The 71,487-nt window shown below is 45.9% G+C and overlaps 1 protein-coding gene across 1 annotated transcript; it reads left to right on the forward strand.

Annotated features, from left to right (window-relative positions):
* The first annotated feature begins 1,422 nt into the window (after positions 1-1,422).
* Positions 1,423-58,874, forward strand: LOC120041135 (hepatocyte growth factor receptor-like). Its single transcript, XM_038986082.1, has 10 exons — positions 1,423-1,726; positions 4,079-5,321; positions 42,863-43,054; positions 47,466-47,627; positions 48,136-48,312; positions 51,194-51,354; positions 52,078-52,183; positions 57,202-57,338; positions 57,545-57,709; positions 58,339-58,874. Exons 2-10 carry the CDS (start codon positions 4,080-4,082, stop codon positions 58,466-58,468), a joined length of 2,472 nt encoding a protein of 823 aa, XP_038842010.1. The 5' UTR covers positions 1,423-1,726; position 4,079; the 3' UTR covers positions 58,469-58,874.
* Positions 58,875-71,487: the final 12,613 nt, after the last annotated feature.

Consider the following 71,487-nt stretch of genomic DNA (forward strand, 5'->3'; position numbering starts at 1 on the left):
CACTACTGTAGTAGCATGAAAACTGGGACATGTTTTGTTGTGATTCTCCATGTTGACATGTTGACTGATTTGGGTATATGGAGAGAAATAAATGATATTTTCCTCAGTCTGCAGCGTTGGTCTTGTGTAGTGTTTGTATAGTTGCACTTTCTCTGTGTACTTCATTTACACTACTCTAATCACTGACACTTAGACTTGCTAAAAGTGTTTTAGGTTAGCAACAGCAGTGTGTAACTGGTTCAAAAAGATTGAAGTCATATGAAATGTGTGTGTTTCGTATGGTAACAAAATATTATTTTTATGAAGTCGTGTATAGTTTTGACAAAAGTGTTCCATTTTGCAAATGATCTGAAGTGTTGTGCTAATTGTGTGTAGTGTTTTGACAAACCGGGCCCTGTTTTCAAAATTGTGCTTAAACAATTGAAAAAAACTGTAATAGACTACAACCAGATTATGTGTCTTGTGGCAGATTATGGCTGCTGCCATGTGGGTTGAAAACCATAGCAGGTTAACTGTGGTAAGTGTGCACATCACCCAAACACATGGCACCTGATTCACATGTTACATTCACCAGTTTACCAGTCACTGGAATTAAGTCATCTGAAGGGCACTACTGTTATTCTCTATTTCTGTTGTCACTTGTTCCACTTCAGCATCTCCCTTTGAAGTCAAAATAACCTCACAGTCACTGTGGAAAGTGAATAGGATCCTACCTCTTATTACAGCTAACACCAGTATGCCTTTTCATTTGATTTTAAGCTCTACACACTGTTATCTTGATTTCCAACTCCCTTTCATTCCAATAGCCCGGTTTCAGGAAGTAGGACAAAGGGATTATTGTGCTGCCCACTGTGATTCATAGGTGACACACTCAGTTGGGTTAGTGTTCAAAATTTATCTCTTTATTTACGGCTGAGCGAGCAGTTTTAACTTGACAACCAGACTGAGTCAGTGGTCTTTCTTAGGGAGTGGAAATGCAGGTGAAACGTTAAATAGTTTTTCTAGTCTTCAACAGTTGCTTCAACAGCGATTTACACTGAGTGTACAAAACATTAAGGACACCTACTCTTTCCATGACATAGACTGGTAGTAGGTGGCAGGCACCCCAGTTTCTGTCAAGAACTGCTACACTGCTGGGTTTTTCACGCTCAACAGTTTCGTGTGTATCAAGAATGCAACTCAATATTAGGAAGGTGTTCTTCATTTTTTGTACACACAGTGTATAGGCTATTTTATTGACTTGTTATGACATAACGTAATTATTAACATACACTGTGGGGACCAAGCTAAAGACTAAACAATAAAATGTACTGGTGCCATCGATGAAACCCTTTGAAATTCACCTGTGTGAACTCCCGCGCCTTACCACCTCTCGCAGCAGAGTAGTCTATAGAGGAGGAGCGCTACGAGAGCAGACAAAACACAGAGGGGGTTTGAATGCCAGTGTGCGTGACTTACACATCACACTCCTGAGTCGCACAGGTCCGCATCTTGTAATACGGAATGAGAAACGGTCTTCTTGTGTCTGAGTAAACGTTTGTATTCTTTGTGAAAATAAAGAGAAAAGGGCAGAGTATTCAAAGTCAAACGCATCTTTTGCATATCAATTTGTTATTCGGCCGTCAAAAAGTCAATGCGCACAGTCTCAGGAATCCTGAGTTGTGTAGCCTACTATGATTTGAAAGAAGAAACCCAAACATAACTGAGACAGTTGCCTAACTGACAGGTACGTTCTATTTTTGACTAATTTTAAATGTTTACTTGGTTTAATAATGCCTATTTATGTTTGCTTTACTTTGAATTAGCCTACATAGGCCTATTAAAATTAGGCATCCGCGAAACGCTCGTCAATACGTTTTTGCTCAGATGTGTATCAGAAAGCTAGCCAATACTGAATACTTTCAATTATTGATTAAATTATATTATTGTCCTAATAGCCTACGTTTTGCAATGATAAGCATACACTAACCAAAATCTCCAGAATAGCCTCACAGAATGTTCCGCGGATTTCTCTCAACAGTTTATATCATTAATCACTTCACTCTCTTTAAATATATCCTCTAAGATTATGTTTCTCAAATCTGTATTTACTTGTTCCTTGCAATAACACCTCCTATAGGAAATGAATTGTATCGGGACGGGACACGGGAGCAGGTGCGCGGTACATACAAAAGAAAGGCTCTTATCTAGAGCGACATACATTTTCATACTTTTTGTACTGGTCACCCGTGGGATTCGCCATGCTCTACCAACTGAGCCACACGGGGACCAATAATGGTACAATAATATGGAGTCAATGAAATGTGTTTTGGTTCTTCACGCTTACTCATAAATGTAAGTAAAAAACAAACTAGTCATTCCTCTAGTATGTGCACATGCCACTTTGACTCCCATCCATCCTTGAAAATAGTTTTGCATGAGGGGCCACCATTTCCTCTCCATCACTAGAATTGTATATATTTGTCTGTGATGACCCTAAGTGTCCTAAAATAGAGAATCAGAACTCTGGACTGATGGTCAATAATGTTATTACAGTCTTTTAACGATTTAATGTTTTAGGGAAGTACATCTCATAGAGAAAACCCTTAGGTTCCAGAGGGTTAATCAATCATTTGTTTGCAGTAATCAAGAAAGGCTATGTAACATTATATTGATATAAACATAATTGTCATAGCCTATAATGGCAACATATGTATTGGCTGCTGTGGAATCATCCATTTAAATATGATAGTGAGATTTATGAATTGTCTGGAAATATCAAGTAGAAAACTGGCCTATAATAGAGAAACAACAACAATGTATTGTTAAATCAAGAAATATACTCCACTCAGGATATTAGGTAATGATGCTAGGGGGGTTGAGCCTTCTCTCCTTGCTGACCTCTCCTGCTGTTTTTGTTGTCTTCCCACCACTTGTACAAAATGTGCTGATATGGACCAAGCAGGCGAATCTCTACATGCAAATATTCTGATTAACTAGGGTCTGAAATCTCTCTCTTTCTCCTCCTCTCTATCTATCTATCTATCTATCTATCTATCTATCTATCTATCTATCTATCTATCTATCTATCTATCTATCTATCTATCTATCTATCTATCTCTTTGTCTCTCTCTCTCTCTCTCTCTCTCTCTCTCTCTCTCTCTCTCTCTCTCTCTCTCTTTCTCTCTCTCTGTCTCTCTCTCTCTCTCTCTCTCTCTCTCTCTCTCTCTTTCTCTCTCTGACAGACCTTAAAAGCATTCCCCAGTGGATTGCCATTTAAGTGGCCTGCACTCCAACTATTTATCATTTTGTACAGCGCCCCACTCATAGTCCACCTGACTTGTTTTAATTGGGGTTCTAGCTACCACTCCTTTGGGGAAGTTTTCTAAACTTAGCTGTGTGGTTGGTTGGTTGCATCGCCCTACAGACCAGAGAGGGTTGCTGTATCCTCGGTGATTCACCCCATTGGGTTGCACTGTGGTCGGAATGGAACCAGAGATCTGGAATTTGGAACCACCGAAGTGGTGCTGAGTGTTGCTCGGTCAGCACTGCAGAACACTACTTCAATAAAACTTTATTGTCCGTCGGTCAACATGAGTTTCACTGACTGGCTTGTTCACAATAATAGCGAGTCATAGTAGAAGTGCTGACGTGTTTGATATTGAAGTGGGGCTCCATAATGCTCCCAAGTCATATCAGCATTTAGTAACAGTGATTTCACTGACGTGGTGCTGTGGTGGAGTGAGTAGACCACGGCTTTAGACCCTGACACACACACTTCCATTTATGAGCCTGACAAAGCAATAGTGATCCCTCTTGTTTTTCTAATCCCTATTTTTATCAAGAGAATGATCCTTTTTCTCTACACCTCTCTGTCTGAACACGTGAGGGAAATCTACACGCCAATATTATTATGATCGATGGTGTTTTTTTTGTGTTATTGTTATGAATGTCCCGAATAAGTCACCCCTCATTTTTTTACTTTCCTAACCTTAGTTGAATGAGATAATAAGTGTCTCTGGATAAGCCTGTCTGCTAATTGACTAAAACATACAGTGTAATGTAACTTCTCTCTTTCTGTGGCTTATGTTTGGAACAGGATGAAGAATATCTGCTTGTTGGACATCGTGATCATCCTCTGGGCTCTGTGCTCCTCGAAGGTGAGAGGTCAATGTGATGAACCGGCCGAGAACTCCAAGCTCAACCTCTCTGTGACCTACAACCTGCCCAGCTTCGAGGCCGACTCCGCCATACAGAACATGGTCACCTTCGAGGGGACGGTTTACGTTGGTGCTGTGAACAGGATCTATGCGCTGTCAGAGAACCTGACCAAGCTGTCGGAGTACCGGACCGGGCCCGTGTCAGAGGCTGGTGTCGAAAGGCAATGTGGCCCAAGTAGCCAGGATGGAGCTGCTGGCAAGCCCAACGCTGTGTTGGACAACAATAACATGGCCCTGCTGGTGGAGCGTTACTATGACGATGAGCTGTTCAGCTGCAGCTCCGCGGACGCCGGTGTCTGCCGTCGCCACTTGCTGGTGGAGAGAGGGAATGTTTCCAAGGAGGTAAACTGTATGTATTCACCCAAGACAGATGATGGAGGACGGCAGGGCTGTCCCGACTGTGTTACCAGCCCCCTGGGTTCCCGTGTGCTCAACATGGTGAGCGGAGGTGTGGTACGGTTCTTCGTAGGGAACTCGGAGATCACTGGAAGCGCTGGAACTGGAAGTCCGTCCCGCATGACCTCCGGCCCCCAGGCCCAGCAGCCACAGCACCACACCATCTCAGTGCGTCAGATGAAAGAAACCCAAGATGGCTTCCGTTTCTTCTCCGACCAGTCCTACATGGACCTGGCCCCGGGCCTCCGCGGCGACCACCACCTGCGTTACGTCTACTCCTTCCAGAGCGGCAGCCACGCCTACTTCCTCACCGTACAGCGTGAGGGCCGCAGCTCGCAGGTCTACCACACCCGCATCGTCCGCATGTGCGGCACCGACCCGGAGCTGCGGCGTTATGTGGAGATGCCCTTTGAATGCATCCTGACGGAGAGGCGGCGGCGGCGGCGCTTGGCCAGCATCGAGGTGTTTAATGTCCTCCAGGCGGCCCATGTGGCCGAGGCGGGCAGCGAGCTGAGGCAGGAGATGGGGCTGAAGGAAGGGGAGGACGTGCTGTTTGCTGCCTTCGCCCGATCCAAGCCAGACTCCCCGGAACCCACAGCCAGCTCGGCCGTCTGCGTCATCTCACTGGCAGACGTCAACAACTTCTTCAAGGATTTCATCCAGAAGTGCCACACCAAGCAGCCATACCACTTCACCGGCTCCGAGGAGAAACGCTGCTACAACGGGGTAAGAACTGAATAATAATGCACTATGAAAGTTATGTGTTATAGAATCAGTACAAATATGCTTCATCATATTTCGTAAACATGTTTTCCACTGTAATGTAGATGTAGTTAGAGTACTGTTGAAGGGTATTATGGTCATTAGGTTATTTTCAGGATTTAAGAGTTAGAGAATTAGCTCCTGCAGCAACTACTGTATGTAGTTGACTTGAATTAAGCATGGATTAAGGAGAGTTAGTGAGGCACGGTAATTCAATAAATTCAAGACTGTATCGATGATGAATCATTACGGGACGGAGTCAACTGTCTCCTTCTACCAGACCCTTCCTGTTGCTGTATGTCTATCTCTGCTCCGGAGGTCTTCACTTGGCTTCATGCCTCTCTTCTCCTCTTCTCTGTCTTCTCTTCTCTATCCATCCATCAGCATTGATGGGATCAATCAGTTAAATAATCTGATCAATAGGGACATGAATTGAACTGCTGACGGCCCTTCTAGAGGTCCTGTCAATAGTTCTGTCAAAATCTGTAGCAGCACTGAGCAGAGCACCCTCCCATGCCCTGACTTCATTATTACGAGACCTGGGTTCATTGTTAAAACAAACGCTTAATGTATCTTAAAGATTTCAAATAGTATTGGAACACAGATCTGACTTTACCACATAGACATACAGTAGAGCCGACAACGTCACTACAACATACATAGCTCAGGTCCACTCTCTCCCTGAGAATGAGGATGTTAATAGTTTTTAATGATTATGTAGCTACAGTAGAGATACAGAGAGAGGGGAGGGGAGGGGGGCTTTAGTTAAGAATGCAGAGGGGGGAAATTGAATCATGGAATGCATTTCTGACTCTCAGCGATCCGTGATGAATCTGTGGTAAAATAACAGGAACTCAGCAGCTGCTGGGAGGAAGATGATACTATACCATGCCAGTGAAAGCTCTCTCTCTCTCTCTCTCTCTCTCTCTCTCTCTCTCTCTCTCTCTCTCTCTCTCTCTCTCTCTCTCTCCCTTATTCTCCATCTCTCTCTCTCTCTCCCCTACTCTCCATCTCTCCCTTACTCTCCATCTCTCTCTCTCTCACTCTCTCTCTCTCTCTCTCTCTCTCTTACTCTCCGTGTCTCACTCTCTCTCTCTCTCCCTTACTCTCCATCTCTCTCTCAAAATATTATTTACACACAAAAAGATGATGGCATGCTAGCTAGGCACATTTTTATCAGACATTATTTTTCACTGACTAATCAGGTGCCTTGTGGTGCAAGAGCCTCTACACTTAGTTATACTGGTGTAATAACTGAATTATACCTTTTAATAATTCCACAGTCAGAATTAAGCAGGTTTTTCAGATTTTTTTTTTCAGATATTTTGGTTTCTGTTTTAGACATCGTCGTACAGTCTTATTCATGTAGTCGATTTTAAATGTAATGTGTGGATTTTCTGCAGCCAAAAGAGCTTTTAACAGGTAAATGCTATCAGGGATTCTCTTTCTGTAGATGACTTTAACAGCCATTAAAACATATTCCTTTGTGCTCTCAAGTCAAAACAACAAGTCATTTAAATGTTTAACCACCAGACCAACAGGTGTTTTTTAGACTTAAGGAGGGGTTAACTTGGCAGCAATGAGTATGAACGCACAATAACTGACCAACGGTCTCTTGCCCTGTTTTTGTTTTAAAGCCTGAAGGAGAAGAAGGATCTTATCCTAGTAGTTTTCTAATGGATTTATGGGTCATATTCAGTGGCATATGGCAAGTAGATCCTCTCTTTTATTCCATAGTAAGAGAACCAGATAAGCCAGGCCATAAAACAGTCAAAAGTAAACGCATGAAAGAGGCATGCTTAAGCTTTATAATCTGTTTAACTAAACTGCTGTAGTTCTGAAGAAGACCTGGAATAGGAATGTAAAGGAGGGTTGGAGAAGCGAGCGGATGCAAGAGTATGTTTGATGATTTAAGTGGTGGTTGTCAACTCCACCGAGCCTCTTAACTCCTGGCTACGGACCCATAGGGCTCTGGTCAAAAGTAGTGCACTATGAAGGGAAAAGAGTGGGACTCAACCTTGGGACTCAACCCTTGGGACTCAACCCTGGTGTAGGGAGTCAGATATGATAAATGATGTAATGATTAGTGGCTCTGTCATCTTGTCCATGCGTTAGAGGCTAGAGTAAGTCTGTTTTCAGTAGCTCTGCAGGCTCATTATGGTCTGGCTGTTTGTTACTTACCAGAAACACAAACCATCTAGAATACTAATGAAAGAATAATGACGTGTCCGCTCAATAGACTTATACACACAAACTTCAAGGAGTTTCAAAGTGCTTCTTAAAACTATTGATTGGATTATACATCAGACTTCGGCTTGACAAGGAGTAAGGTTACATGCACTCAATAATATGATTATTGTGGATAGTCAGATTAATATAATAGTTTGATTAAAATGTTTACGTGCTTTGCAAGACACAATTTCCCAAACAATCCTGTTTACATGGACACATCTGAAATCAGGCTATCTGATGGTAGTCTGATAAATGCAGAAAATCGTCAATCACAATAAATGTTGTACCACAGCGAACATACTATTTTTGGGAAGGGTATTTGATTCTGTGTTCGGACATATAGAGTTTGTATGTAAAAACTACTTCTAAGACACATGCATTCAGTTGTTCCGAACCCTCACTTCACTCGTGCTAAAGAGGGAGGCTCGCTCGGGTTGGTGCTAGCACATGCGTAGATCAAATACACAGCTGGAATGCTGATGAAGGTGTTTACATGTCCTAGTAATTCTAAAGGTTGCTCAGAAAACCAGGTGTTTTAATCGGCGTATGCTGACTTCGATTTTTTAACTTACGCCGATTTAAGATCAGCAGAGTAAGGCGTTTAAATGACTAATGCCATACTCAGCCTACTGCCATAATCAGTTTAATATCAAATTATTAGTGTGCATATAAACGCACTAATGTTTATTTTTGATTTTTTTACTACACATTTTGCTGAGTAATGGTAATGGAAGCGAGTGAGAGATGGTAAGGACTTGGAATGGCACCAATAGACAAAGACAGGGAGGCATCATCACTCAAGTTTAATAACGGATGTAGGTTACATTGCAACTATCATTTCTTAAATATATATATATCGTAATATTAGTATAACTGTAGTATAAATACAATATTAGGCAGGGGGGACACTTGGGTCTTAAAATATACAAACGGGCTTCCCGAGTGGCGCATTGGTCTAAGGCCCTGCATCGCAGTGCTATCTGTGCCACTAGAGATCCTGGTTCCAGTCCAGACTCTGTCGCAGCCGGCCACGACCGGGAGACCCATGGGGCAGCACACAATTGGCCCAGCGTCGTCCGGGTTAGGGGAGGGTTTGGCTGGCAGGGATGTCCTTGTCCCATCCCACCCTAGCGACCTGCCTACGGCGGGCAAGCGCAATGCACGCGAACCCTGAATGCTGATTGGCTGAGAGGCATGGTATATCAGAAACAGTTATATAACATCTATAGAACAGCCCATAGCCGTGGTATAATGGCCATATACCACACCCCCTCGGGCCTTATTGCTAATTAGATTACCATTGATTTGTTAAAACCTTCCCGTCGCTGATTGCTTTTAAATTGAATCTGAAGCCTGATTGATAGTATGTGTGTAATATAATTCACATGGAAGAGGGTTTTGATCGACAGTCATTTTAATTAGGAGTACAGTTTAAATGAACATGTTTTAAATTGTGGCTTTAAGAAAGTAAACAAAAACTAGTGACATAGAGAGGCATTGATTTTATGTTACTTTGTAAAAAAGAAAGCGTAATAATTTCTGATTATGAATTTAACAAGGATATATGTCTGTATATACCCAACATCCAACGCATTACATAAGTATAAAAAGTATCCATTTAACAGTTGAGTGAGTGCTACTGCTGCCTTTGAGATGCCACGCACTGCTTCCCACATGCCTGGGCCTGTTCATGCCCTGCCTGAACTGCCTGAACTGCCTGAACTGCCTGAACTGCTGCTGTGGCAGAACCAAGCCAGGACTGCATCCAAGATGCACCCTTTTCTCTATACAGTGCACTACTTTGGACAGCGACAATAGGGAACAGGGTGCCATTTGGAACATTCCCCATGAGTGGTTCAGGTCATTTCTCGCCAGGTGGGAGAGAGGGAGAGGCTCAACATCACTTCACTGGAGAAATTAACAAAATCATAAAAATACAGGAACGTTCCTGCCCTGCTCTGTTTCCATCCCCTTTATAATCTCACAATCTGGGGTTTGATAAGGTTGGGTAGATGTGTATTGATCTGGGGTTTGATAAGGTAAGGTAGATGTGTATTGATCTGGGGTTTGATAAGGTAGGGTAGATGTGTATTGATCTGGGGTTTGATAAGGTAGGGTAGATGTGTATGTATCTGGGGTTTGATAAGGTAGGGTAGATGTGTATGTATCTGGGGTTTGATAAGGTAGGGTAGATGTGTATGTATCTGGGGTTTGATAAGGTAGGGTAGATGTGTATGTATCTGGGGTTTGTTAAGGTAGGGGAGATGTGTATGTATCTGGGGTTTGATAAGGTAGGGTAGATGTGTATTGATCTGGGGTTTGATAAGGTAGGGTAGATGTGTATGTATCTGGGGTTTGATAAGGTAGGGTAGATGTGTATGTATCTGGGGTTTGATAAGGTAGGGTAGATGTGTATGTATCTGGGGTTTGATAAGGTAGGGTAGATGTGTATGTATCTGGGGTTTGTTAAGGTAGGGGAGATGTGTATGTATCTGGGGTTTGATAAGGTAGGGTAGATGTGTATGTATCTGGGGTTTGATAAGGTAGGGTAGATGTGTATGTATCTGGGGTTTGATAAGGTAGGGTAGATGTGTATGTATCTGGGGTTTGATAAGGTAGGGTAGATGTGTATGTATCTGGGGTTTGATAAGGTAGGGTAAATGTGTATGTATCTGGGGTTTGATAAGGTAGGGTAGATGTGTATTGATCTGGGGTTTGATAAGGTTGGGTAAATGTGAATTGATCTGGGGTTTGATAAGGTAGGGTAGATGTGTATGTATCTGGGGTTTGATAAGGTAGGGTAGATGTGTATGTATCTGGGGTTTGATAAGGTAGGGTAGATGTGTATGTATCTGGGGTTTGATAAGGTAGGGTAGATGTGTATGTATCTGGGGTTTGTTAAGGTAGGGGAGATGTGTATGTATCTGGGGTTTGATAAGGTAGGGTAGATGTGTATTGATCTGGGGTTTGATAAGGTAGGGTAGATGTGTATGTATCTGGGGTTTGATAAGGTAGGGTAGATGTGTATGTATCTGGGGTTTGATAAGGTAGGGTAGATGTGTATGTATCTGGGGTTTGATAAGGTAGGGTAGATGTGTATGTATCTGGGGTTTGTTAAGGTAGGGGGGATGTGTATGTATCTGGGGTTTGATAAGGTAGGGTAGATGTGTATGTATCTGGGGTTTGATAAGGTAGGGTAGATGTGTATGTATCTGGGGTTTGATAAGGTAGGGTAGATGTGTATGTATCTGGGGTTTGATAAGGTAGGGTAGATGTGTATGTATCTGGGGTTTGATAAGGTAGGGTAAATGTGTATGTATCTGGGGTTTGATAAGGTAGGGTAGATGTGTATTGATCTGGGGTTTGATAAGGTTGGGTAAATGTGAATTGATCTGGGGTTTGATAAGGTAGGGTAGATGTGTATGTATCTGGGGTTTGATACGGTAGGATAGATGTGTATGTATCTGGGGTTTGATAAGGTAGGGTATATGTGTATTGATCTGGGGTTTTATAAGGTAGGGTAGATGTGTATGTATCTGGGGTTTGATAAGGTAGGGTAGATGTGTATGTATCTGGGGTTTGATAAGGTAGGGTAGATGTGTATTGATCTGTGGTTTGATAAGGTAGGGTAGGTGTGTATTTACAGTTTGTGCTTGTGTATGCTCTGCGTCTATGAGCGATAGTAATCTCTGTATGAGGTTCAGCTTGAGATTTTATGGTTGTTTTCCCAAAGCTGCGTCTGTTTCACCCCCCCCCCCACCCCCACTCCCAAGTGGTGCAGTGGTCTAAGGCGCTGCATCTCAGTGCTTGAGGCATCACTACAGACACCCTGGTTTGAATCCAGGCTGTATCACAACCGGCCATGATTGGGAGTCCCATAGGGCGGCGCACAATTGGCCCAGAGTCGTCTGGGTTTGGTCGGTGTAGACCGTAATTGTAAATACGAATTTGTTCTTAACTGACTTGCCTAGTTAAATAAAGGTTAAATAAAAAAATGACAAATAATAAAATAAACACACGCACATACACTAGCCTAGCCCATATGGCTGTGTGGTAAGAGCAGGGTGAAAGACCACCCCACTCCAGCTGCATGCTCTCTCAGGCCCCTCCACCCTCTCAGTTCAGTGAGTCGTTCCCAGTATGAGCCCAGCCCAGTACAGTGTGTCATGGGTTGGCCGTGCCCAGACAGGCTCCATGTGTGAGGAGAGGCTGAGCCCCAGGAGCTAGATATCACCAGAGACTGGCTGACTGGCACGCTAGCCACCTGGCATCCAGCTGCTGACTGATTGACTGCCTTCAAAACCTGTCTCTGGAGGAGAATAGAATAGAAACAGAGTAGAAACACTTTGAGACAAGGTCATTGAGACAATATGTATGTATGAAATACAATTAGTCAACTGGTCCATAATGAAGTGGAACTGTTCACCAACTGTGTTTCATACGTACCTATTGTCTCAAATTCATAGTAGGCTAATTTGGAAAGCTTACCTGACTGTACCTGTATTTTGGAGACATAATATTCACTTAGTAGCCTATGACTTAGTATTGACTAACTCTGCAATATATAGAGAGGAGCAGTGGGTCAATATTAAGAAAAAAAAGTGATTACATAAGATTGTCCTTTTGGTCAAGCGATGCTGACATTATCAAACTGGACTTTAATTCTAAATAGTTGAAAACAGATATGTTCAGGAAGCTGTTTATTTAAGGAATTCTCCATGGCTGGTGTGCTTGCTCAGTTACCATCTGCAGGTATTTCCTGGAAATAATCAGGCTGTTTTCTGTGGTAAATGTCTGTTAATTTTTTGCAATATGTTAATCATTAGCGAGGGGACTCCATCCTCTGTTCCCTGCGACTTGTTTGGAAAAAACAACATTGCTTAGTGTGTGTGTGTGTGCTGCTTGTCTGTTTGTGACGTTGGTGTTGTGTGAACACCTTATCTTCATAACCCAGATAAAGAAAGAGCAGGAAATTGTCAAAACGTCTCCCTCCGCTTGCAACCTGTCTCTCTCCCAGAGGGAAAGCACGTACTGGAATTGCCCTAACACCGATCCCTGCTGCGCACCGCTCCTCTTCTCGTCAAGGCTGCGTGTGGCATGTCAACTTCCCTTTTTGCCATATCGCTACAAATGAGATATCTTCTCCTCACATCATGTCTTCCTTTTTTCATCCACATATCTAAGCAGGGATTTTTCAAACACCTACTTTATGACTTATGATGTATTTACCTATTTACCTAAGTCTCCACACTTGTTTAGAGTCAGATGTGAAGCAGAGGAGCTTTGTTCAGTTGAGCTTAGCTATGAGTCAAGGCCCCAGAACTGTTTCCTAATCAGTCACTCACAGTTCCTCCTCCACACATTAATATCCTGCTTTCTGGTGGAATACCTGCTATGCTATGTGGACACACTTGTCTTTCAATCACCCACACCCCCATTTATGCATGAGAGACCAAACTCAATCTCCTACCCCCTGGCCACAAGCCACCCTCCTGACCAGTGCCCTCACCTCGACCCCTACTTCCTCCCCCAATGCCCTCTCATTTCCTTACTCTCCCTTAAAGCATTGTCTCCCATGCAGTCTGAACTGGCTTCATGAAGGGCCAGGGTTTTTATCACCAAGGTCAGTGGAGTGGTTGAGAGGTAAATGATCTTGTTTGTTAGGCCAGCCGGTGCACCCGGTGGGCACAGGAGCCCAAGCCAGCACCACATCATTAACCTCAGCCATACTTCTATGGACTCTACGGACGTATGGATTGCTGGACTTCGCCATTGCAGTCACAGATGTCCATGTAGTTGTTCCTCCCTAGCCGCATGCAGCAGATACAGTTAAAGTCGGAAGTTTACATACACCTTAGCCAAATACATTTAAACTCAGTTTTTCACAATTCCTGACATTTAATCCTCGTAAAAATTCCCTGTCTTAGGTCAGTTAGGATCACCACTTCATTTTAAGAATGTGACATGTCAGAATAATAATAGAGAGAATTATTTATTTTAACTTTTATTTATTTCATCACATTCCCAGCGGGTCAGAAGTTTACATACACTCAATTAGTATTTGGTAGCATTGCCTTTAAATTATTTAACTTGGGTCAAACGTTTCGGGTAGCCTTCTACAAGCTTCCCACAATAAGTTGGGTGAATTTTGGCCCATTCCTCCTGACTAAGCTCATGTAACTGAGTCAGGTTTGTAGGCCTCCTTGCTCGCACACGCTTTTTCAGTTCTGCTTACAAATTTTCTAAAGGCTTGAGGTCAGGGCTTTGTGATGGCCACTCCAATACCTTGACTTTATTGTCCTTAAGCCATTTTGCCACATTTACATTACATTTAAGTAATTTAGCAGACACTCTTATCCAGAGCGACTTACATTTTAACCTTTATTTAACTAGGCAAGTCAGTTAAGAACAAACTCTTATTTTCAATGACGGCCTTGTTCAGGGGCAGTGGGTTAACTGCCTTGTTCAGGGGCAGAGCGACAGATGTGTACCTTGTCAGCTCGGGGATTTGAACTTGCAACCTTTCGGTTACTAGCCCAACGCTCTAACCACTAGGCTACCCTGCCACAACTTTGGAAGTATGCTTGGGGTCATTGTCCATTTGGAAGACCCATTTTCCACCAAGCTTTAACTTCCTGACTGATGTCTTGAGATGTTGCTTCAATATATCCACATAATTTTCCTCCCTCATGATGCTGCCACCCCCGTGCTTCACGGTTGGGATGGTGTTCTTCGGCTTGCAAGCCACCCCCTTTTTTCCTCCAAACACAACGATGGTCATTATGGCCAAACAGTTCTATTTTTGTTTCATCAGACCAGAGGACATTTCTCCAAAAATTACGATCTTTGTTCCCATTAGTAAGTTGCAAACCGTAGTTTGGCTTTTTTATGGCGGTTTTGGAGCAGTGGATTCTTCCTTGCTGAGCGGCCTTTCAGGTTATGTCGATAAAGGACTCGTTTTACTGTGGATATAGATACTTTTGTACCTGTTTCCTCCAGCATCTTCACAAGGTCCTTTGCTGTTGTTCTGGGATTGATTTGCACTTTTCGCACCAAATTACGTTCATCTCTAGGAGACAGTACACGTCTCCTTCCTGAGTGGTATGACAGCTGCATGGTCCCATGGTATTTTATACTTGCATACTATTGTTTGTACAAATGGACGTGGTACCTTCTGCCGTTTGGAAATTGCTCCCAAGGATGAACCAGACTTGTGGAGGTCTACAATTTTATTTCTGAGGTCTTGGCTGATTTCTTTTGATTTTCCCATGATGTCAAGCAAAGAGGCACTGAGTTTGAAGGTAGGCCTTGAAATACATCCACAGGTACACTTCCAATTGACTCAAATTATGTCAATTAGCCTATCAGAAGCTTCTAAAGCCATGACATAATTTTCTGTAATTTTCCAAGCTGTTTAAAGGCACAGTCAACTTAGTGTATGTAAACTTCTGACCCACTGGAATTGTGATACAGTGAATTATAAGTGAAATAATCTGTCTGTTAACAATTGTTGGAAAAATGACTTGTGTCATGCACAAAGTAGATGTCCTAACCGACTTGCCAAAACTATAGTTTGTTAACAAGAAATGTGTGGAGTGGTTGAAAAACGAGTTTTAACGATTCCAACCTAAGTGTATGTAAACTTCCGACTTCAACTGTACATGACAGTCCGCTCGCACCCAGACCTTTGATCTTTCAACTGGGAACTGATGATACATTGACAAAAGCAAGCCTTTAACCAAACTCTCCTTTGAAAGATGTGATATTTCAGGGTTAGGTTTAGATGAATCTTGAATACATCTGAACCTTGGTTAAGATGACTTGATGAAATGTAAAGTGGATTTAAAGTCCTTCCGGGCCAAGGCATGCTCTGACTCTGGCCTTTAGCTGAGGCTAAACCCCCAGCCATTCCATTCAGCTAGAGTAATCCCCACACAATGGAGCCAAGGGATTGTGTCTGAATGTGTACTCAAGTAATGGAGGGGAGAGAATAGAAAGACACCCCCTCGCCTGCTAACCTTTCAATCCCCATCCCACCCATGCTTGTGTGGTTTTTATCACCCTGTCGCGCTCCCATACAATGCATCACCAAACAGAGAGGAAGGCTATCTAAGTAGTCAATCCATAGGACGCCATACTACTAGACTCTGTCAACTCTGACAAGATTACTTAGTCTTTATGGTTTAGGGATTGTGTCAAAAATATATAAATATGTTGTTTTTACAGTTCTGACAACACACAGAGGCTGTTTTATTTAGATTTTTATAGGAAGACAAAATACGTTTTTATAGTGTTTGTGTGTTAACTAACTCAAGCAGTTCATTTTAGTGTTTTTCCAACAAGAACAGATTGCTTTTTTGAGCTCATGTGACAGTGAGCCTGATTGACACAGTGATGTTCAGTCCTTTTTCATAAGAAGATGCATATATTCCCTGGCTACGCTGGCTCTCAATAGGAGAAACCAACCAGATGTATTTAGGTCATGTATTATTCTGACATTAATCCCTGAAGATCTCTGATGTGTGTGTGTCTGTGTGTGTGTGTGTGTGTGTGTGTGTGTGTGTGTGTGTGTGTGTGTGTGTGTGTGTGTGTGTGTGTGTGTGTGTGTGTGTGTGTGTGTGTGCGTGCGTGCGTGCGTGCGTGCGTGCGTGCGTGCGTGCGTGCGTGTGCGTATGTGTGTGAAAAATACTGTGAAGAGAGATGCCAACTTCCAGGAGTTTATGAATGTGAAAAGCAGCAACAATGATGCATTTCTGCACTGCCTACCATTTCTCTGTGGACTGAGGCTATGCCCATTGTCAGTTTTCCTTTTGTTGTATGTTTTTTAGTTTTTTACAGACGTCACCATGTAGTATTTAGCTGGAGCACAAATAGTGCATCATAGAAATACCAAAGTCCACCACCACCTGCAGGTTGTCTTGAAATACATCAGAATATAATAGGTTTGTGTTGGTTTGTTCCCAGTTTATGTTGATTTTTAAAGCTGCGTTACAGTTAAACTAACAGTATGTGTCCGCTGTGTTTTTTTTGTGGTTCGGTGACCCCATTTGTATTTCCACAAGGCCTTGACCTTTTTGTTTAAACAAAATGTGTTTTGTGTGTTTTTAGCTTGGGTGTTTATTTGTGTGTGGAGGGGTGTTTTGCATGTTTCTTTGTGTAAGTGTGACTGTGTTTTGAGAGAAATATGACCTTGTATGTGTTAAAAAGTGTTTTCCCAAGGGATTGTTTTCCTTTTTGCGTTGCCATGTTCCAAATTGTGAGGCGGTGTTTCTCACCTGTGCTCTCTCTGGCTCTTATTTCTTACATTTCCCAGTGTTCATCTCATGCTCTGATTAGGGCTGGGTGCTAGCTGGTATGAGTATGAACACGCTCCCCTTCTGCCAGTACTAGCTGAGCAACCAGTGACCTAATAGTCATCCAGGGCTGGGCGGGCAGAAGAAGAGCAGAGAGTGGAGGAGGTCTAGCTAGGGTCAGACCCTGTGTCAATAGAGAAAACAAAATGTTATCCACATCCCAAACTTGATAAGATAAACGGTGCAAAAAGAACAAAGATTGTCACGCCCTGGCCTTAGTTATCTTTGTTCTCTTTATTATTTTGGTTAGGTCAGGGTGTGACGAGGGTGGTTTGTGTGTTTTTGTACTGTCTATGGGTTTTTTGTAGAGTTATGGGGTTGTGTTCATTATAGGTGTTTATGTAAGTCTATGGTTGCCTAGATTGGTTCTCAATTAGAGGCAGGTGTTTATCGTTGTCTCTGATTGGGAACCATATTTAGGCAGCCAGGTTCTTTGGGTATTTTGTGGGTGATTGTTTCCTGTGTCAGTGTTTGTGCCACACGGGACTGTTACGGTTTGTTCACGTTTATTGTTTTGTATTGGTGTTCATAGTTCAGTTTTCTATATTAAAACATGGATACCTACCACGCTGCGTATTGGTCCGATCCTTGTTACACCTCTTCAGAGGAAGAAGAGGAAGACAGCCGTGACAGAATCACCCACCACAAAAGGACCAAGCAGCGTGGTAACGGGCAGCAGCGACAGCAGCAGCAGCGTACTCAGGATTTCTGGACATGGGAGGAAATTCTGGACGGTAAGGGACCCTGGGTTCAAGCTGGAGAGTATCGCCGCCCTCGTGAAGAGCTGGAGGCAGCTAAAGCCGAGAGGTGGTGGTATGAGGAGGCAGCACGGAAGCCTGAGAGTCAGCCCCAAAAATGTATTGGGGGGGAGGCTAAAGGGGAGTGTGGCGAAGTCAGGTAGGAGACCTGCGCCAACTTCCCGGGCTTACCGTGGAGAGCGAGAGTACGGGCAGACACCGTGTTATGCGGAAGAGAACACGGTGTCTCCTGTACGTGTGCATAGCCCGGTGCGGTACATCCCAGCTCCACGTATCGGCCGGGCTAGGTTTGGCATTGAGCCAGGTGCCATGAAGCCGGCTCAACGCATCTGGTCTCCAGTGCGTCTCCTCGGGCCGGTGTACATGGCACCAGCCTTACGCATGGTGTCCCCGGTTCGCCAGCACAGCCCAGTGCGGGTTATTCCACCTCCCCGCATTGGCCTGGCTACGGGGAGCATTCAACCACGTAAGGTTGGGCAGGCTCGGTGCTCAAGAGAGCCAGTATGCCTTCACGGTCCGGTATATCCGGTGCCATCTCCTCGCCCCAGCCCAGTACCACCAGTGCCAACACCACGCACCAGGCTTCCTGTGCGTCTTCAGAGCCCTGTTCCTCCTCCACGCACTCGCCCTGTGGTGCGTGTCTCCAGCCCGGTACCACCAGTTCCGGCACCACGCACTCGTCTCCAGAGCCCTGTACGCCCTGTTGCTGCTCCCCGCACTAGCCTTGAGGTGCGTGTCCCTAGCCCGGTACTACCAGTTCCGGCACCACGCACCAGGCATACTGTGCGCCTCAGCAGGCCAGAGTCTGCCGTTTGTCCAGCGCCGCCTGCGCTGCCCGTCTGCCCAGCACCGTCTGAGCTGCCGTCTGAGCTGCCCGTCTGCCCAGCGCCGTCTGAGCTGCCCATCTGCCCAGCGCCATCTGAGCTGCCCATCTGTCCTGAGTCTTCAAAGCCGCCCGTCTGTCCTGAGCCTTCAAAGCCGCCTGTCTGTCCTGAGCCTTCAAAGCCGCCCGTCTGTCCTGAGCCTTCAGAGCCGTCCGTCAGTCAGGAGCCGCTAGAGCCGTCCGTCAGTCAGGAGCCACTAGAGCCGTCCGTCAGTCAGGAGCCGCTAGAGCCGTCCGTCAGACAGGAGCCGCCAGAGCCGCCCGCCAGACAGGAGCCGCCAGAGCCGCCCGTCCAGACAGGAGCCACCAGAGCCGCCCGCCAGACAGGAGCCGCCAGAGCCACCCGCCAGACAGGAGCCGCCAGAGCCGCCCGCCAGACAGGAGCCGCCAGAGCCGCCCGCCAGACAGGAGCTGACAGAGCCGTCATTCAGCCAGGACCGGCCAGAGTCGTCAGTCAGCCAGGACCGGCCAGATTCGTCAGTCAGCCAGGACCGGCCAGAGTCGTCAGTCAGCCAGGACCGACCAGAGTCGTCAGTTAGCCAGGACCGGCGAGAGTCGTCAGTCAGCCAGGAGCTGCCAGAGCCGTCAGTCAGCCAGGACCTGCCAGAGCCGTCAGTCAGCCAGGACCTGTTAGAGCCCCTCAGTCCGGAGCTGCCCCTCAGTCCGGAGCTGCCCCTCAGTCCGGAGCTGCCCCTCAGTCCGGAGCTGCCCCTCCGTCCAGAGGCGCCCATCAGTCCAGTGGGGTTAATTTGGAGGGTCGCCATTAAGAGGAGGCCACGGAACCGGGAATTAACTATGGTGGGGTGGGGGCCACGTCCAGCGCCAGAGCCGCCACCGTGGACAGATGCCCACCCAGACCCTCCCCTATAGGTTCAGGTTTTGCGGCCGGAGTCCGCACCTTTGGGGGGGGGGGGGTGGGTACTGTCACGCCCTGGCCTTAGTTATCTTTGTTCTCTTTATTATTTTGGTTAGGTCAGGGTGTGACGAGGGTGGTTTGTGTGTTTTTGTAGTGTCTAGGCGTTTTTTGTAGAGTTATGGGGTTGTGTTCATTATAGGTGTTTATGTAAGTCTATGGTTGCCTAGATTGGTTCTCAATTAGAGGCAGGTGTTTATCGTTGTCTCTGATTGGGAACCATATTTAGGCAGCCATGTTCTTTGGGTATTTTGTGGGTGATTGTTTCCTGTGTCAGTGTTTGTGCCACACGGAACTGTTACGGTTTGTTCACGTTTATTGTTTTGTATTGGTGTTCATAGTTCAGTTTTCTATATTAAAACATGGATACCTACCACGCTGCGTATTGGTCCGATCCTTGTTACACGTCTTCAGAGGAAGAAGAGGAAGACAGCCGTGACAAAGATATTGGCGTGTACACAGACTATTGCTGCTCCCCAGTGCTCCAGTGTTCCTCAGGCCGTGTTAACCCTCCACTGATAAGCTATGCTCTCAAACCCAGAGCCCAGATACAGTGTATATTTCCCTGGCCCTGTTTACAACCCTGGGATATCTGGCTACCCATAAACTGCCTGCTGTTGGAACTGCTGTTGGAACCTTGTCTCATATACAGTAAGCAAACGTCATAAGCTAATGTCTCATTTCGGCAAACCGAACAAGTGTGCTCGCATACTCCCTTAAAATAACTTTGCTCGAAAAATTAGAAAAAAAACGGCAATAGTACTGTTTGTCCATTGTGAGACGCCGTAGCAAGTACACGCTTCCTCAAAATAGTCAGAATTAATCTAAGATAACTCCAAGAAATCTGTCATTAGTTTTTAAGTTTTTGCAGAGGAGATCTTATTCATGCAATGTTGTGTTTGGTGCAGTATTTTTCCAGTGAAAAAATGTGCATGAGGACGAGTCGTCTCTCATTGAATGACAACAGGCACTTCACTGAAGAATCCCTACTGTTAACCAATCAAAGATGAGAGGGCGTAGACTTCGGCTTGCCTCAAGAAATGTTTTTGTGTCCCCGAAGAGCCGACAACGAACAAAAACGTAAAAAAATGTAATGATAATATATGTCCGTTCCAAACTGTTCCAAACTGTTTCAGCTGGGAAACATGTCCGAACTGTTCCAAACTGTTTCAGCTGGGAAATATGTACGAACTGTTCCAAACTGTTTCAGCTGGGAAATATGTACGAACTGTTCCAAACTGTTTCAGCTGGAAAACATGTCCGAAATGTTCCAAACTCTTTCAACTGTGTGTGTGTGAAGCCCTGACCGTAGAGAGCTTTTTATGTCTCTATTTTGGTTTGGTCAGGGTGTGATTTGGGTGGGCATTCTATGTTCATTTTCTATGTTTTGTATTTCTTTGTTGTTTGGCCGGGTGTGGTTCTCAATCAGAGACAGCTGTCTAGCGTTGTCTCTGATTGAGAACCATACTTAGGTAGCTTTTCCCACATGGTTTTTGTGGGTAGTTTCGTGTTGTTCTATTTTTGTTATTTTTTTTGTCATTGTTCAGTTTTTTTATAAAAAAAGCATGAACACTTACCACGCTGCGCTTTGGTCCACACCTTCTTCAAACGACGAACGTTACAGAACTACCCACCACCAAAGGACCAAGTAGCGTGGTAAGGAGGAGCAGCGTGGCCAGGGGTATGAGACAACCTGGGAGGAGGTAGAGAGGTGGTCGGTCGACCCAGGGAGAGTGCCAGAGCCGTCTGGGATTCTATGGAGCAGTGCGAGGAGGGATACCGGAGAATGGAGTCGGCGAGACAAACACGGCTGGCAAGGAAGCCCGAGAGGCAGCCCCAAAAATTGTTTGGGGGGGGTCACACGGGGAGTGTGACAGAGTCAGGTTGGAGACCTGAGCCAACTCCCCGTGCTTACCGTGGCGGGCGTCGTACTGGTCAGTCACTGTGTTATGCGATGGAGCGCACGGTGTCTCCAATACGCGTTCTTAGCCCGGTGCGCTACATCACAGCTCCCCAAATCTGCCGGGCTAGGGTGAGCATCCAGCCAGGAAGAATTGTACCAGCCCTGCTCTCCAGACCTCCAGTACGTCTCTACGGCCCAGGATATCCTGCGCCGTCTCTGCGCACTGTGTCTCCAGTGCGTCTGCACATCCCAGTGCGTCCTGTGCCTGCGCCCGCACGTGCAGGGCCAAAGTCACCATCCAGCCAGGACGGGTTGTGCAGGCTCTTAGCTCGAGACCTCCAATGCGCCTCCACGGCCCAGTGTATCCGGTGCCTCGGCCAAGGACAAGGCCTCCTGCATGTCTCCCCAGCCTGGTGAGTCCTGTGCCTGCTCCCAGCGCCAGGCCTCCTGTGTGTCTCTCCACTCCAGTGATGATCCATGGCAAGAAGCCTCCAGTGATGATCCATGGCACGAAGCCTCCAGTGATGATCCATAGCAAGAAGCCTCCAGTGATGATCCATGGCACGAAGCCTCCAGTGGTGATCCATGGCAAGAAGCCTCCAGTGATGATCCATGGCAAGAAGCCTCCAGTGATGATCCATGGCACGAAGCCTCCAGTGATGATCCATGGCACGAAGCCTCCAGTGATGATCCATGGCAAGAAGCCTCCAGTGATGATCCATGGCACGAAGCCTCCAGTGATGATCCATGGCACGAAGCCTTCAGTGATGATCCATGGCAAGAAGCCTCCAGTGGTGATCCATAGCACGAGGCCTCCAGTGATGATCCATGGCAAGAAGCCTCCAGTGATGATCCATGGCAAGAAGCCTCCAGGGGTGAGACATGGCACTAAGCCTTCAACGGGGGTCTCCAGCCCGGAGCCTCCAGAAACGGCCTCCAGCCCCGAGCCTCCAGAGACGGCCTCCAGCCCGGAGCCTCCAGAGACGGCCTCCAGCCCGGAGCCTCCAGAGACGGCCTCCAGCCCGGAGCCTCCAGAGATGGCCTCCAGCCCGGAGCCTCCAGAGACGGCCTCCAGTCAGGAGCTTCCAGAGTCGCCCTTCAGTCCGGAGCTTCCAGAGTCGCCCTTCAGTCCGGAGCTTCCAGAGTCGCCCTTCAGTCCGGAGCTTCCAGAGTCGCCCTTCAGTCCGGAGCTTCCAGAGTCGCCCTTCAGTCCGGAGCTTCCAGAGTCGCCCTTCAGTCCGGAGCTTCCAGAGTCGCCCTTCAGTTCGGAGCTTCCAGAGGCGCCCTTCAGTCCGGAGCTTCCAGAGGCGCCCTTCAGTCCGGAGCTTCCAGAGGCGCCCTTCAGTCCGGAGCTTCCAGAGGCGCCCTTCAGTCCGGAGCTTCCAGAGGCGCCCTTCAGTCCGGAGCTTCCAACGAGGGTCCCCAGTCCGGGGCCCGCTACGAGGGTGCCCAGTCCGGTCCCCGCTACGAGGGTCCCCAGTCCGGGGCCCGCTACGAGGGTCCCCGCTCTAGAGGTGCCACCTAAGTGTGCCAAGCCAGAGGTGGAGCGGGGTCTACGTCCCGCACCAGAGCTGCCACCGCGGTGAAATGCCCACCCAGACCCTCCCCTATAGGTTCAGGTTTTTCGGCCGGAGTCCGCACCTTTGGGGGGGGAGTCCTGTCACGCCCTGACCGTAGAGAGCTTTTTATGTCTCTATTTTGGTTTGGTCAGGGTGTGATTTGGGTGGGCATTCTATGTTCATTTTCTATGTTTTGTATTTCTTTGTTGTTTGGCCGGGTGTGGTTCTCAATCAGAGGCAGCTGTCTATCGTTGTCTTTGATTGAGAACCATACTTAGGTAGCTTTTCCCACATGGTTTTTGTGGGTAGTTGTTTTCTGTTTTGTGTCTGCACCAGACAGAACTGTTTCGTGTTGTTCTATTTTTGTTATTTTTTGTCTCAGTGTTCAGTTTTTTAATAAAAAAAGCATGAACACTTACCACGCTGCGCTTTGGTCCACACCTTCTTCATACGACGAACGTTACAGTGTGGAAAATCCGTCTTCCTTTGCTCTGCATTGGCCCTCAAATCCTCAAGAATAAGAGCCAGAGACACATGCAAACACAGTTACACACACACACACACACACACACACAGAGCCCAAAACACAGTTACACACACACACACAGAGAGAGCCCAAAACACAGTTACACACACACACAGAGAGAGAGCCCAAAACACAGTTACACACACACACACAGAGAGAGCCCAAAACACAGTTACACACACACACACACACAGAGAGCCCAAAACACAGTTACACACACACACACAGAGAGAGCCCAAAACACAGTTACACACACACACACAGAGAGAGCCCAAAACACAGTTACACACACACACACACACACACACAGAGAGAGCCCAAAACACAGTTACACACACACACACATACAGAGAGCCCAAAACACAGTTACACACACACACATAGAGAGAGCCCAAAACACAGTTACACACACACACACAGAGAGAGAGCCCAAAACACAGCGTGTGTTGAGTGGTGGAGTGTTAGTGTGATGGCCTGGAGGAAGGAGCAGACTTTCAGACTTTTCACTTTACCAAGAAGTCATCACTAAGAATACTCTGCCAAGCGTTTTGCTACTCGCTGGTCGGCCAGGTGGAATTGATTAGTCCAGACTACTACCAATTGAGAAACAGGAATTCAATTTAAATTCAAACAGTTTGGCAGGAATTAGATATAAAACATATCAGTTTGGGTCTTGGCTCTTTGAAAAGGAGTTATGCTCTTTTGGAATCGTGCATGTTCCATATTGAATCTGTTATCTTTTCTTAATACACCTACTCTTTAGGGAGCATAGGTCCTTGACAACTCGTCTACAGAATGCTCTGTTCTGGGCAGTTCTCTGTCCTTATACCAGAGTCAATTTATGTCCTGTAGGAGACAGAGAGGTGGTTCATGGTGTAAAGGATTCCCCCTCTGAGTCTCTTCTGTCTGTCTGTGGTAATCAGTGGGAGTGGGTTAGCACTAATGCTAATAATGCATGGCGGGTAAATGATGGTCGCTAACTGTGCTCAGCCGGCTGCCCCAACACTAAATGATCCCAGATTTGCATTGGTCTGTTTGGTCTAATTGAATTAACATGCTGGCGACTGCCTGGCATGCCACAGTAGATATGTTGGATGGACTGGCAGGACTATCTGTCAGAGAGAAGAGAAGAGGGCTCCAGCTATTGAGGAATGTGTAATCTCAAAATCCCCAAATCCCCTTGATATGCAAGACCAAAAGTAGCTGTGTCAAGCTTAAGGGAAAAATCATTAGTAACTGCATTCTTAAAGATTATCTTATTTTCTCCATGATGAGCCAGAGAGAGAGCAGGAGAGAGCAGGAGAGAGCAGGAGAGAGCAGGAGAGAGAGAGAGAGAGAGAGAGAGAGAGAGAGAGAGAGAGAGAGAGAGAGAGAGAGAGAGAGAGAGAGAGAGAGAGAGAGAGAGAGAGAGAGAGAGAGAGAGAGAGAGAGAGAGACCCAGGACAGCAACACTGAGACAATTACTTGACACATTGGAAAGAATTAACAAAAAAACAGAGCAAACTAGAATGATATTTTGCCATAAACAGAGAATAAACAGTGGCAGAATACCTGACCACAGTGACTGACCCAAAATGAAGGAAAGCTTTGACTATGTACAGACTCAGTGAGCATAGCCTTGCTATTGAAAAAGGCCGCCATAGGCAGATCTGGCTGTCAAGAGAAGACAGGCTATGTGCACACTGCCAACAAAATGAGGTGGGAACTGAGATGCACTTCCTAACCTCCTGACAAATGTATGACCATATTAGAGACACATATTTCCCTCATATTACACAGACCCACAAAGAATTAGAGAAAAAAAACTCCCATATCTACTGGGTGAAATACCACAGTGTGCAATCACAGCTGCAAGATTTGTGACCTGTTGCCACAAGAAAAGGGCAGCCAGTGAAGAACAAACAGCATTTTAAATACAAACTATATTTATGTTTATTGTTTTCCCTTTTGTACTTTAACTATTTGCACATAATATGACATTTGAAATGTCTTCATTCTTTTTTAACTTTTGTGAGTTTAATGTTTGATGTTAATTTTGATTGTTTATTTCACTTTTGTTTATTATCTACTTCACTTGCTTTGGCAATGTTAACATATGTTTCCCATGCCAATAAAGCTCTTAAATTGAATTGAATTGAAATTGAGAGAGAGAGAGATAGAGAGAGAGAGAAAGAGAGAGCGAGAGAGAGAAGGGTGAGAGAGGAGGAAGAGAGGAGAGAAAGAGTAGGGAAGGGTGAGAGGTGGAGAAGGAGAAGAGTGTGGACAGCGAGAGGAAGAGGAGAGAGAAAAATTGTGACGTTGAGGGTGAAGAGATTGAGGAGAGACTGGCGGGAAAGAGGAGGGAGGGAGGGGGAGGTAGTGAGGGTTAGGGAGATGTTAAGAGTGGGGCCTCTCACCAACAGGTGCTTGTAGACCCTCTACTTTTCTCCCTCACTGAACCAAAACACTTGGGAAACAAAGGTGAATATTGTTCAGCCTGACTGACTGAGTTCTGTCTGTTTATGTGGGGCAGTCCTATGTCCGTGCTCAATGCCCCCATGACATCCTGGGTCACCATGCCTACCCCCCCCCCCCCCCCCCCCACACACACACACTATACACACACAGTAACCCCTAACCCTGCCTGGCATCCAAAGGGCAAGCAACGCCCCAGACCAGCTGCCCTCGGAGCGCCAGGATCTAATCCAACCTTATTGTCAGCTTCTCTAATTCCCCTGACACACACCCATACACACACCCATACACACATCCATACAGACACACACACACACACACACACACACACACACACACACACACACACACACACACACACACACACACACACACACACACACACACACACACACACACAAACACACACACACACCCATACACACACAAACTCATACACCCATTCACACACACGCATACACACACACACGCACTCACACACACACACACACACTCATACACACACACACACGCATACACACACACACACACATACATACACACACACACACACACACACACACACACACACACACACACTCATACACACGCACACACACGCATACACACACACACACGCATACACACACACACACAAATACACACACACAAGCACCCAGTCAGTACAACCACCAGAGTCAGATTGCAAAATAACATGCCTCCCCTTAATCCAGGTGTCCCTGTGGGACTCCCTCCCCAACAACACATGCACACACACGTACACTTAACAAACAATGCATACCCACAGACACACGTACAGTATATATAAGTAATTCCTCACACGCAAGCCATTACAGTTTCTAGAATCACTTTGGCACTAATTTCAGAACCTTGTGGTAATTTTTCAAAACTCTAGACACAAAACTCAAAACGGTCATCACTTGTAACACAGGCTGTCCAATGTTCAAAACATTGCATTGTGCATTCATATCTTTAAAGAAACCTTGCACTTGCAGACTCATTGGTTCAAATAACTAATTTATCATGAAATACCATAGGAACATTAATTTAGATCACCCACACTGTCACGTTCCTGACCTTGTTTTCCTTTTGTATAGTTGTGTTTAGTGGGTCAGGACGTGAGCTGGGTGGGCAGTCTGTGTTTGTTCTATGTTAAGTGTCAGGTTTAATTGACCTTGTATGGCTCTCAATCAGAGGCAGGTGTTTTACGTTTTCCTCTGATTGAGAACCATATATAGGGAGGTTGTTTCACATTGTTTGTTGTGGGTGGTTGTCTCCTGTGTCCGTATATGTTACCACACGGGACTGTATCGTTTGTTTGTAGTCGTGTACCTGTTCGTGCGTTCTTCGTTATATGTAAGTTCACATGTTTTAGGTCAGTCTACGTTCGTTTGTTGTTTTGTAATTTCCCAAGTGTTTTTCGTGTTCGTCTTTGACTTCAGTTAATAAATCATTATGTCATCATACCTCGCTGCACATTGGTCTTCCGATCCCTCTCTCCTCTCCTCGTCCGAGGAGGAGGAAGAGCTAGAGATTCGTTACACACACACAAGATACCGATAGTTTCACTGTGTAGTTATTCGTACAATCATTAAATATTGTAGTACAAAATATGTGATTACATGTTTCATTATGCTACTACACGTAAATACATCACTGTAAAAGGACTAGTAGAGAGAATACTACAGACACAGTGGAATCATTGAACAAAATCTGAAATTTATTGATGAAATACAATAAAATCACTCATAGGTTTCTTTGAATCAAAGCAAAAATAATTAGCTACAAAATAAAAAAACAGTTAAAGGTCAACTGCAGTGTTCCTCACCTGGCTTACTGTAAAAAGCAGAACAAATGGTTGATTACTGTACTTCTATATTCCCATCAACCCTGTCTTGTGGATTTGGCCACAGGTTCTCATCCACATCACAATAATGGATGTTTTCATTAGCCAAACATCTTGGGAAGAATCTTAGGGCATGGCGAACCCAGGCCTGACACTGGTCTGCCGTGATGTCATTGCATGCGTCATCCATGGCCTGGAGAAGGGTGGCTTGTTCGTGAGGGCGCCTATCATATACCTTCCACCTCCATGTGGAGAAAAATTCCTCAATCGGGTTAAGGAAAGGAGAGTATGAGGGTAAGTACAGGGTGGTAAATTGTGGATGGGCCTGAAACGATTTGAGCATGGTGGAACCTGACATTATCCCACACAATGACATAGGTGTCGCCATCAGCTCTACAGACCTGATTTAGATCATCAAGGAAGGTTACAAGGAGAGCTGCATTATATGATCCAATACAAGGTCTGCGTCCCACCACACCATCTTCTGATATAGCCGCACACATGGTGATGTTGGCCCCACGTTGTCCAGGTACTTGGATGGTTGCCCGCTGGCCAATGAAATTCCGACCTCTCCTCCTTGTTTTGGCCAGGTTGAAGCCTGCCTCATCCAAAAATAGGAATTTGTGATGGTTTTCACCAGCATCCAGCTCCATCACCCTCTAAAAATACATTTTGCAAAGAGTATTTCTGATTACAATGATGTAGAATTTTTGGGGAATTTTTCACAACGGGCATCTTGAAACTGAACGTACCTGAACATACTCAGTCCTCAGTTGCTTCACTCTGTCTGCATTTCTTTCAAAAGGCACACGGTATAGCTGTTTTAGAGACACCTGGTGCCTTTTCAGCATGTGTGCAATAAATCAAATCAAATCAAATTTATTTATATAGCCCTTTATATAGATTTTTACGCACTACAGTCTCTAGAGTTTACAGAGAATGGTGCGATAAACAAAACACATTCAGTGAGCGGCAGTTCTGTGGGCAAAAACACCTTGTTAATGAGAGAGATCAGAGGAGAATGTCCAGACTCATTCACGCTGACAGAAAGGCCACAAATGCTCAAATAACAGCTGTTTAAAACAGTGGTGTGCAGAAGGGCATCTCTTAACGTACAACACCATGAATAATTCAGGCTGTTGTGGAGGCAAAAGGGGGTCCTACCCAGTACTAGATAGGTGTACCTAATAAAGTGTGTGTACAGTAATGTCAAATCTGAAAACTTGGTCTGGAAAAGTGATAAAGAATGATGATGAAATATTACATCCACAGATAATGTCGTCCAATTGGTTAATGTTCCACGGTATTGGTGTCAATGGATCTCGTTATCCTAAAACTTTCATGATCTAAACATGGAATATTGTCAGTCAGTTTCCTTAATAAAACTATGCGTTAAGAGTAATGCAACAACTACTTATCATTTTGAGCAGTTGTATCAGTTGATAGTTCGATCATTGTAATTAAATGAATAGACAGTCATCTCAGATGTAATGTGTGAATTGCATTTTGAAATGGTAACACTTTGATGTTAAGTTGTGTCATTTTGAACAGGTGATTTTAGTTCAATGAACAAATGATCTTAGCTTTATGTGTATTGTATCCAAGCAATTGGAAAAAGTGTTAGAGTTTTGAAAAACGTGCATTTTGATAATCAGTTGTGAGTTTTGTGTCTAGAGTTTTGAAAAATGACATCAAGGTTCCTGAAATTAGTGCCAAAGTGATTGTAAAAAACTGTAACACCTCGCAGACTATACAAGACATACATATTCACACACCCCATTACAACCCAACCATAGTGCTCCCTGATAAACAATCACACACACACTCACACAAACAAACACACACACACACACACATCAACAAGAGTGGAGCAGGCTGTCACGGGGCAGAGGTGTGTTATTCTAGTGAAAGGGCAGCTGACTGGGTTGAGAGCTTTGCTCCCCCACTCAAGAGATCAGTAATGACAAAGCCTGTGTGTGTGTGTGTGTGTGTGTGTGTGTGTGTGTGTGTGTGTGTGTGTGTGTGTGTGTGTGTGTGTGTGTGTGTGTGTGTGTGTGTGTGTGTGTGTGTGTGTGTGTGTGTGTGTGTTTGCGCGAGCGCTCATGTGTACATTCGTGCATACACGCATATACATGTCATGACTAATAAATAGATGTCTGCCTGCTCTAATCAGTAACCCCCCAGTGTATTTTAGTTATTGAATGAGTGTGTAGCTGTGTGTCTACTATTAGTAGCAACAAGATCCTGGCCGATACATCGGTTCACCGATATTATCAGTCGATATTGGCCTTTTTCCACTATATCAGTATCGGCCGATAATTCAACCGATAACCGATATTCAATAAATGGGATAAAAAAAACGAATCTCATGCTGATCTGAACAGTAGCGGCCTTTATCAGGATGTCATTACTTGTGAGGAGACTCTGTCCAGTGGGTTTGTGAGGAGCCTCTGGCCAGTGGGTTTGTGAGGAGCCTCTAGTTCAGTGGGTTTGTGAGGAGCCTCTAGTTCAGTGGGTTTGTGAGGAGCCTCTAGTTCAGTGGGTTTGTGAGGAGCCTCTAGTTCAGTGGGTTTGTGAGGAGCCTCTATTCAGGGGGTTTGTGAGGAGCCTCTGTCCAGTGGGTTTGTGAGGAGCCTCTAGTTCAGTGGGTTTGTGAGGAGTCTCTGTCCAGTGGGTTTTTGAGGAGCCTCTGTCCAGTGGGTTATTGAGGAGCCTCTATTTCAGTGGGTTTGTGAGGAGCCTCTGTCCAGTGGGTTTGTGAGGAGTCTCTGTCCAGTGGGTTTTTGAGGAGCCTCTGTCCAGTGGGTTTGTGAGGAGCCTCTTGTTCAGTGGGTTTGTGAGTAGCCTCTATTTCAGGTGGTTTGGGAGGAGCCTCTAGTTCAGTTGGTTTGTGAGGAGCTCTCTAGTTCAGTGGGTTTGTGAGGGGCCTCTAGTTCAGTGGGTTTGTGAGGAGCCACTAGTTCAGTGGGTTTGTGAGGAGCCTCTAGTTCAGTGGGTTTGTGAGGAGCCTCTAGTTCAGGGGGTTTGTGAGGAGCTCCTGTCCAGTGTTTTTGTGAGGAGCATCTAGTTCAGTGGGTTTGTGAGGAGCCTCTGTCCAGTGGGTTTGTGAGGAGCTTCTAGTTCAGTGAGTTTGTGAGGAGCCTCTGTCCAGTGGGTTTGTGAGGAGCTTCTGTACAGTGGGTTTGTGAGGAGCCTCTTGTTCAGTGGGTTTGTGAGTAGCCTCTATTTCAGGTGGTTTGGGAGGAGTCTTTAGTTCAGTGGGTTTGTGAGGAGGCTCTGTCCAGTGGGTTTGTGAGGAGCCTCTGTCCAATGGGTTTGTGAGGAGGCTCTGTCCAGTGGGTTTGTGAGGAGGCTCTAGTTCAGTGTGTTTGTGATGAGCCTCTGTTCAGTGTGTTTGTGATGAGCCTCCAGTTCAGTTGGTTTGTGAGGAGCCTCTAGTTCAGTGGGTTTGTGAAGAGCTCTAGTTCAGTGGGTTTGTGAGGAACCTCTGTCCAGTGGGTTTGTGAGGAGCCTCTGTTCAGTGTGTTTGTGATGAGCCTCTAGTTCAGTGGGTTTGTGAGGAGCCTCTAGTTCAGTGGGTTTGTGAGGAGCTCCTGTCCAGTGTTTTTGTGAGGAGCATCTAGTTCAGTGGGTTTGTGAGGAGCCTCTGTCCAGTGGGTTTGTGAGGAGCTTCTAGTTCAGTGGGTTTGTGAGGAGCCTTTGTCCAGTGGGTTTGTGAGGAGCTTCTGTACAGTGGGTTTGTGAGGAGCCTCTTGTTGAGTGGGTTTGTGAGTAGCCTCTATTTCAGGTGGTTTGGGAGGAGTCTTTAGTTCAGTGGGTTTGTGAGGAGGCTCTGTCCAGTGGGTTTGTGAGGAGGCTCTATTTCAGTGGGTTTTTGAGGGGCCTCTAGTTCAGTGGGTTTATGAGGAGCCTCTTTCCAGTGGGTTTGTGAGGAGCCTCTGTCCAATGGGTTTGTGAGGAGGCTCTGTCCATTGGGTTTGTGAGGAGCCTCTAGTTCAGTGTGTTTGTGATGAGCCTCTGTTCAGTGTGTTTGTGATGAGCCTCCAGTTCAGTTGGTTTGTGAGGAGCCTCTAGTTCAGTGGGTTTGTGAGGAGCTCTAGTTCAGTGGGTTTGTGAGGAGCCTCTGTCCAGTGGGTTTGTGAGGATCCTCTGTCCAGTGGGTTTGTGAGGAGCCTTTTTCCAGTTGGTTTGTGAGTAGCCTCTGTCCAGTGGGTTTGTGAGGAGCCTTTTTCCAGTGAGTTTGTGAGGATCCTCTGTCCAGTGGGTTTGTGAGGAGCCTTTTTCCAGTGAGTTTGTGAGGATCCTCTGTCCAGTGGGTTTGTGAGGAGCCTTTTTCCAGTTGGTTTGTGAGGATCCTCTGTCCAGTGGGTTTGTGAGGAGCCTTTTTCCAGTGAGTTTGTGAGGATCCTCTGTCCAGTGGGTTTGTGAGGAGCCTCTGTCCAGTGGGTTTGTGAGGAGCCTCTGTCCAGTGGGTTTGTAAAGGCTTTCTTCCAGGGGTGAAGGAGAGGACCAAAGTGCAGCGCGGCTAGTGTTAAACATGTTTAATACAAGAACAAGTGAAACACTACAAACATACAAAATAACAAATGTGCAAAACCGATACAGACCTATCTGGTGCAGAACACAAACACAGAGACAGGTAACAAACACCCACAAAATCCCAACACAAAACAAGCCTCCTATATATGAGTCTCAATCAGAGACAACGACTACCATCTGTCTCTGATTGAGAACCCACACTAGGCTGACATAGAAACAGACAAACTAGACACACAACATAGAATTCCCACCCAGCTCACGTCCTGACCAACTAAACACATACAAAACAACAGAAAACAGGTCAGGAACGTGACAGGGTTTGTGAGTAGCCTCTGTTCAGTGGGTTTGTGAGGAGCCTCTGTCCAGTGGGTATATGAGGAGCCTCTGTCCAGTGAGTTTGTGAGGAGCCTCTGTCCAGTGGGTTTGTGAGTAGCCTCTGTTCAGTGGGTTTGTGAGGAGCCTCTGTCCAGTGGGTTTGTGAGGAGCCTCTGTCCAGTGGGTTTGTGAGGAGCCTCTGTCCAATGGGTTTGTGAGGAGCCTCTGTCCAGTGGGTTTGTGAGGAGCCTCTGTCCAGTGAGTTTGTGAGGAGCCTCTGTCCAGTGGGTTTGTGAGTAGCCTCTGTTCAGTGGGTTTGTGAGGAGCCTCTGTCCAGTGGGTTTGTGAGTAGCCTCTGTACAGTGGGTTTGTGAGGAGCCTCTAGTTCAGTGGGTTTGTGAGTAGCCTCTATTTCAGGTGGTTTGGGAGGAGGCTTTAGTTCAGTGGGTTTGTGAGGAGGCTCTGTCCAGTGGGTTTGTGAGGAGGCTCTATTTCAGTGGGTTTTTGAGGGGCCTCTAGTTCAGTGGGTTTGTGAGGAGCCTCTTTCCAGTGGGTTTGTGAGGAGGCTCTGTCCAATGGGTTTGTGAGGAGGCTCTGTCCAGTGTGTTTGTGAGGAGCTTCTAGTTCAGTGTGTTTGTGATGAGCCTCTAGTTCAGTTGGTTTGTGAGGAGCCTCTAGTTCAGTGGGTTTGTGAGGAGCTCTAGTTCAGTGGGTTTGTGAGGAACCTCTGTCCAGTAGGTTTGTGAGGAGCCTCTAGTTGAGTGGGTTTGTGAGTAGCCTCTGTCTAGTGGGTTTGTGAGGAGCCTCTAGTTCAGTGGGTTATTGAGGAGCCTCTGTCCAGTGGGTTTGTGAGGAGCCTCTGTCCAGTAGGTTTGTGAGGAGCCTCTAGTTCAGTGGGTTGTGAGGAGCCTCTAGTTCAGTGGGTTTGTGAGGAGCCTCTGGTCCAGTGGGTTTGTGAGGAGCCTCTGTCCAGTGGGTTTGTGAGGAACCTCTAGTTCAGTGGGTTTGTGAGGATCCTCTAGTCCAGTGAGTTTGTGAGGAGCCTCTGTCCAGTGGGTTTGTAGGAGCCTCTAGTTCAGTGGGTTTGTGAGGAGCCTTTTTTTCAGTGGGTTTGTGAGGAGCCTCTGTCCAATGGGTTTGTGAGGAGCCTCTAGTTCAGTGGGTTTGTGAGGAGCCTCTGTCTAGCTGGTTTGTGAGGAGCCTCTAGTTCAGTGGGTTATTGAGGAGCCTCTGTCCAGTGGGTTTGTGAGGAGCCTCTAGTTCAGTGGGTTTGTGAGGAGCCTCTGTCTAGCTGGTTTGTGAGGAGCCTCTAGTTCAGTGGGTTTGTGAGGAGCCTCTGTCCAGTGGGTTTGTGAGGGGCCTCTAGTTCAGTGGGTTTGTGAGGAGCCTTTTTTTCAGTGGGTTTGTGAGGAGCCTCTGTCCAATGGGTTTGTGATGAGCCTCTAGTTCAGTTGGTTTGTGAGGAGCCTCTAATTCAGTGGGTTTGTGAGGAGCTCTAGTTCAGTGGGTTTGTGAGGAACCTCTGTCTAGTGGGTTTGTGAGGAGCCTCTAGTTGAGTGGGTTTGTGAGTAGCCTCTGTCTAGTGGGTTTGTGAGGAGCTCTAGTTCAGTGGGTTTGTGAGGAACCTCTGTCCAGTAGGTTTGTGAGGAGCCTCTAGTTCAGTGGGTTGTGAGGAGCCTCTAGTTCAGTGGGTTTGTGAGGAGCCTCTGGTCCAGTGGGTTTGTGAGGAGCCTCTGTCCAGTGGGTTTGTGAGGAACCTCTAGTTCAGTGGGTTTGTGAGGATCCTCTAGTCCAGTGAGTTTGTGAGGAGCCTCTGTCCAGTGGGTTTGTAGGAGCCTCTAGTTCAGTGGGTTTGTGAGGAGCCTTTTTTTCAGTGGGTTTGTGAGGAGCCTCTGTCCAATGGGTTTGTGAGGAGCCTCTGTCTAGCTGGTTTGTGAGGAGCCTCTAGTTCAGTGGGTTATTGAGGAGCCTCTGTCCAGTGGGTTTGTGAGGAGCCTCTAGTTCAGTGGGTTTGTGAGGAGCCTCTGTCTAGCTGGTTTGTGAGGAGCCTCTAGTTCAGTGGGTTTGTGAGGAGCCTCTGTCCAGTGGGTTTGTGAGGGGCCTCTAGTTCAGTGGGTTTGTGAGGAGCCTTTTTTTCAGTGGGTTTGTGAGGAGCCTCTGTCCAATGGGTTTGTGATGAGCCTCTAGTTCAGTTGGTTTGTGAGGAGCCTCTAATTCAGTGGGTTTGTGAGGAGCTCTAGTTCAGTGGGTTTGTGAGGAACCTCTGTCTAGTGGGTTTGTGAGGAGCCTCTAGTTGAGTGGGTTTGTGAGTAGCCTCTGTCTAGTGGGTTTGTGAGGAGCTCTAGTTCAGTGGGTTTGTGAGGAACCTCTGTCCAGTAGGTTTGTGAGGAGCCTCTAGTTGAGTGGGTTTGTGAGTAGCCTCTGTCTAGTGGGTTTGTGAGGAGCCTCTAGTTCAGTGGGTTATTGAGGAGCCTCTGTCCAGTGGGTTTGTGAGGAGCCTCTGTCCAGTAGGTTTGTGAGGAGCCTCTAGTTCAGTGGGTTGTGAGGAGCCTCTAGTTCAGTGGGTTTGTGAGGAGCCTCTGGTCCAGTGGGTTTGTGAGGAGCCTCTGTCCAGTGGGTTTGTGAGGAACCTCTAGTTCAGTGGGTTTGTGAGGATCCTCTAGTCCAGTGAGTTTGTGAGGAGCCTCTGTCCAGTGGGTTTGTAGGAGCCTCTAGTTCAGTGGGTTTGTGAGGAGCCTTTTTTTCAGTGGGTTTGTGAGGAGCCTCTGTCCAATGGGTTTGTGAGGAGCCTCTAGTTCAGTGGGTTTGTGAGGAGCCTCTGTCTAGCTGGTTTGTGAGGAGCCTCTAGTTCAGTGGGTTATTGAGGAGCCTCTGTCCAGTGGGTTTGTGAGGAGCCTCTAGTTCAGTGGGTTTGTGAGGAGCCTCTGTCTAGCTGGTTTGTGAGGAGCCTCTAGTTCAGTGGGTTTGTGAGGAGCCTCTGTCCAGTGGGTTTGTGAGGGGCCTCTAGTTCAGTGGGTTTGTGAGGAGCCTTTTTTTCAGTGGGTTTGTGAGGAGCCTCTGTCCAATGGGTTTGTGATGAGCCTCTAGTTCAGTTGGTTTGTGAGGAGCCTCTAATTCAGTGGGTTTGTGAGGAGCTCTAGTTCAGTGGGTTTGTGAGGAACCTCTGTCTAGTGGGTTTGTGAGGAGCCTCTAGTTGAGTGGGTTTGTGAGTAGCCTCTGTCTAGTGGGTTTGTGAGGAGCTCTAGTTCAGTGGGTTTGTGAGGAACCTCTGTCCAGTAGGTTTGTGAGGAGCCTCTAGTTCAGTGGGTTGTGAGGAGCCTCTAGTTCAGTGGGTTTGTGAGGAGCCTCTGGTCCAGTGGGTTTGTGAGGAGCCTCTGTCCAGTGGGTTTGTGAGGAACCTCTAGTTCAGTGGGTTTGTGAGGATCCTCTAGTCCAGTGAGTTTGTGAGGAGCCTCTGTCCAGTGGGTTTGTAGGAGCCTCTAGTTCAGTGGGTTTGTGAGGAGCCTTTTTTTCAGTGGGTTTGTGAGGAGCCTCTGTCCAATGGGTTTGTGAGGAGCCTCTAGTTCAGTGGGTTTGTGAGGAGCCTCTGTCTAGCTGGTTTGTGAGGAGCCTCTAGTTCAGTGGGTTATTGAGGAGCCTCTGTCCAGTGGGTTTGTGAGGAGCCTCTAGTTCAGTGGGTTTGTGAGGAGCCTCTGTCTAGCTGGTTTGTGAGGAGCCTCTAGTTCAGTGGGTTTGTGAGGAGCCTCTGTCCAGTGGGTTTGTGAGGGGCCTCTAGTTCAGTGGGTTTGTGAGGAGCCTTTTTTTCAGTGGGTTTGTGAGGAGCCTCTGTCCAATGGGTTTGTGATGAGCCTCTAGTTCAGTTGGTTTGTGAGGAGCCTCTAATTCAGTGGGTTTGTGAGGAGCTCTAGTTCAGTGGGTTTGTGAGGAACCTCTGTCTAGTGGGTTTGTGAGGAGCCTCTAGTTGAGTGGGTTTGTGAGTAGCCTCTGTCTAGTGGGTTTGTGAGGAGCTCTAGTTCAGTGGGTTTGTGAGGAACCTCTGTCCAGTAGGTTTGTGAGGATCCTCTAGTTGAGTGGGTTTGTGAGTAGCCTCTGTCTAGTGGGTTTGTGAGGAGCCTCTAGTTCAGTGGGTTATTGAGGAGCCTCTGTCCAGTGGGTTTGTGAGGAGCCTCTGTCCAGTAGGTTTGTGAGGAGCCTCTAGTTCAGTGGGTTGTGAGGAGCCTCTAGTTCAGTGGGTTTGTGAGGAGCCTCTGGTCCAGTGGGTTTGTGAGGAGCCTCTGTCCAGTGGGTTTGTGAGGAACCTCTAGTTCAGTGGGTTTGTGAGGATCCTCTAGTCCAGTGAGTTTGTGAGGAGCCTCTGTCCAGTGGGTTTGTAGGAGCCTCTAGTTCAGTGGGTTTGTGAGGAGCCTTTTTTTCAGTGGGTTTGTGAGGAGCCTCTGTCCAATGGGTTTGTGAGGAGCCTCTAGTTCAGTGGGTTTGTGAGGAGCCTCTGTCTAGCTGGTTTGTGAGGAGCCTCTAGTTCAGTGGGTTATTGAGGAGCCTCTGTCCAGTGGGTTTGTGAGGAGCCTCTAGTTCAGTGGGTTTGTGAGGAGCCTCTGTCTAGCTGGTTTGTGAGGAGCCTCTAGTTCAGTGGGTTTGTGAGGAGCCTCTGTCCAGTGGGTTTGTGAGGGGCCTCTAGTTCAGTGGGTTTGTGAGGAGCCTTTTTTTCAGTGGGTTTGTGAGGAGCCTCTGTCCAATGGGTTTGTGATGAGCCTCTAGTTCAGTTGGTTTGTGAGGAGCCTCTAATTCAGTGGGTTTGTGAGGAGCTCTAGTTCAGTGGGTTTGTGAGGAACCTCTGTCTAGTGGGTTTGTGAGGAGCCTCTAGTTGAGTGGGTTTGTGAGTAGCCTCTGTCTAGTGGGTTTGTGAGGAGCTCTAGTTCAGTGGGTTTGTGAGGAACCTCTGTCCAGTAGGTTTGTGAGGATCCTCTAGTTGAGTGGGTTTGTGAGTAGCCTCTGTCTAGTGGGTTTGTGAGGAGCCTCTAGTTCAGTGGGTTATTGAGGAGCCTCTGTCCAGTGGGTTTGTGAGGAGCCTCTGTCCAGTAGGTTTGTGAGGAGCCTCTAGTTCAGTGGGTTGTGAGGAGCCTCTAGTTCAGTGGGTTTGTGAGGAGCCTCTGGTCCAGTGGGTTTGTGAGGAGCCTCTGTCCAGTGGGTTTGTGAGGAACCTCTAGTTCAGTGGGTTTGTGAGGATCCTCTAGTCCAGTGAGTTTGTGAGGAGCCTCTGTCCAGTGGGTTTGTAGGAGCCTCTAGTTCAGTGGGTTTGTGAGGAGCCTTTTTTTCAGTGGGTTTGTGAGGAGCCTCTGTCCAATGGGTTTGTGAGGAGCCTCTAGTTCAGTGGGTTTGTGAGGAGCCTCTGTCTAGCTGGTTTGTGAGGAGCCTCTAGTTCAGTGGGTTATTGAGGAGCCTCTGTCCAGTGGGTTTGTGAGGAGCCTCTAGTTCAGTGGGTTTGTGAGGAGCCTCTGTCTAGCTGGTTTGTGAGGAGCCTCTAGTTCAGTGGGTTTGTGAGGAGCCTCTGTCCAGTGGGTTTGTGAGGGGCCTCTAGTTCAGTGGGTTTGTGAGGAGCCTTTTTTTCAGTGGGTTTGTGAGGAGCCTCTGTCCAATGGGTTTGTGATGAGCCTCTAGTTCAGTTGGTTTGTGAGGAGCCTCTAATTCAGTGGGTTTGTGAGGAGCTCTAGTTCAGTGGGTTTGTGAGGAACCTCTGTCTAGTGGGTTTGTGAGGAGCCTCTAGTTGAGTGGGTTTGTGAGTAGCCTCTGTCTAGTGGGTTTGTGAGGAGCCTCTAGTTCAGTGGGTTATTGAGGAGCCTCTGTCCAGTGGGTTTGTGAGGAGCCTCTGTCCAGTGGGTTTGTAGGAGCCTCTAGTTCAGTGGGTTTGTGAGGAGCCTTTTTTTCAGTGGGTTTGTGAGGAGCCTCTGTCCAATGGGTTTGTGAGGAGCCTCTAGTTCAGTGGGTTTGTGAGGAGCCTCTGTCTACTGGGTTTGTGAGGAGCCTCTAGTTCAGTGGGTTATTGAGGAGCCTCTGTCCAGTGGGTTTGTGAGGAGCCTCTGTCCAGTAGGTTTGTGAGGAGCCTCTAGTTCAGTGGGTTGTGAGGAGCCTCTAGTTCAGTGGGTTTGTGAGGAGCCTCTGTCCAGTGGGTTTGTGAGGGGCCTCTAGTTCAGTGGGTTTGTGAGGAGCCTTTTTTTCAGTGGGTTTGTGAGGAGCCTCTGTCCAATGGGTTTGTGAGGAGCCTCTAGTTCAGTGGGTTTGTGAGGAGGCTCTGTCCAGTGTGTCTGCTGTAACGCTGTAAGTGGGGCCTGGCCCTGAGGGTCAGAGTGAGAGTTTAATAGGACATTAGGCCTCTCTATCAGATCCTCTTACACACCCCTCTTGACTCTGGCAGGCCTCATACACACACACACACACACACACACACACACACACACACACACACACACACACACACACACACACACACACACACACACACACACACACACACACACACACACACACACACACACTCCCAGGGTCTGTCAGGCTCTGCAGAGCAGCTCAATACGACACAGAGCTGGTGTAACCGTAGTAACCCTATCGCCTGGCCGTTGTGTTGCAGACAATGGGTGGTGGTTAAGTGTGGGGCAAAAGGTGTCTCACGTATCCCTCATATATCCCCCCTTCTCCTGTTTTACTGAACAAAAACACCTTCATAAAACTTGGGAATGGATGTCGGAGAGCAGAAAGCAGTTTGAAAGTTTGCCTTGAAATGTAACCTACGACTTGGAATCAGATAGAGAAAGAAAGACAGAAAGAAAAAGACAGCAGGAAACCAAAACATAGGTGTTACCTCACTGAGGAAATCGATTGCCATGACAACAAGGTGACTATAGTCTTCAAGGCGATTGGCTGGCTCCGTGTCAAAGCAAAGCCCTAGGTCTCTTGGATAATAGCAACGGGGCTTCAAACACACCCTCGTCAAAACACCCTTCCGCTGTCCAACCTCACCAGTATTTAGTTATCTTGATCCTCAGCGTCACCTTCACAGAGTTCCATGGAATGTTCCAGAACCCTGGCTCTTTCTTCTTCTATCCCTGCTATTGGTCAGAGTTGCTTTTACAAACACTCCATAGGACCCTGTTTGTTTGCTATCAAAATAATTGTCCCTGGACTTGTTTTTGGAGCGGTTATGTGGTAATCTCCATGGTGTCCTGGCTCGATGACGTCTCAATCTCAGGGACTAGTAAGAGAGAGAGAGGGCCCAGACTTTGGACCGGTTCCCTTGTACTCTCATGTGGTCTCCTTGCGTAAGGCCAGTATCTAGACGTGCGGACAGCGGGAGTTATGATGGATCAATGTTGCTGCCCTGGGATTTCTGTGAAGAAGTATGTACACACACACACACACACACATCATCTGTCCCACACACACACTCTATATCACCCACCTGACCTTTTTTCACTCTAAGTATTCAGTCCTCTCTCTCCCTATTCAGACGTCAGTCCTGATCTATCTGTCCTGGATCACATCAGATATTATTTCTCCTCTTATGAATGATGAGGTTGTTATAGAATGAATCAACTCCAGCCTGACAGCTCAGCACCGCTGGCTCTCTGCAGTACAGCTGTGGCTTTTGGCACTACGTACATCCAGATATTTTGAGGCTTGTTGGTTGAGGCTTGTTGGTTTTTATCCATGGATTTCTTTTTGCAGTTATGTCTCTATCTAGTCTACACTTGCTATAGCCTTGGCTCTAGTTATAGCCTATCCAACCTGGTTTGGCTTCTGATAGATACAGTGTACTACTACAGTTTATACTACTACTACTACAGTTTATACTACTTCTACAGTTTATACTACTATTACAGTTTATACTTCTACTACTACAGTTTATACTACTTCTACAGTTTATACTACTGCTACAGTTTATACTACTATAGTTTATACTACTACAGTTTATACTACTACAGTTTATACTACTACTACAGTTTATACTACTACTACTACTGCCGTTTATACTACTACTACAGTTTATACTTCTACTACAGTTTATACTACTACAGTTTATACTTCTACTACAGTTTATACTACTACTACTACTACTACAGTTTATACTACTACTACAGTTTATACTTCTACTACAGTTTATACTTCTACTACAGTTTATACTACTACAGTTTATACTACTACTACTACTACTACAGTTTATACTACTACTACAGTTTATACTTCTACTACAGTTTATATTACTACAGTTTATACTTCTACAACAGTTTATACCACTACAGTTTATACGTCTACTACAGTTTATACTACTACAGTTTATACTTCTACAGTTTATACTATTACTACAGTTTATACTACTACTACAGTTTATACTTCTACAACAGGTTATACTACTACAGTTTATACTACTACAGTTTATACTTCTACAGTTTATACTTCTACTACAGTTTATACTACTACAGTTTATACTTCTACAGTTTATACTACTACTACAGTTTATACTACTACAGTTTATACTAATACAACAGTTTATACGTCTACTACAGTTTATACTACTACAGTTTATACGTCTACTACAGTTTATACTACTACAGTTTATACTTCTACAGTTTATACTACTACTACAGTTTATACTTCTACAGTTTATACTACTACTACAGTTTATACTTCTACAGTTTATACTACTACTACAGTTTATACTACTACAGTTTATACTAATACAACAGTTTATACGTCTACTACAGTTTATACTACTACAGTTTATACTAATACAATAGTTTATACTACTACTACAGTTTATACTACTACAGTTTATACTACTACTACAGTTTATACTACTACAGTTTATACTAATACAGTTTATACTAATACAGTTTATACGTCTACTACAGTTTATACTACTACAGTTTGTTTGACTAACAGCCAGGACTCTCTTTTCACCTTGGAGCTGAGCTAGCCTGTAATGGTCTACTCTACTTTGTAATGGCTGCTGAAGAAAAGCTGCTTTCTTGATTTATTACTTTCCAATTGTTCTCCTCAGCTTCTAAGCTCTCATTTGAGATTTGCCTGAGAAATGTTAGTGACATAGTCCTTACATGCAGCACTTGATGTAGAGAGAGTGTCTCTTTTGGTGGTTCTGGTTAGTTAATTAGCTGTCCATCCCTGATACACAGCTGCCATCAGTCAGTGTGGTTGGGTTGGAGCAACAAACTGTAGAGTGATCTGATGGGTTTTAAGAGAATTTGAAAGACCTTATCCCCTGGACCTACATCATTGTATGAACTACTCCCTCTCCCTCTCCCTCTCTCCCTCTCTCCCTCTCTCCCTCTCTCTCTTTACTCAGCTCTCTGTAGTCTGTACCCAGCACCTTAATCTCTGTAGCTGGCCCTGCCTGTTTAGTCACGGCCCCCCACGTGCCAGCCTCGGGTTTTGTTAATTATTGATGGCCGACTGGGGGGGCCGGGGTGTGTAATGGTAGGAGCCTTGAGAGCTTGACCATCCGGGGCCTGGGGAACGTTGTCAGCTTCAATGGCTGGTGACCTCTGATGATTCTTCAGAGGGTCAGAATAATGGTTTAATGATAATGACTTAGGTAACTTCTAGAGGTAGTTGGTGTTCAAAGTGGGATTTTTAGAGAGAGTGGTCAAGTGACAACATGCATAGGGCTGCCTGTGCCAAACAGTGTGCAGTTGAACAAACCCACGTAAAGTTTGTGAAAAATAGGTCTGTGTGAAGAAGTCTTGTATGTCTGTTGGGTGAGATAGAGAGAGGGAGACAAAGAGGGAGAGAGAAAGAGAAAAGGAGAGAGAGAACAGTGCAAGTGTGTAACGTCATGGCAGCCGCACCAGCACGCATTTCGTTGTGTTTCCCATGAGTTCCTGCCATGCGTGATGATCTCCTAAACACACACACTGTGCCAGCCACAGTGGGTCACAACTGAGCTCTCAGTTACAAGCAGGGTCTGATGAAAGAGCAGATGAGGGGGCATAGCAAGCCCAGCTCTGCCCCTCTCTCCATCCCTCTTCCTCTCCCTTCCCGGTTACCCACATCTGGCAGGGGCAGGAGGGCATGTACTGTAGCTCATAGGATAATGGCTGTTTTATCAGTTGAGACGTTAAAAACAGTGTGGATGTATATGACGTCTTTCATGTAACATTAATGTGATACATGTGGTGTATCTTCTACTGTATGTTACCTGTCTTCCTCTCCACCCAGAGTTCCTCAGACGACTCGTTTGGCTGTGGGAAGCACGGGGAGGGATACCGTCTGGAAGTGACCACCCCAATGACCAGACTGGACTACTTCAGCGGTCAGTTCAGCAAAGTCCTGCTCACCTCCATTGCCGTGGCAACCGCCCAGGAACAGACCGTGGCCAGCCTGGGCACCACAGATGGACGCCTCATACAGGTCGGGGACACCAAGGGTGATACTGTAATACTTTAAGAAAATAAGCTTTATAATGCATTTATAGCATGAATGACCCCTTAAAACGCCCTTATGAAGGGTTATGTATTTTATCTGGGCCCTGGAGACACTGGGGGCCTGGAGAAGGGGTCGACTATTACTGGGTGATATTCATTTGTTCAAAATGGTTTGGGCTGAAGATGCATGAACAGCAAGGTATTGAGCGTTTAACCTGGTTACCTAACCTAACAACCGTATCCACCGCTGTGGCCCTTACTCCTGAGTGTACACTGAAGCCCTACAGAAACCTGCACAACATAATCTCCGCTGCCTGTCAGTGCGGTTGCCAGGCTGCACTGTTTCCCTTTCTCATTGTGCATGTAAATGGGGCAGGATGTTGGTACGTGACCAGTAAAACCAGCCATTTTGGGGACACAGCATGCTGAGACACAGGTGGCAACCAGTACAGAGGCAAGTTGGAGGGGGGGGCTTCCTTCCTGTTTGCTCAACACATGACCCCCAACCTTGCCTCTCCATGCTTCCACAAACCCTGCTGCTGCATTCCACCGAGTTCTACCATCTGAGCAAACACAACATGGCTGGTTTTGCCTATCAATGACATGTACAGCCAACGGTGGATTTCACTTTCCCATGTCGTGTGTGTTTGTGTCTGTCTGTCAGTAGACCTGCAGACCTGCTCCTCTCTCAGCAGCTGTCTCTCTGTCTCCTATAGACGGGATGAACTCAGTGTTTCAGTGTATCCTAGTCCCAGATCAACCAACATCCACCCTGTTTACATGCACAATGCATTGGCCGTGACAATGACCATAGAAGTTGGCAACACAGCCCGAAAATATCTGGGATCAGGCTAGGTTCAGTCAGGTCAGATAGAAGTGGAACACCAAGGGCCTCCCGAGTGGCGCAGCGGTCTAAGGCACTACAGCCCCGGGTTCGATCCCAGGCTGCGTCACAGCCGGCAGTGACCGGGAGACCCATGAGGCGGCGCACAATTGGCAAAGCGTTGTCTGGGTTAGGGGATGGTTTGGCCGGCCAGGATTTCCTTGTCTCATCGTGCTCTAGTGACTCCTTGTGGTGGGCCGGGCCACCTGCAAGCTGACTTTGGTCGTCAGTTGGATGGTGTTTCCTCCAACACATTGGTGCGGCTGGCTTCCGGGTTAAGCGTGCAGTGTGTCAAGAATTAGTGCGGCTTGGCAGGGTCGTGTTTCAGAGGACGCATGGCTCTCGACCTTCACCTTTCCCGAGTCCGTAGGGGACTACCAATTGGATACCACGAAATTGGGGGGTAAAATACAAATAAGAAGTGGAACACCACTGATAAGAGCTTTTGGAGTGTTCTGTCTTGCATGTTCCTTTAAATGAACCCTTCTGGTCTCTAAAACTCCCCCTGATGGTGTTTTATAAATACGGTCCAAAAACGGTGTTCAAAAAAGTTATGGAAGAACGACGAGAACGGGGGAAAAGGCGGCGACAGCTGCGCGGGAAGCAGGGTTATGAGCCGAACGGCCCGTTAATGGTGAGCGCCGAGCTTCGATGACACGTTCTCTCTCTCTCTTTCTGCAGAGTGCCCGCAGCTGTTGGCATGTTTTTTTCTCTCTTTTTTTGTTGTTGGTGAAATTTCTAACCTCATTGTCTCAGGACATGGCTCTGGGAAGGAGAGAGCGGGAGAACAGCTGTCCTGAGAGAAGGGTGCAGAGGGCCTCATGGAGGGAGAGAGAGAGAGAGAGATGGAGGAAGAGAGAGAGGCAGGGAGGAAGAGAGCAAGAGGAGGCATGGAGAAGTGAAGGGAGGGAAGGAGAGATAAAGGGGGAAAGATGGAGAAAAAGGCAAAGGGGAAAAAATAGGGAGGAATAGAGGTTGAAAGATTGCTTCTAGCTTATTAGAATCCTAGGAAAGACTTCTGTCAACTGCCTTTCTTTCTGTTTACCCTTTGTTCCCAGAGAAAAATGCTCTTAGCACCGAGGGAGAGAGAGAAAGAGAGAGGGAAGGTGACAGAGAGAAAGAGAGAGGGAAGGTGACAGAGAGAAAGAGAGAGGGAAGGTGAAAGAGAGAAAGAGAGAGGGAAGGTGACAGAGAGAAAGAGAGAGGGAAGGTGACAGAGAGAAAGAGAGAGTGCACTGTAGTCTGTCCCCGAGGTCTCTCATTCTGGCTCAGGAAGTCTGTGGTTCAGTATCACTGTGGGAATAACACAGTGGTTGTGTTTATAGGCTTACTTCCTCTGGCTAATACAATAAGCTGTAATTCACACCACTATCATCTCTGGAGAGAGAGAGACTAGGACTGTTATATGGGGGACGTCCCCAGTGGAAAGCAACACATACACATTATCCCCACTGTTACAGGCCACTGAGGACAGAGTTGCCCCTTCAGAAAAATAGCGGTCCCTGAGACCGGAGACGTGTCATTCATTGATATGACATTTGTTCAACTTTATTTAAACAGTGCCTAAACACTGCAGGAAGCTTACCTGCACTCAAGCAAGCAACACTTTGCAGTCACACACCTGGCTAAGGGCCAGTCAATAAAGAGAAAGGGGGGATAGATGGAGAGGGGAGTGATAAAGTAGATGATGTAACCAGAGCATTCCTTAGTCAACCAGGACATAACCACACTCCATTACAGCCCACTGTTACTGTTATGTTTCACCCCAACCCAACTGGTTCTGAGCTCCAAGCCTGTAATTGCAGCCTAATCACACATGATGAATGTTACTCCAGGTGTACACTACACTGTATCTGTGTGTAGGAGTGTGTGTGTGTGTATGCATCTATGTGTGCCTGCCTGCCTGCCTGGCTGCCTGTGTGCCTGCCTGCCTGTCTGCCTGCGTGTGTGCCTGCCTGCCTGGCTGCCTGCGTGTGTGCCTGCCTGCCTGCCTGTCTGCCTGCGTGTGTGCCTGCCTGCCTGGCTGCCTGTGTGCCTGCCTGCCTGTCTGCCTGCGTGTGTGCCTGCCTGCCTGCTGCGTGTGTGCCTGCCTGCCTGCCTGTCTGCCTGCGTGTGTGCCTGCCTGCCTGGCTGCCTGCGTGTGTGCCTGCCTGCCTGCCTGCCTGTCTGCCTGCGTGTGTGCCTGCCTGCCTGCCTGCCTGCGTGTGTGCCTGCCTGCCTGTCTGCCTGCGTGTGTGCCTGCCTGCCTGTCTGCCTGCGTGTGTGCCTGCCTGCCTGCCTGCCTGACTGTGTGTGTAGATTAGTAAGACGTCTGAAACACCTCCTGACATGTCCAGGTATACAGTGCTCTTGTGCTGTTCTCTCTGCCTGCAGGCGATGTCTTTTGTCCCTCTGTCTCCCTGTAGCTCCCTCCACCTCCACCTCCACCCAATCTGTCATCTCACCCTCAATAGAGCAGCATTAGTTATTACCCTGCACACAGTAGCAGGAGTGGCCCAATGGGCCCATACAATGCCAATGGAAAAAAACTCCCAAAAGCTCTCATTTTCAGCTGTGCCCAATAGAGGCGTTACTTTACATGTGAAGTCAAATGTAATTCAGTGTTACTGTGTTATTAGCTCCTTCTCTGTAACGACAAGATACCCGGGTCAACACCACAATATACCCTGGTCAACACCACAATATACCCTGGTCAACACCACAATATACCCTGGTCAAACCACAATATACCCTGGTCAACACCACAATATATCCTGGTCAACACCACAATATACCCTGGTCAACACCACAATATACCCTGGTCAACACCACAATTAACCCTGGTCAACACCACAATATACCCTGGTCAACACCACAATATACCCTGGTCAACACCACAATTAACCCTGGTCAACACCACAGATACCCTGGTCAACACCACAATATACCCTGGTCAACACCACAATTAACCCTGGTCAACACCACAGATACCCTGGTCAACACCACAATATACCCTGGTCAACACCACAAGAGACCCTGGTCAACACCACAATATACCCTGGTCAACACCACAAAATACCCCGATCAACACCACAATTAACCCCGGTCAACACCATAAGATACTCTGGTCAACACCACAAGTTACCCTGGTCAACATCACAAGATACCCTGGTCAACACCACAAGATTCCATGACGTTACCCCTTTCTGTCCCCGTTCTATTCTATTGCAACCTTCAATCTTGTACAGCATATATTAGAAGAAACAACAGCAGATTTGCTCAGCACTAAAGAGTCCTATCAAATCCCCATGCCCAGTTCACGTTGACTGAAAACACCAGCAACCACAACAAAGAAACAGTGAATTCAAATACCATGCCAAGTACAGTACCCCACAGTGCATTTCTACATCATTACATTGACCTATTATTAATAACGTGAGGTACGTGTGGCATCTCCGGTAGACAGGGCTGTTTTTCACATTAGGTGGTGTAACTTTGTGTTTTACTGACCTGGCCTGGCCTCTGTCTTCCCCAGGTGGTCGTTTCCCGTTCCAAACGCAGCACGCCCCACGTGGACTTCCGCCTGGACCCCTCACGCTGTGTTTCCCCCGAGGTGGCACTCCTGTTCCCACAGGGCCACACTGGCTCTCCACAGCGCAGCCAGGATGGCTCCCTATTGTTGGTGACAGGAAATAAGGTGAATAGAGAGCAGACTCTCTCACACACACACACACACACATGCATGTACATACTCTATGGAGACACACACACTAACACTAAGACACGTAGTGTATAATGACACACTCAAAGACACACACACACTGTATTATAATCAGAACTCAGGCATTCTTCACATTACTGGTATGATGGAAACAACAGCCGCCTGGCACTGAGACACAGTGTTCAACATGGACCAGAGCCAACAGATGATTGGAAACAATGTCCTGAGAGCTTGACGTCAATGTCCTACAAATGCCCAGCCAACAGTTCAAAGTGAATGTTTTCCCGTATGCCTATTGATCAGAGAGAAAAACCCACCATGTATGACAGAGGTACATCACAGTATGTGGTTTATTTAGCAAATACTTTTATCCAAAGTGACTTACAGTTAGTTATGTGATCAATGCTGGAATCAAACTTGGAATCAAACCTGTTTAGCGGTGTGTTGTGTCTGTATTCTGATTGGTTGTCCTGTGTGCCCCCAGATCACCAAGGTGCCTCTGATTGGTCCTGGCTGTGAGCAGCAGTGGACGTGTAGTTCCTGCCTGCTGGCGCCGGGGTTTATGGGATGTGGCTGGTGTGAAGGCCGTTGCACCAGGTTGGCCCAGTGTCACCCAACCTCCCTCTGGACCCAGGACTCCTGCCCTCCCATCATCACCATGGTAACTAGCCAGTTCAAGTTCAAAAAGCTTTATTGTCCATAAACACAACATTTCCTAATGGTATTACCCCACACCTTGATGTCCTACCTTCTGACCAAAACACTTGGACTGTTGTTGTTCTGGTCTTTATTGTGACAGTCCATACTGTGAGAACACTGGAACTGTTGTTATGGTTATTATTGTTACAGTCCATTCAGTGAGAACACTGGAACTGTTGTTATGGTTATTATTGTTACAGTCCATTCAGTGAGAACACTGGAATTGTTGTTATGGTCTTTATTGTTACAGTCCATACTGTGAGAACACTGGAATTGTTGTTGTTTTGGTCTTCATTGTGACAGTCCATACTGTGAGAACACTGGAATTGTTGTTGTTTTGGTCTTCATTGTGACAGTCCATACTGTGAGAACACTGGAATTGTTGTTGTTTTGTTCTTTATTGTGACAGTCCATACTGTGAGAACACTGGAACTGTTGTTATGGTCTTTATTGTGACAGTCCATACTGTGAGAACACTGGAACTGTTGTTGTTTTGGTCTTTATTGTGACAGTCCATACTGTGAGAACACTGGAACTGTTGTTGTTTTGGTCTTTATTGTGACAGTCCATACTGTGAGAACACTGGAACTGTTGTTATGGTTTTTATTGTTACAGTCCATTCAGTGAGAACACTGGAATTGTTGTTATGGTTTTTATTGTTACAGTCCATTCAGTGAGAACACTGGAACTGTTGTTATGGTTATTATTGTTACAGTCCATTCAGTGAGAACACTGGAACTGTTGTTATGGTTATTATTGTTACAGTCCATTCAGTGAGAACACTGGAACTGTTGTTATGGTTTTTATTGTTACAGTCCATTCAGTGAGAACACTGGAACTGTTGTTATGGTCTTTATTGTGACAGTCCATACTGTGAGAACACTGGAACTGTTGTTATGGTTTTTATTGTGACAGTCCATACTGTGAGAACACTGGAATTGTTGTTATGGTCTTTATTGTTACAGTCCATACTGTGAGAACACTGGAACTGTTGTTTTGGTCTTTATTGTGACAGTCTATACTGTGAGAACACTGGAATTGTTGTTGTTTTGGTCTTCATTGTGACAGTCCATACTGTGAGAACACTGGAACTGTTGTTTTGGTCTTTATTGTGACAGTCTATACTGTGAGAACACTGGAATTGTTGTTGTTTTGTTCTTTATTGTGACAGTCCATACTGTGAGAACACTGGAATTGTTGTTGTTTTGGTCTTTATTGTGACAGTCCATACTGTGAGAACACTGGAATTGTTGTTGTTTTGGTCTTTATTGTGACAGTCCATACTGTGAGAACACTGGAATTGTTGTTGTTTTGGTCTTTATTGTGACAGTCCATACTGTGAGAACACTGGAATTGTTGTTGTTTTGTTCTTTATTGTGACAGTCCATACTGTGAGAACACTGGAATTGTTGTTGTTTTGGTCTTTATTGTGACAGTCCATACTGTGAGAACACTGGAACTGTTGTTGTTTTGTTCTTTATTGTGACAGTCCATACTGTGAGAACACTGGAATTGTTGTTGTTTTGGTCTTTATTGTGACAGTCCATACTGTGAGAACACTGGAATTGTTGTTGTTTTGGTCTTTATTGTGACAGTCCATACTGTGAGAACACTGGAATTGTTGTTGTTTTGGTCTTTATTGTGACAGTCCATACTGTGAGAACACTGGAATTGTTGTTGTTTTGTTCTTTATTGTGACAGTCCATACTGTGAGAACACTGGAATTGTTGTTGTTTTGGTCTTTATTGTGACAGTCCATACTGTGAGAACACTGGAATTGTTGTTGTTTTGGTCTTTATTGTGACAGTCCATACTGTGAGAACACTGGAATTGTTGTTGTTTTGGTCTTTATTGTGACAGTCCATACTGTGAGAACACTGGAATTGTTGTTGTTTTGGTCTTTATTGTGACAGTCCATACTGTGAGAACACTGGAATTGTTGTTGTTTTGTTCTTTATTGTGACAGTCCATACTGTGAGAACACTGGAATTGTTGTTATGGTCTTTATTGTGACAGTCCATACTGTGAGAACACTGGAATTGTTGTTGTTTTGTTCTTTATTGTGACAGTCCATACTGTGAGAACACTGGAATTGTTGTTGTTTTGTTCTTTATTGTGACAGTCCATACTGTGAGAACACTGGAATTGTTGTTGTTTTGTTCTTTATTGTGACAGTCCATTCCGTGAGAATGTAACGGATGTGAAATGGCTAGCTAGTTAGCGGGTACGCGCTAGTAGCATTTCAATCAGTTACGTCACTTGCTCTGAAACCTAGAAGTAGGGTTGCACCTTGCTCTGCAAGGGCCGCGGCTTTTGTGGAGCGATGGGTAACGACGCTTCGTGGGTGTCAGTTGTTGATGTGTGCAGAGGGTCCCTGGTTCGCGCCCGTGTCGGGGCGAGGGGACGGTTTAAAGTTATACTGTTACAAGAACACTGGAATTGTTGTTATGGTCTTTATTGTGACAGTCCATACTGTGACAGTGTCTACATGGACAAAGACAAGCAGACAGTGACTAGTGTCATCTGAGGATATGTCTTATTGAATGTGTCATATACCCTTTTGACAAGTACAAAGCTCCCACCAGTAACCTGGGTACATGGCAAAGACTCAGCAGGGTTTGGCTGTGAAAACGCCAGTCATGCTTTTACTGGAGAGTTTGTAAGAGACTCCTTCCTCTATTGTTGTTTGAAGGATAGTTTGAAGTTTGTTTGCCTGGTTGCCTGTCTTTTCTAGTGTCAGTTTTTTACACTTGTTTTTTAATACCAGCACCTGGATCTAGACAGGGTTTTCTCTTTCTGTGTTGTTTGAAGGTTGCTTGAGTGTTGTTGTTCTTTTTGGGTAGATCTCCCCAGCCAATGGCCCCCTGGGAGGAGACACCAAGGTGACGGTGTGTGGGAGGAACTTTGGCTTCAACAAGACAGAGAGGTTTGACCATACGCTCATCAGCCTGAACCTGGCCGGAGCACCATGTAAACTTCTGAAACGAGAGAGCAACAGTTACAGGTGAGAGAGGACGCACAGGGAGGATTTGTGTGTGTGCACATGCATGAGTGTGTGTGTGTGTGTGTGTGTGTGTGTGTGTGTGTGTGTGTGTGTGTGTGTGTGTGTGTGTGTGTGTGTGTGTGTGTGTGTGTGTGTGTGTGTGTGTGTGTGTGTGTGTGTGTGTGTGTGTGTGTGTGCGCGTGCGTGCATGGATGGATGGGAGTACTGTATGTTCATGTGTTAGGATAAGGGTTAGAGGGTTAAACAGTTGAATGAAGAATGTTAAGGAAAGGGCGCCATGGAATGAGAACTCCAAGCGCCAAGGCGTTCCAGCATTCCTGACTCGCATTCTGCTCATGACTTCAATAAGTGTTACATTAGTGGGAGAATGGCTGCGTACAGAATTTCACTCTTCCTAGTCCAAGAGGCCATGCCAGATAGCAGCGTTTAACTCAAAGACCCTTGTGCCCCAAACATCCCCCATGTCATAGTCAACTCATTGTATAGAAGATTGAAAAACACCCCCCTGAAAGATGGCTTCATTGTGTTTTATTGCTGCGTAGTAGCGATATCGTCAAATTAGGTTAAACTCTTGCTTACTCCAGCCAGAGTGAGCATACAAGTTTTCTTTTTAGCCTTCTTGGTCCTCTTTTGTGGGATAAATATTTTTTTGTTGAATTGTGTGTGTTTGTGTGTGTGCACGTCTCTCTGTGTGTCCGTGTGTGTTTGTGTGTGTGTGTGTAGGTTGGTGTGTGCTCCAGTGTCTCCTGTGAACTCGTCTCAGGCTAGCAATGTGGTGAAGGTTCACAGTGGAAAGGAGATGGCCCAACAACAGGGCTTCACCTTCGTGGTAAGCACTAAATACTGTCTCCACTCACAATCACAATATGAACTCAGTGACAGTAGTCTTAACCCTGGTCCTGGAGAGCTACAATGTGTGCAGGCTTTGATTCTCCTTCTGTATCTCTCCAACCTCAGTTGGTGAACAATATCATAGACACTGTAGGTACAGTATGTCAGATGGTTGGACAGATTGATGTACAGTAGGCTTTTCCTGCAGTCAAATTACCAAATTGCCCTTTGCTGCAATTTATTATTATTATAATATATTTTTTAAACTTTTACACGTTTTTCCCCCCAACTTTGTGGTATCCAATTGGTAGTGACAGTCTTGTCTCATCGCTGCAACTCCCGTACGGACACGGAAGAGGAGAAGGTCGAGAGCCATGCATCCTCCGAAACACAACCCAACCAAGCCGCACTGCTTCTTGACACGAAGCAAGCCACACCAATGTGATGGAGGAAACACCGTACACCTGGCGACCGTGTCAGCGTGCATGCGCCCGGCCCACCACAGGAGTCGCTAGAGAGCGATGGGACAAGGACATCCCTGCCGGCCAAATCCTCCCCTAACCCAGACAACGCTGGGCCAATTGTGTCTGGACTCGAACCAATTGTGTCTGGACTCGAACCAAGATCTCTAGTGGCACAGCTAGCAAATGTGATGCAGTGCCTTAGACCACTGCACCACTCAGGAGAACCCCCCTTTGCTGCTATAACAGTCTCCACTCTTCTGGGAAGACTTTCCACTAGACGTTGGAACATTGCTGAGGGGATTTACTTCCATTCAGCCACAAGAGCATTAGTGAGTTCGGGCACTGATGTTGAGCGATTAGGCCTGGCTCGATGTCGGCGTTCCAATTCATCCCAAAGGGGTTGAGGTCAGGACTCTGTGCAGGCCAGTCACCGATCTCGACAAACCATTTCAATATGGACCTAGCTTTGTGCACGGGGGCATTGTCATGCTGAAACAGGAAAGGGCCTTCCCCAAACTGTTGCCACACAGTTGGAAGCACAGCATCGTCTAGAATGTCATTGTACTCTGTAGCGTTAAGATTTCCCTTCACTGGAACTAAGGGGCCTAGCCCGAACCATGAAAAACAGCCCCAGACCATTATTCCTCCTCCATCAAACTTGGTGTTCTCCTGGCATCCGCCAAACCCAGATTTGCCCGTCGGACTGCCAGATGGTGAAACATGATCACGCCAGAGAACATGTTTGGCGGCGAGCTTTATAACACTCCAGCTGACGCTTGGCATTGCGCATAGGGCTTGGCAGTATACGGTATTTTATGATATACCGGTATTGATGCACGGACCGGTTTGGGTTTTTACTTTACCTTTTATAACGGTATTTGAATGTTTGGTTTGTTAAATGGGATACGCTGTGTGTAACGTCCATTTTTGTAGTTTACTTCGCTACTTGAGTCAGCTCTCCCCCGCTCTCTCTCCATGCCGCTTTCCACACATACCTAGCCCCGCACCCTGTCACTCAATTTGTTGTTCCTCGACCAGGAAACACTTGTGTTCAGTCTGCATGGTCAATGCAGCACATGCAACAATGTTGATGACAACGATGCTGTTTTCACTTTGCTTCTTAATATAAATCCACAAGCATTCTATGATTACACAATTAGTTTATGTTTATTACATCTGCAAACAGCTATTTTGTATTTTCTTAGCAAGTTGGGCCTAAATCTTGTTCGCCGCTAACGCTAATTTCTAATGCTGATTGCTAATAGCTAATGCTAATCACTAGCTAGCTAATAAATGTACTGAGTCAGAGCAAACATAATTAGCTATACAGCCTGATAATACCAGTGATGGTGTAGACCTAAATCAGCATGTTGTTTGTGCCACAGTAGCGTTTAAATTAATGAGGAATACACAAAGCAAGAATTAAGTAGCTAAGAGAAAACATTAAATGAAGCCAAAGGTTAGAGGGTCACCTAGGAAACACTTATCAACACTTTGGTTCCTACCCTGTCACAATAACTTCTCCCTGGCATTTTCATTCGTTGTCATGTCAAACAATACTGTATTCAAAGTGCCCACTATTAAATTCTAACTATAGAATTAGAATAATCATTATATTTCCATGATTCCAACAGTTCACCCAAATGTTTTGCTCTAAATCGCTAGGCCAAATCGCAATTGCAATATTTGATAAAAAATAAGTCCTAGATTGTTTGCCCATATCGTGCAGCTCTACGTGGCAGTGTTGAAATTATCTCCAATGAGTGCAGGAAATGTAGAAATTATTTTGGGTTGTAGTTGAACAGTATACAGCCAGATTGGAGAAAGACCCATTGAAATTACTTGGAATGTATGTGTAGCCACTCTAGGGTCACGTACTTTTATTATTCAAAAACATAAAATACCGTCATACCATCCATTTTTTTTTTATAGCGTGATACGATATTTTTCCCATATCGCCCAGCCCTAATTGCACGTGGTGATCTTAGGCTTGTGTGCGGCTGCTCGTCCATGGAAACCCATTTCATAAAGCTCCTGACAAACAGTTATTGTGCTGACATTGCTTCCAGAGGCAGTTTGGAACTTGGTAGTGAGTGTTGCAACTGAGGACAGACGATTTTTACACGCTACACGATTCAGCACTCGGCTGTCCTGTGAGCTTGTGTGGCCTACCACGTCGCGGCTGAGCCGTTGTTGCTCCTAGACGTTTCCACTTCACAATAACAGCACTTACAGTTGACCGGGCAGACGGAGCCACATTGAAAGTCACTGAACCCTTGAGTAAGGCCATTCTACTGCCAATGTTTGTCTATGGAGATTGCATGGCTGTGTGCTCGATGTTATACACCTGTCAGCAACGGGTGTGGCTGAAATAGCCCTATTGTATATAAAGTATAATATTGGGACACAAACTCAAAATTGAATACATTTCAACTCTATATCTGACATGGTACAGGTGTCTTCTTTTTTTTAAGCCCATAACCATGTGTGTGAGGTGTATATTTTTGTTTCAAAGTAGATTTATTTAAGACTACCAAGTATCACTGTGTGTGACCCTGATTCAGCCCACTGCAGTAAGGGGTTATTAACTTCTCTGGGATATGTGGGACGCTAACGTCCCACTTGGCCAAAAGCCAGTAAAAATGCAGAGCGCCAAATTCAAATAAATTACTATAAAAATCCAACTTTCATGAAATCACACATGAAAGACACCAAATTAAAGCTACACTTGTTGTGAATCCAGCCAACATGTCTGATTTCAAAAAGGATTTACGGCGAAAGCACACCAAACGATTATGTTAGGTCAGTACATAGCCACAGAAAAACACAGCCATTTTTCCAGCCAAAGAGAGGAGTAACAAAAAGCAGAAATAGAGATAAAATTAATCACTAACCTTTGATGATCTTCATCAGATGACATTCATAGGACTTCATGTTACACAATACATGTATGTTTTGTTCGGTAAAGTTCATATTTATATCCAAAAATCTGAGTTTAGGCGGGACGTTACTGTCTCACTTGGCCAAAAGCCAGAGAAAATGCAGAGCGCCATATTCAAATAAATTATTATAAAAGTCAAACTTTCATTAAATCACACATGAAAGATACCAAATTAAAGCTACACTGGTTGTGAATCCAGCCAACATGTCAGAATTCAAATAGGCTTTTCGGCGAAAGCAAACGATGCTATTATCTGAGTTAGCACCATTGTAAACAAAGAGAGATACGCATATTTCAACCCTGCAGGCGCGACACAAAACACAGAAATAAAAATATAATTCATGCCTTACCTTTGACGAGCTTCTGTTGTTGGCACTCCAATATGTCCCATAAACATCACAAATGGTCCTTTTGTTCGATTAATTCCGTCGATATATATCCAAAATGTCCATTTATTTGGCGCGTTTGATCCAGAAAAACACCGGTTCCAACTCGTGAAACATGACTACAAAATATCTCAAAAGTTACCTGCAAACTTTGCCAAAACATTTCAAACTACTTTTGTAATACAACTTTAGGTATTTTTTTACGTAAATAATCGATAAAATTGAATACAGGATGATCTGTGTTCAATACAGGATTAAAACAATCTGTAGCATGCTTTCTGGTCACGCGCCTCTATCTAACAGTACACCTCAAGTGACCCTGATTCAAAATGGCAGTACTTCTTCATTACACAAAGGAAAAACCCTCAACTAATTTCTAAAGACTGTTGACATCCAGTGGAAGCGGTAGGAACTGCAAGAAGGTCAATTAGAAATCTGTATTCCCAATGAAAATTCATTGAAAAGAGAAAGAAATCTGAATGGTTTGTCCTCGGGGTTTCACCTGCTAAGTAAGTTCTGTTATACTCACAGACATGATTCAAACAGTTTTAGAAACTTCAGAGTGTTTTCTATCCAAATCTACTAACAATATGCATATCTTATCTTCTGGGGATGAGTAGCTGGCAGTTGAATTTGGGTATGCTTTTCATCCAAACATGACAATGCTGCCCCCTATCCTAGAGAATTTTTAACTGACTGATTTGCAAACAAACTGTAGTTGTGGTTGTTGTTGTGGTTGTAGTTGTGGTTGTTGTTGTGGTTGTAGTTGTGGTTGTTGTTGTGGTTGTAGTTGTGGTTGTTGTTGTGGCTGTAGTTGTGGTTGTTGTTGTGGTTGTTGTTGTGGTTGTTGTTGTGGTTGTAGTTGTGGTTGTTGTTGTGGTTGTTGTTGTGGTTGTAGTTGTGGTTGTTGTTGTGGCTGTAGTTGTGGTTGTTGTTGTGGTTGTTGTTGTGGCTGTAGTTGTGGTTGTTGTGGTTGTTGTTGTGGTTGTAGTTGTGGTTGTAGTTGTGGTTGTTGTTGTGGTTGTTGTTGTGGTTGTTGTTGTGGTTGTAGTTGTGGTTGTTGTTGTGGTTGTTGTTGTGGTTGTTGTTGTGGTTGTAGTTGTGGTTGTTGTTGTGGTTGTTGTTGTGGCTGTTGTTGTGGTTGTAGTTGTGGTTGTTGTGGTTGTGGTTGTTGTTGTGGTTGTTGGGTTTGAAGTAATTCATCTCCCTTCCTCTCTCCCTCTAGAACCCAGTGATCAGAGAGATCTTCCCTGTGTTTGGTCCTAAGTTAGGAGGAACCATGCTCACCATCAGAGGCTCTTTCTTAGACAGCGGAAACACCAGACAGGTCACTGTGGGAAACGCCACCTGTGAAATCCTCAGGTGAGGCCCTAATGTTTTTGCTTCGAGTAAAAATGCTAGTGTGTATATGTACAATATACTGTACACTGGGTTTAATAGGTCTGGGTTTTGAGGTTAACATTAGCGTCGAGTCTAGAGCTGATGTGGACATTATCTATATGTGATGAATTGTGTTGATGTGTGTGTGTTCTCCAATATGCTGATGTGTATTCTGTCTCTTTCTCCAGAGTATCAGGTACTATGCTGATGTGCAGGACCCCTCCCCAGTCGGCCCCATCCCGCCAGGCGGTGTATATGAGGGTGGACTCTGTGGTCCGGGAGGCTCCTGTACTCTTCACCTACAACGAAGACCCTCTCATCTCCTCCATCCATCCCACACGATCCTTTATCAGGTCTGTTCCCCTATCCAATACTACCCCAATACTAACCTTAACCCTCTCATCCCCTCCATCCAGCCCAAACAATCCTAAATCAGGTACTTTTTATGAGTCAGTCAGCCAGTCCGTCAGCCAGTCAGTCAGTCAGTTAGTTAGTCTGTAAATGGTGATGAATTCTAACTTCCACACCACATGAGGAAGGCAGGGAAAGAGATTAACCGTTATTATCCATAGGAAGAGGTTCCATACTGTATAGGATACAGGTGTCAGAGAAGAAATTATGGAGAGCAGGGGGGAGATTATGAAAACAGACAAGTCACAGGCAGAAATAACAGGAAGCAGTGTGTGGAGTGTATAAAGGAGAAGAGAAAGTGTGAAAGATATTCACAGAGGATAAGTGGGCGAAGAGGGACACATTAGCACTAGGCTTTATGACTGGAAGTAGCATGAGGGAGGTGATGACATGGGGCGCTAGTGGCGGATAACGTTTATGGCCAGGACAGCCGGTTTCCCCGTTAAAATCACAATGCATCTTTATGCATTGCTCTTACAGGCAGCTAGTGTCTAATAACCAACAGCCGTTTTACCCCATAGAGATCCCATTGTATCATTATTCATGGATACTATCTCTGTGTCCCCAATAGTGGAGGCAGCACGGTGGTGGCCCAGGGCTTCTACCTTCACTCTACTCTCCAGCCTCAGATGGTGCTCATCCCCACAGCCCAGGAAGGCAAGGTCTTCACTGTGGTGAGTGTCTTATTTAACCTTTATTGAACTAGGATTGAGGTTTAGCAAGACCTCTTTCCCGTTGAGTGTCTGTCTGTCTGTCGGTCGAGACAACCAACTGGAGATCTGCCTGCCTGTGCAAATACCTCCAGGCCCCGTCACACACACTATGTGGCTGGTATTGTCGTTAAGGCCCCTGAAAAGAGGAGAAAATAAGTTAAATAATAGGGGGAACAGAGATAGATAGATTTGTATAACTTGAGGGGAAAGGAAATGGAAAACCCACGCTTCAAATGTGATGGAGTCATCACTTCTGAGTCACACAGTAATGTTACAGTAGCTAACCTGGAGTATAATCTGGCTTCAATCTGGGTGATTCTCTGATGGCACCTTAATAGGCCCTGGTCAAAAGTAGTGCACTACGTAGGGAATAGGGTTCAATAGGGCCCTGGTTAAAAGTAGTGCACTACGGAGGGAATAGGGTTCAATAGGGCCCTGGTTAAAAGTAGTGCACTATGTAGGGAATAGGGTTCAATAGGGCCCTGGTTAAAAGTAGTGCACTACGTTGGGAATAGTTTGGCATTTGAGACACAGACATGGTTTATTATCTTGCTTCAATCTCTTCAATCTGGGTTGATTCTCCTTATTCTAGGAAAGCTATGGTACGTACACGTGTATTTGGGTGATGTCACGGTTGCCATGGTTACCATGGCACTAAAGAACGCCTGACCTGACTCTAAGTTCGTTCCACTTTTATAAAGAACCCTGATAACTATCTGGAAGCTCAGGTTTCATTGCAGTTGTTTTTTAAATGTTAGCCCCTGCTTTGAAAAAAGAGAAGAAAGATTAAGGACTGGTACACCTTAGTGTTGGGGGTTGGTAATGTGTTGGGGGTGGGGTCGGAGTTGGATCACATTGTCAAGTGTTATTCAATGAACCACAACAAATACTCATTTACACACAAGTGGCCTCTATCTGATGTTGGGTGGCTTGTTTTTGGGAAGAGGGGAGGGGAACAGGACAGGTAGTGCTTTGTTATCTTGCAACGTGAGGCATACTCTGGCAGGTTTAGTCATGACCCCCGTAAGGCGTCAGTTCGGACAGTTCGTTCATACAGTATATTATGACCACGTTTTGTAACGTTTTTGTTCATTTTGGACTTCGGCTGTTTGGGCACACTACACTACACTACATTTTTTCTCAAGGCAAGTCGAAGTCAGTAGCCGAAGTCTCCGCCCCATCATCAGTGATGAAGTGTATACTGGCTACGGCATCTCAAAATGGACAAACAGTACTATTGCTGCTTTTTTATCATTTTTCAAGCGAAGATCTTTTAGAGGAGTATGGGAGCACACTCGTTCACCCGAACTGAATCATGCTGACGCCTTTAGGAGACAGTTACACACACCCTGTTCTAGCACTGTATCTCCAATCTCAGCCAAACAACAAAATCCCTTACCTCCAACTACCCTGAGCTGTATCAGCTACAACCAACCCCCACTCCTGATACACACACACACGCGCACACACACACACACACACACACACACACACACACACACACACACACACACACACACACACACACACACACACACACACACACACACACACACACACACACACACACACACACACACACACAACAGCTCGCCTTTCAGTTTCCCTTTCACTGACCCCCTCCTGGTGTGGCCTGTGATTAGGTTAGAAAGTGCTCTATACGGCCCCAGGGAGGGACGGAATCAGCACTGAGAGACAACAGGAGAAAAGGGATGAGAGGGGGATGAGGGATGAGGAAGGGAGGGGGGTGATATTCCTGTTAAGTTTATGATTTGAAAGTTGAATCCATGAAGATTTGGAATGTATAATGATTAGAATGTCAGCCCATGTTCCAAATAGACTTGAATAAAAATGTGATGTGTTGTCGCTTGCTATAGACCACCTTCTGCCCCCAGCTGTGCCCTGGACAACATATATGAATTGATTGCCCCCCATCTATCTTCAGAGCTCGTGCTGTTAGGTGACCTAAACCGGGACATGCTTAACACCGCGGCCATCCTACAATCTAAGCTTGATGCCCTCAATCTCACACAAATTGTCAATGAACCTACCAGGTACAACCTCAAATCCGTAAACACGGGTACCCTCATAGATATCATCCTAACCAACCTGCCCTCCAAATACACCTCTGCTGTCTTCAACCGGGATCTCAGCGATCACTGCCTCATTGCCTGTGTCCGTAATAGGACTGCGGTCAAACGACCACCCCTCATCACTGTCAAACGCTCCCTAAAACACTTCATTGAGCAGGCCTTTCTAATCGACCTGGCCGGGGTATCCTGGAAGGATACTGACCTCATGCTGTCAGTAGAGGATGCCTGGTTATTCTTTAAAAGTGCTTTCCTCACCATCTTAAATAAGCATGCCCCATTCAAATAATTTAGAACTAGGAACAGATATAGCCCTTGGTTCACTCCAGACCTGACTGCCCTTGACCAGCATAAAAACAACCTGTGGCGTACTGCATTAGCATCAAATAGCCCCCGCGATATGCAACTTTTCAGGGAAGTTAGGAACCAATATACACAGGCAGTTAGGAAAGCAAATGCTAGCTTTTTCAAACAGAAATTTGCATCCTGTAGCACAAACTCCAAAAAGTTCTGGGACACTGTAAAGTCCATGGAGAATAAGAGCACCTCCTCCCAGCTGCCCACTGCACTGAGGCTAGGAAACACTGTCACCACCGATAAATCCACGATAATTGAGAATTTCAACAAGCATTTTTCTACGGCTGGCCATGCTTTCCACCTGGCTACCCCTACCCGGTCAACAGCCTTGCACCCCCCACAGCAAATTTCCCAAGCCTCCCCCATTTCTCCTTCACCCAAATCCAGATAGCTGATGTTCTGAAAGAGCTGCAAAATCTGGACCCCTACAAATCAGCCGGGCAGACAATGTGGACCCTCTCTTTCTAAAATGATCTGCCGAAATCGTTGCAACCCCTATTACTAGCCTGTTCAACCTCTCTTTCGTATCGTCTGAGATCCCTAAAGGGGGAGACACTCTAGACCCAAACTGCTACAGACCTATATCTATCCTACCCTGCCTTTCTAAGGTCTTCGAAAGCCAAGTTAACAAACATATCACCAACCATTTTGAATCCCACCGTACCTTCTCTGATATGCAATCTGGTTTCCGAGCTGGTCATGGGTGCACCTCAGCCACGCTCAAGGTCCTAAATGATATCATAACCACCATCGATAAAAGACAATACTGTGCAGCTGTATTCATCGACCTGGCCAAGGCTTTCGACTCTGTCAATCATCACATTCTTATCGGCAGACTTAACAGCCTTGGTTTCTCAAATGACTGCCTCGCCTGGTTCACCAACTACTTCTCAGATAGAGTTCAGTGTGTCAAATCGGAGGGCCTGTTGTCCGGACCTCTGGCAGTCTCTATGGGGGTGCCGCAGAGTTAAATTCTCAGGCCGACTCTTTTCTCTGTATACATCAATGATGTCGCACTTGCTGCTGGTGATTATCTGATCCACCTCTACGCTGATGACACCATTCTGCATACTTCTGGCCGTTCTTTGGACACTGTGTTAACTAACCTCCAGACGAGCTTCAATGCCATACAACTCTCCTTCCGTGGCCTCAAACGGCTCTTAAATGCAAGTAAAACTAAATGGATGCTCTTCAACCGATCGCTGCCCGCCCGTCCAGCATCACTACTCTGGACAGCTCTGACTTAGAATATGTGGACAACTACAAATACCTAGGTGTCTGGTTAGACTGTAAACTCTCCTTCCAGACTCACATTAAGCATCTCCAATCCAAAGTTAAATCTAGAATCGGCTTCCTATTTCGCAACAAAGCATCCTTCACTCATGCTGCCAAACATACCCTCGTAAAACTGACTATCCTACCGATCCTTGACTTCGGCGATGTCATTTACAAAATAGCCTCCAACACTCTACTCAGCAAATTGGATACAGTCTATTACAGTGCCATCCGTTTTGTCACCAAAGCCCCATATACTACCCACCACTGCGACCATCCAACTACCTCATCCCTATACTGTTATTTATTTATTTAGCTCCTTTGCACCCGAGTATCTCTTCTTGCACATTCATCTTCTGCACATCGATCGCTCCAGTGTTTAATTGCTATATTGTAATTATTTCGCCACTATGGCCTATTTATTGCCTTACCTTCCTTATCCTACCTCATTGGCACACACTGTATATAGACTTTTCCTACTGTATTATTGACGATATGTTTGTTTATCCCATGTGTAACTCTGTGTTGTTGTTTGTGTCACACTGCTTTGCTTTATCTTGGCCAGGTCGCAGTTGTAAATGAGAACGTGTTCTCAACTGGCCTACCTGGTTAAATAAAGGTGAAGAAAAAGTATATGAAGCATTTTTTTTAATTTTTTTTATTTTTTCACCTTTATTTAACCAGGTAGGCTAGTTGAGAACAAGTTCTCATTTGCAACTGCGACCTGGCCAAAATAAAGCATAGCAGTGTGAACAGACAACAACACAGAGTTACACATGGAGTAAACAATAAACAAGTCAATAACATGGTAGGAAAAAAAAGAGAATCTATATACAGTGTGCAAAAGGCATGAGGAGGTAGGCAATAAATAGGCCATAGGAGCGAATAATTACAATTTAGCAGATTAACACTGGGGTGATAAATCATCAAATGATCATGTGCAAGTAGAGATACTGGTGTGCAAAAGAGCAGAAAAGTAAATAAATAAAAACAGTATGGGGATGAGGTAGGTAAATTGGGTGGGCTATATACCGATGGACTATGTACAGCTGCAGCGATCGGTTAGCTGCTCAGATAGCAGATGTTTAAAGTTGTTGAGGGAGATAAAAGTCTCCAACTTCAGAGATTTTTGCAATTCGTTCCAGTCGCAGGCAGCAGAGAACTGGAAGGAAAGGCGGCCAAATTAGGTTTTGGCTTTAGGGATGATCAGTGAGATACACCTGCTGGAGCGAGTGCTACGGGTGGGTGTTGCCATCGTGACCAGTGAACTGAGATAAGGCGGCGCTTTACCTAGCATAGCCTTGTAGATGACCTGGAGCCAGTGGGTCTGACGACGAACATGTAGCGAGGGCCAGCCGACTAGAGCATACAGGTCGCAATGGTGGGTGGTATAAGGTGCTTTAGTAACAAAACGGATGGCACTGTGATAAACTGCATCCAGTTTGCTGAGTAGAGTATTGGAAGCTATTTTGTAGATGACATCGCCGAAGTCGAGGATCGGTAGGATAGTCAGTTTTACTAGGGTAAATTTGGCGGCGTGAGTGAAGGAGGCTTAGTTGCGAAATAGAAAGCCGACTCTAGATTTGATTTTGGATTGGAGATGTTTGATATGAGTCTGGAAGGAGAGTTTGCAGTCTAGCCATTCTCTAGGAAGAGACAGGATGAGTTGAAGCAGGAAGCATTCTCTAGGAAGAGACAGGATGAGTTGAAGCATGAAGCATTCTCTAGTAAGAGACAGGATAAGTTGAAGCATTCTCTAGTAAGAGACAGGATGAGTTGAAGCATTCTCTAGGAAGAGACAGGATGAGTTGAAGCATTCTCTAGGGAGAGACAGGATGAGTTGAAGGATTCTCTAGGAAGAGACAGGATGAGTTGAAGCATTCTCTAGGGAGAGACAGGATGAGTTGAAGCATTCTCTAGGAAGAGACAGGATGAGTTGAAGCATTCTCTAGGAAGAGACTGGATGAGTTGAAGCGTTCTCTAGGAAGAGACAGGATGAGTTGAAGCATTCTCTAGGGAGAGACAGGATGAGTTGAAGCATTCTCTAGGGAGAGACAGGATGAGTTGAAGCATTCTCTAGGAAGAGACAGGATGAGTTGAAGCATTCTCTAGGGAGAGACAGGATGAGTTGAAGCATTCTCTAGGGAGAGACAGGATGAGTTGAAGCATTCTCTAGGGAGAGACAGGATGAGTTGAAGCATTCTCTAGGAAGAGACAGGATGAGTTGAAGCATTATCTAGGGAGAGACAGGATGAGTTGAAGCATTCTCTAGGGAGAGACAGGATGAGTTGAAGCATTCTCTAGGGAGAGACAGGATGAGTTGAAACATTCTCTAGGGAGAGACAGGATGAGTTGAAGCATTCTCTAGGAAGAGACAGTATAAGGAACATTATTGTTTTGACCCACAACATGAGGGGTGCGGTAGAAGAGGGGGGGAGAGAAAGTCCCTGGATATATGAATGCATTATATTATTTGCACATTTTAAATGTTATACTATATTTTTCTTAACGCTAATAATATAATATATTCAACGTTGTTATTCTCTTGAAATGTTTTGTGTTTTTAATGTTTACTGTTAATGTCTTGTTGTTGTTGTCTTTGTTTTGTTTAATTAGCTTATTGTTTATTGTTTATTTCACTTGCTTTGGCCCCTTTGAATTGAATTGAATTGAAAGAGAGAGTGAGAGAGAGAGAGAGAGAGAGAGAGAAAGAGAGAGGGAGAGAATGAGAGAGGGAGAGAAATAGAGAGGGAGAGAAAGAGAGATGGAGAGAAAGAGAGAGGGAGAGAAAGAGAGAGGGCGAGAAAGAGAGAGGGAGAGAAAGAGAGAGGGCGAGAAAGAGAGAGGGCGAGAAAGAGAGAGGGAGAGAAAGAGAGAGGGAGAGAGAGAGAAAGAGAGAGGGAGAGAGAGAGAGAGGGAGAGAAAGAGAGATATATGAATGGCAGAGCAGTAATCTGAGCAGAGTCTGTCATCATCCTCCACCACATCAGCTCTGTGTTTGTTCAGTAGTAAAGAAAGGGAAAGAAAAGTGGTCTGTGTTCAGGTTCATCTCCTGATGGTGGGAAGCCTGACTGACTGCACAGACCACTGGCTGATGTTTAACATCAGTAAAGTCATGTGGTTGGAATAGGAATCAATCCGCATATACAGTATAAACATACCGTACACTGAGTGTACAAAACATTAAGAACACCTTCCTAATATCATTTGTCGGGGGCTTGGATTCTACACGGTGTCTAAAGTGTTCCACAGGGATGCTGGCCCATGTTGACTCCTATGCTTCCTACAGTTGTTTCAAGTTGGCTGGATGTCCTTTGAGTGGTGGACCATTCTTGATACACACGGGAAACTGTTAAGTGTGAAAAACCCAGCAGCGTTGCAGTTCCAAGGCACTTCAATCCTTTGTCTTGCCCATTTACGCTATGAATGGCACACATACACAATCCATGTCTCAATTGTCTCAAGGCTTAAAAATCCTTCTTTAACCTGTCTCTTCCCCTTCATCTAAACCAATTGAAGTGGATTAAACAGGTGACATCAATAAGGGATCATAGCTTTCACCTGGATTTACCTGGTCAGTCTAGGTCATGGAAAGCAGTTGTTCTTAATGTTTTGTTAACTCACTGTATGCATGGAGCATGTCAAGCACACACACATATGCACACAGTAGCTTGCACGGATGCACACACACTCACATGCATACACACACACACACACACACACACACACACTCTCTTTTTCTTGAGCCTCTTCCCATTGCCTTCATACCAACCAGGTCTAGAAGAGAAGAAACACAACCCTTCCATAGAACCACAGTGAGACTTGAGGGAAAGAGGTCAGAGCAGAATAAAAAAAACTTCCAGCATTGACTTGATATGTGATTCTCAGATCTGAAGTAAAGCCGAGGCTCAAGCAATCTCAGCTTTCACACAAACATGAAAGGAAGGTTTTATTTAATTTTATGATCCGCAGGGAAAAGCTGGCATGGTCAAAAGCCAAAGGGGACCACGAAAAAAGAGGGATAGAGCCATAGATCAGAGTTAGTGTGAATTTTCACATTAGTACAGCCGGGGGCCAACCACACGCAGTACAGGGGGGCCAGGGAGCCAAGTGAGATGCCAGGGGGTTGTGTGTGGAGTTGTTGATAGGGCAGTGGAGGTTTCGGTCTGTCAGAGATTTTGTTTTACTAGAGGATTCACTAGACTAGCCAAACACCTGTTGTAAGGATTCATAGATGAAGTTGGTCCATGTCAAGACATCCGAGACCCAGGTCTGGTCTGGTTTGATCTGGTCTGGTCTGATCTGATCTGATCTGGTCTGGTCTGGTCTGCCTTTCCCATCTCTTACCCTCTCAGCAGCATGTCCAATGCCCAGCCTGAGGGAAGGCCTGAGGGGTCAAGTGCGAGGCCTCTTTCCCTTCCCCTTCCTGGCCCCATGGCTACAGTCATCTGTGTTAGCTATCTGACTGTCTAAGCCAGGTTGCTATGGGGGTCACCAACTGTCACTACATTAGCATAGCATACACTTTCCTTCTTAGTACCAGTCCTTAGCCTGTACAGTTGGTATCTTAGAAGGCAGCTTTGTTTGACTCTCTCTGGGACTGTGGATAGAGGCTCCACCATCTCTATGGTCTCCATCTTGAGAGTACTGGGTTGCCGGTTCACACATAATCACAGCCAACTACTCACCCCGACTCTTTCGCTACAATATCTACCCCCTATTATTCACAGCCGCTCTGCTCCCAACCCACGGTCATTCAGACAGTCTACCCACACTGCTCAAACGAGAAGAGACATTTATGAAACAATGAATCTTTGCCATATAGTGAGTTGTGACTGACTAAAGTTTCCCACAATTCACAGGATATGTGTCTAACCTCTCCAGGTCCAGGGTACCATTTTAACCTCTAGTAGCCTGTTTAGTTGCTACATGTAGTAGGCCTGTTTAGTTGCTCCCTCTAGTAGCCTGTTTAGTTGCTCCCTCTAGCAGGCCTGTTTAGTTGCTCCCTCTAGTAGACCTGTTTAGTTGCTCCCTCTAGTAGACCTGTTTAGTTGCTCCCTCTAGCAGACCTGTTTAGTTGCTCCCTCTAGTAGACCTGTTTAGTTACTCCCTCTAGTAGACCTGTTTAGTTGCTCCCTCTAGTAGACCTGTTTAGTTACTCCCTCTAGTAGCCTGTTTAGTTGCTCCCTCTAGTAGCCTGTCCAGTTACTCCCTCTAGTATCCTGTTTAGTTGCTCCCTCTAGTAGCCTGTTTAGTTGCTCCCTCTAGTAGCCTGTTTAGTTGCTCCCTCTAGCAGGCCTGTTTAGTTACTCCATGTAGTAGGCCTGTTTAGTTGCTCCCTCTAGTAGCCTGTTTAGTTGCTCCCTCTAGCAGGCCTGTTTAGTTGCTCCCTCTAGCAGGCCTGTATAGTTGCTCCCTCTAGCAGGCCTGTTTAGTTACTCCATGTAGTAGGCCTGTTTAGTTGCTCCCTCTAGTAGCCTGTTTAGTTGCTCCCTCTAGCAGGCCTGTTTAGTTGCTCCCTCTAGCAGGCCTGTTTAGTTACTCCATGTAGTAGGCCTGTTTAGTTGCTCCCTCTAGTAGCCTGTTTAGTTGCTCCCTCTAGCAGGCCTGTTTAGTTGCTCCCTCTAGCAGGCCTGTTTAGTTGCTCCCTCTAGCAGACCTGTTTAGTTGCTCCCTCTAGTAGACCTGTTTAGTTACTCCCTCTAGTAGCCTGTTTAGTTGCTCCCTCTAGTAGACCTGTTTAGTTGCTCCCTCTAGTAGACCTGTTTAGTTACTCCCTCTAGTAGCCTGTTTAGTTGCTCCCTCTAGCAGGCCTGTTTAGTTACTCCATGTAGTAGGCCTGTTTAGTTGCTCCCTCTAGTAGCCTGTTTAGTTGCTCCCTCTAGCAGGCCTGTTTAGTTGCTCCCTCTAGCAGGCCTGTTTAGTTGCTCCCTCTACAGGCCTGTTTAGTTGCTCCCTCTAGTAGCCTGTTCAGTTACTCCCTCTAGTAGCCTGTTTAGTTGCTCCCTCTAGTAGCCTGTTTAGTTGCTCCCTCTAGTAGACCTGTTTAGTTGCTCCCTCTAGTAGACCTGTTTAGTTGCTCCCTCTAGTAGACCTGTTTAGTTGCTCCCTCTAGTAGACCTGTTTAGTTGCTCCCTCTAGTAGACCTGTTTAGTTGCTCCCTCTAGTAGCCTGTTTAGTTGCTCCCTCTAGTAGCCTGTTTAGTTGCTCCCTCTAGGCCTATTTAGTTGCTCCCTCTAGTAGCCTGTTTAGTTGCTCCCTCTAGTAGCCTGTTTAGTTGCTCCCTCTAGTAGACCTGTTTAGTTGCTCCCTCTAGTAGCCTGTTTAGTTACTCCCTCTAGTAGCCTGTTTAGTTGCTCCCTCTAGTAGCCTGTTTAGTTGCTCCCTCTAGTAGACCTGTTTAGTTGCTCCCTCTAGTAGCCTGTTTAGTTGCTCCCTCTAGTAGCCTGTTCAGTTACTCCCTCTAGTAGCCTGTTTAGTTGCTCCCTCTAGTAGCCTGTTTAGTTGCTCCCTCTAGGCCTGTTTAGTTACTCCCTCTAGTAGCCTGTTTAGTTGCTCCCTCTAGTAGCCTATTTAGTTGCTCCCTCTAGTAGCCTGTTTAGGTTCTCCCTCTAGTAGACCTGTTTAGTTGCTCCCTCTAGTAGCCTGTTTAATTGCTCCCTCTAGTAGCCTGTTCAGTTACTCCCTCTAGTAGCCTGTTTAGTTGCTCCCTCTAGTAGCCTGTTTAGTTGCTCCCTCTCGTAGCCTGTTTAGTTGCTCCCTCTAGTAGACCTGTTTAGTTGCTCCCTCTAGTAGCCTGTTTAGTTGCTCCCTCTAGTAGCCTGTCCAGTTACTCCCTCTAGTAGCCTGTTTAGTTGCTCCCTCTAGTAGCCTGTTTAGTTGCTCCCTCTAGTAGACCTGTTTAGTTGCTCCCTCTAGTAGACCTGTTTAGTTGCTCCCTCTAGTAGACCTGTTTAGTTGCTCCCTCTAGTAGCCTGTTCAGTTACTCACTCTAGTAGCCTGTTTAGTTGCTCCCTCTAGTAGCCTGTTTAGTTGCTCCCTCTGGTAGCCTGTTTAGTTGCTCCCTCTAGTAGCCTGTTTAGTTGCTCCCTTTAGTAGACCTGTTTAGTTACTCCCTCTAGTAGCCTGTTTAGTTACTCCCTCTAGTAGCCTGTTTAGTTGCTCCCTCTAGTAGCCTGTTCAGTTGCTCCCTCTAGTAGCCTGTTTAGTTGCTCCCTCTACTAGCCTGTTCAGTTACTCCCTCTAGTAGCCTGTTTAGTTGCTCCCTCTAGTAGCCTGTTTAGTTGCTCCCTCTAGTAGCCTGTTTAGTTGCTCCCTCTAGTAGCCTGTTTAGTTGCTCCCTCTAGTAGCCTGTTTAGTTTCTCCCTCTAGTAGACCTGTTTAGTTGCTCCCTCTAGTAGCCTGTTTAGTTGCTCCCTATAGTAGCCTGTTTAGTTGCTCCATCTAGTAGCCTGTTTAGTTGCTCCCTCTAGTAGACCTGTTTAGTTGCTCCCTCTAGTAGCCTGTTTAGTTGCTCCCTCTAGTAGCCTGTTCAGTTACTCCCTCTAGTAGCCTGTTTAGTTGCTCCCTCTAGTAGCCTGTTTAGTTGCTCCCTCTAGTAGCCTGTTTAGTTGCTCACTCTAGTAGCCTGTTCAGTTACTCCCTCTAGTAGCCTGTTTAGTTGCTCCCTCTAGTAGCCTGTTTAGTTGCTCCCTTTAGTAGACCTGTTTAGTTACTCCCTCTAGTAGCCTGTTTAGTTGCTCCCTCTAGTAGCCTGTTTAGTTGCTCCCTCTAGTAGCCTGTTTAGTTGCTCCCTCTAGTAGCCTGTTTAGTTGCTCCCTCTAGTAGCCTGTTTAGTTGCTCCCTCTAGTAGACCTGTTTAGTTGCTCCCTCTAGTAGCCTGTTTAGTTGCTCCCTCTAGGAGCCTGTTTAGTTGCTCCCTCTTGTAGACCTGTTTAGTTGCTCCCTCTAGTAGCCTGTTTAGTTGCTCCCTCTTGTAGACCTGTTTAGTTGCTCCCTCTAGTAGGCCTGTTTAGTTGCTCCCTGTAGTAGGCCTGTTTAGTTGCTCCCTATAGTTCGCCTGTTTAGTTGCTCCCTCTAGTAGCCTGTTCAGTTACTCCCTCTAGTAGCCTGTTTAGTTGCTCCCTCTAGTAGGGCTGTTTAGTTGCTCCCTCTAGGACGGTTTAGTTGCTCCCTCTAGGACTGTTTAGTTGCTCCCTCTAGGCCTATTTAGTTGCTCCCTCTAGTAGACCTGTTTAGTTGCTCCCTCTAGTAGACCTGTTTAGTTGCTCCCTCTAGTAGCCTGTTTAGTTGCTCCCTCTAGTAGCCTGTTTAGTTGCTCCTTCTAGTAGCCTGTTCAGTTACTCCCTCTAGTAGCCTGTTTAGTTGCTCCCTCTAGTAGCCTGTTTAGTTACTCCCTCTAGTAGCCTGTTTAGTTGCTCCCTCTAGTAGACCTGTTTAGTTACTCCCTCTAGTAGCCTGTTTAGTTACTCCCTCTAGTAGCCTGTTTAGTTGCTCCCACTAGGTGCCTGTTTAGTTGCTCCCTCTAGTAGCCTGTTCAGTTACTCCCTCTAGTAGCCTGTTTAGTTGCTCACTCTAGTAGCCTGTTTTGTTGCTCCCTCTAGTAGCCTGTTTAGTTGCTCCCTCTAGTAGCCTGTTTAGTTACTCCCTCTAGTAGGCTGTCCAGTTACTCCCTCTAGTAGCCTGTTTAGTTGCTCCCTCTAGTAGACCTGTTTAGTTGCTCCCTCTAGTAGACCTGTTTAGTTGCTCCCTCTAGTAGACCTGTTTAGTTGCTCCCTCTAGTAGACCTGTTTAGTTGCTCCCTCTAGTAGCCTGTTCAGTTACTCCCTCTAGTAGCCTGTTTAGTTGCTCCCTCTAGTAGACCTGTTTAGTTGCTCCCTCTAGTAGCCTGTTTAGTTGCTCCCTCTAGTAGCCTGTTTAGTTGCTCCCTCTTGTAGACCTGTTTAGTTGCTCCCTCTAGTAGCCTGTTTAGTTGCTCCCTCTTGTAGACCTGTTTAGTTGCTCCCTCTAGTAGGCCTGTTTAGTTGCTCCCTGTAGTAGGCCTGTTTAGTTGCTCCCTATTAGTTTGCCTGTTTAGTTGCTCCCTCTAGTAGCCTGTTCAGTTACTCCCTCTAGTAGCCTGTTTAGTTGCTCCCTCTAGTAGGGCTGTGTTGTTGCTCCCTCTAGGACTGTTTAGTTGCTCCCTCAAGTAGCCTGTTTAGTTGCTCCCTCTAGTAGCCTGTTTAGTTGCTCCTTCTAGTAGACCTGTTTAGTTGCTCCCTCTAGTAGCCTTTTTAGTTGCTCCCT

Source organism: Salvelinus namaycush, unplaced genomic scaffold, assembly GCF_016432855.1.
Source record: "Salvelinus namaycush isolate Seneca unplaced genomic scaffold, SaNama_1.0 Scaffold409, whole genome shotgun sequence".
Classification (NCBI taxonomy): Eukaryota; Metazoa; Chordata; class Actinopteri; order Salmoniformes; family Salmonidae; genus Salvelinus; species Salvelinus namaycush.

Coding starts and splice junctions, on each gene's coding strand:
- LOC120041135 (XM_038986082.1), top strand. CDS start 4,080: ATGAAGAATATCTGCTTGTTGGACATCGTGATCATCCTCTGGGCTCTG. Junction 43,055..47,465: donor CAGATGGACGCCTCATACAG/GTCGGGGACACC, acceptor TGTCTTCCCCAG/GTGGTCGTTTCCCGTTCCAA. Junction 52,184..57,201: donor AACAGGGCTTCACCTTCGTG/GTAAGCACTAAA, acceptor CTCTCCCTCTAG/AACCCAGTGATCAGAGAGAT.